The sequence below is a fragment of the Panulirus ornatus genome, chromosome 55 (genome assembly GCF_036320965.1).
Source record: "Panulirus ornatus isolate Po-2019 chromosome 55, ASM3632096v1, whole genome shotgun sequence".
NCBI lineage: Eukaryota > Metazoa > Arthropoda > Malacostraca > Decapoda > Palinuridae > Panulirus > Panulirus ornatus.
The window spans coordinates 37,116,868-37,188,956 of record NC_092278.1 but is presented as its reverse complement, the minus strand read 5'-3'; the positions used below and the strand labels follow the sequence as shown (position 1 = coordinate 37,188,956).

General features: G+C 40.2%; 4 protein-coding genes across 7 annotated transcripts in view; 3 read left to right on the top strand and 1 right to left on the bottom strand.

Moving 5' to 3' along the window:
- The window catches only part of pip (heparan sulfate 2-O-sulfotransferase pipe), a 29,371-nt gene extending 21,160 nt beyond the window's left edge, over window positions 1–8,211 (top strand). The window contains exons 4-9 of the mRNA XM_071693469.1: window positions 95–283; window positions 1,537–1,616; window positions 3,106–3,262; window positions 3,508–3,623; window positions 3,802–3,956; window positions 4,154–8,211. Of these exons, the coding sequence (XP_071549570.1) occupies window positions 95–283; window positions 1,537–1,616; window positions 3,106–3,262; window positions 3,508–3,623; window positions 3,802–3,956; window positions 4,154–4,326 (870 nt within the window). The 3' untranslated portion in view covers window positions 4,327–8,211. The remainder of the gene's footprint in view (window positions 1–94; window positions 284–1,536; window positions 1,617–3,105; window positions 3,263–3,507; window positions 3,624–3,801; window positions 3,957–4,153) is intronic.
- A 1,038-nt stretch (window positions 8,212–9,249) lies between these two features.
- Window positions 9,250–22,721, bottom strand: LOC139765697 (N-acetylglucosamine-6-phosphate deacetylase). Of its 3 annotated transcripts, none has more exons than XM_071693467.1 (9): window positions 22,526–22,721; window positions 16,031–16,418; window positions 14,634–14,773; window positions 14,186–14,320; window positions 12,136–12,265; window positions 11,850–11,938; window positions 10,529–10,667; window positions 9,855–10,031; window positions 9,250–9,616 (listed from the first exon to the last, which is right to left on the bottom strand). In XM_071693467.1, exons 2-9 carry the CDS (start codon window positions 16,266–16,268, stop codon window positions 9,384–9,386), a joined length of 1,281 nt encoding a protein of 426 aa, XP_071549568.1. In that variant the 5' UTR covers window positions 16,269–16,418; window positions 22,526–22,721; the 3' UTR covers window positions 9,250–9,383. The 3 variants fall into 3 exon arrangements, with proteins under 3 accessions (XP_071549568.1, XP_071549567.1, XP_071549569.1); XM_071693466.1 differs by having other exon boundaries at window positions 22,532–22,721; XM_071693468.1 differs by lacking the exon at window positions 22,526–22,721 and adding an exon at window positions 19,867–19,930.
- Window positions 22,722–25,814: 3,093 nt separating this feature from the next.
- On the top strand, window positions 25,815–40,056 carry LOC139765696 (galactosylceramide sulfotransferase-like). 2 transcript variants are annotated; one of them, XM_071693465.1, is made up of 7 exons: window positions 25,815–25,895; window positions 26,935–27,103; window positions 31,486–31,578; window positions 34,842–34,991; window positions 35,534–35,702; window positions 36,464–36,553; window positions 37,240–40,056. In XM_071693465.1, exons 2-7 carry the CDS (start codon window positions 27,084–27,086, stop codon window positions 37,963–37,965), a joined length of 1,248 nt encoding a protein of 415 aa, XP_071549566.1. In that variant the 5' UTR covers window positions 25,815–25,895; window positions 26,935–27,083; the 3' UTR covers window positions 37,966–40,056. The 2 variants fall into 2 exon arrangements, with proteins under 2 accessions (XP_071549566.1, XP_071549565.1); XM_071693464.1 differs by lacking the exon at window positions 26,935–27,103 and having other exon boundaries at window positions 25,826–25,895.
- Window positions 40,057–41,697: 1,641 nt separating this feature from the next.
- Window positions 41,698–70,063, top strand: LOC139765695 (protein OPI10 homolog). Its single transcript, XM_071693462.1, has 4 exons — window positions 41,698–41,951; window positions 47,243–47,372; window positions 60,288–60,472; window positions 69,257–70,063. The coding sequence occupies exons 1-4, from the start codon at window positions 41,913–41,915 to the stop codon at window positions 69,506–69,508; spliced, it is 606 nt and encodes a 201-aa protein (XP_071549563.1). The 5' UTR covers window positions 41,698–41,912; the 3' UTR covers window positions 69,509–70,063.
- Window positions 70,064–72,089: the final 2,026 nt, after the last annotated feature.

The window sequence follows — 72,089 nt, the reverse complement described above, 5'->3', positions numbered from 1 at the left end:
ACTAACCTGACTGACAAAGGACTTGCTTGTTAGAATTATTAAGTAATTTCTCGACATGCGTTCCTTAGTTTATTTATCAACTGCTCCTTCACAGATCGACCCTATGACTCTGAACAACAGTGTGAACCATCAAAAGATGACACTGGTGTTTAACCGTGTACCCAAGGTTGGCAGCCAGAGTACTATGGAGCTGCTCCGGGTTCTGAGCTACAAAAATGGCTTTACCTTTCATAAGGACCGCCCTCAGAAGGTTGAAAATATCAAGCTCACCGAGAGAGAGCAGGTACTTTACACACATCAGTTCATTAAGGATAGATTACTTTTTTGATTTGTGTATATTTTTCTCATAACAAAAGAATGAAATTAGTGGTGTATAGAGATGCTTTAAACACACTTATTTATCATGGAAAGGTTGATTTAGAAAATAGATTAGGAGTATTTTTCAAATCTTTGACATTGTAAGTTAAAGAAAATATAGGTCTTCCCATCTCCGGTTTTCTTTATCTATGGTCCCACTCAATGGACTTGGCCCTTTTTTTTTTTTTTTTAGCACTACAGAAGCCACATAGAAAGGGATTCTTGTTAAGGAAGGTAAAAGTTAAATGAAGATACTCAGGGCAATCACGATGCATAGCAACCCCACACAATCCCACCTGCATAGTGAAACTGAATTCTGTCCCTCTCTCTCTCTCAACCAAACCATATCACAGCTGTGTGCTAAACTCCACACAGAAATGAAAAGCTCACACACAACTCTCGCTTCAGCATACTCACAGACTCCAGGCAGACACCACATTGACAGAACCTGTTCACACTGTAATGAACTGACAAACGCTAAACAAACCACCTTCCTCAACCTAGTAGTGAACTTTGTTCTACCGGACATTCACCCATCTTGTCAATAGGATCTTTCAAACATTATATATTTCGTTTCAACATCTCCCAAATCCTCATACCCAAGATGCCACTCTTTACTGAACTGAACCCCTACTTTTTGCACTCATACATGAAATTTTCTGTGTACATTTTAGGAAATTGTCTTTCCAAGACTATCAGTCTCCCTTGCTGCTTCTTGCACCATAATGATTGTCCCTTTTTTTGTTTTCCTTGGAATTATTTTTTGGATTATTGCAATTTTTTAGAGGATTGTATATCATCACCACTACTAGTCTTTCTCATGATTGCTTTTCTTGTTAGCACAATTTGAATTGGGAAATTGTTGCTGTTTCCTTAAACAATGTTATCCCGTATTAAGAGGGCCAGTTCCTCTTCCTCTTTCTGTTCCCTGTTTTTCTTGCTATCATGTATCCCTTCAGACATAATATGTCATATTTTACTTTAATAATTTTCTTCTCTACTGCTCCAACAGCATCGTATTATTTTTCCTCGATGTGGTCCTTGAATTTTAGTTCTTTCCATTTAATAATCCTAGTGGCGTGTATGGTAGTTCTTGTAAAATACCTCTTAGTTCTAGCAAGGTGTGAGTGAGAGGGTCCTGGTGAGGCATTGTACTGATATGAATATTGGTATTACCAGAGGCGACTTGTGCAGCTAGTGGATGTGTTCCGGCCCCCATCTGTTTACGTCAAACATGTCTGCTACATAAACTTTACCACGTCAGTATCATGTTGTTCAGATGTATACTTTGTAAGTAGCTTCTTCCTCATAACACATGAGCATTTTCAATCTTTTATTCCAAGAATAAGTGTTGATTATTATTTTGCATGCATTAAGTTGCTTGTACTTTAACCCTTAATCACAGAACAGATTTCCGTACTCATATGTAAGTGATCATTCATCCATCACATTCATTACTTGAAAAATTAATGTCTTGCTTCACAGTCGTACAATGTCTTAGATTCTGAGAGGTTGAAGGTGTCACTTTCACATGAGATTTTGGTACATTCTTGATGTACTTCAGATTTTGCAATTTGGCTTTTTTTTTATTGTGTTCTGTAAAAATGCTGCTATAGTTCTTGATTCTTTATATAAGAGACAGGATAGATTTTTGCAATTTCATGACTATCCACTGATGATTTGATAACCTGACAATTGTTGACAGATATGCCTTATGTTGATTGAGTTTTATGTCAAGTCACTGTGTCATATACACAGTTTATTGTACAAGTCCATCTGGTAAAAACAAAACAAAGAAAGATTTTGGGTTTTAAATGTGCTATCAAAGAATACTTCATAATGGTTCCCCAGTTGTATATATCTTCCTAAATACTTACCTTAACAGTTGTGGATTCTGATAAGTGATTAGATGGAAGTTCACACAGTTTCAAAATGGTTTTCTGAATAATTTTTTGGCAAAATGGTAAGAGCAATAGATAGTAGTAGGTAGGAGCATTAGGTGAAAGTAATACATTGCAACACATTTGGTAAAAGTAGTTGGTAGAAAGATGAGATAAGAACATCTGAAAACACTGCACTAGAGTTGTCCTAAGCCAGTGGCCTGTTAAGGGTAAGGCACTAAAGGCTAAGAAGCGGCAGTTATGTAGGCTCCTTTGCTATGGCCACCCCCTTGAGGGAGTTCCCAAAGGGAAAAGGCATCAGAGATGTAGATAAATAGAAGAAAACAGTTGTCATTAGTCCTATTCTCTTTGTGAAATGTGACCATTTCTCAGTTATTGTTATTTACATCAAACCTTTTGAATCCATAAATCCATGAAGCTTGCATGTTGGAAACATTGGCATTCAGTTGACAAATTCCAACTTAATGCACGGAAAAAATAAACTTCACCTTTTTAAAAACTTTACTGTCATATTTCTCCCTGTTGAGATACAAATCATCAAAATGATGGTAAATATTGTCATATATTCTACCAGCTGTTATTGTACTAGACAGAATTTTTCATGTGTTGTATGCAGTAATAAGTATTGGTGTTACACCACAAAAATTACAGTATGCATAAAATCTATCTATATATTCATCTTTATCTTTGACGCCTGACGCCTGTTCCAACTGGAGCTCCCTCAAGATTTGATGAGTGACAACTAGTTTCATAAACATGTCATAGAATTGAACCAACCCAAGAACAGATTTATTGGAGATTAAATCCATTCTTTCTGAAAGATCACTATTTGAAGGTAATTTCCTAGATTCAACCGGACACAGCCATTGTATGTGAATATGGTACGCGACCCAGTGGAACGAGTTATATCCTGGTACTACTACGTGAGGGCACCTTGGTACTTTGTGGAACGCAAACAAGCATTCCCGGAACTGCCTCTTCCTTCTTCTGTATGGCTTCGAAAGGTAATAATTTTTTTTGGAAATACTATGTGTAAAGCAAAGAGATGATTTTCCAAAAGCTAATTGGGTGTCCCATCCAACTAGTATGAATATTTTCAGCCGTTGTAGATCATTTTAAAGTTCATTGTCTTTATGCAACTTAGAGATAAACTTCTCAGACACACACTCCTACCTGTTCATTCTTTTTCATCTTGCTTTCCTAAACTTAAAATAGATGCAGTGTCTTACATTGTTTTATTTGCCAACAGGATTATGAAACCTGCGTCATGAAAGGGGATCAAGAATGCCAGTATAAAGAAGGGCAGGAACGTCCAGATTTTGCCCAGCTTACTGAGTTCTTTTGTGGACAGGAAAAAAAATGCACGTATGTATTTTTCACTTTATTTGTACAAATTGGAATATTTGAAGGTCTATTTGAATAAATCATGTTTTTATGCTCTTTATTAAAATTTACCTCATTAATTTGGAAATGCATTGCTTTAGGAGGGGAAACTAGATGAACTTTGGATGTTAATTTAAAGTAATTTCTAATCTTTCATTAGTGGGTTCAACACAGAATATGCCTTACAAAAAGCAAAGGAGAATGTTGAGAAGAACTATGCAGTAGTGGGTGTGCTTGAGGAACTGAACATTACACTTACTGTCCTTGAAAATTATGTCCCGAAGTTCTTTAGAGGAGCCAGACATCTATATTGGAGTGAGTATCTGCCTTTAGATATGTATTCTAAAATTAAGTTCAAGTCCATGACTGAAGATGGCCTTTAATTAATGCAATAGATTTTTTTTTAGATAGGCAAATCCTCTTTTGCATGACTGATAGTTATAGTAACGAGAACATATTTCAGGTTAAAGTTTTGTCTTAGTTTAACTGGAGTTTTTTCTTCCTCTCAACAGATGAGGTGCAAAGGCTCTCCAAAATAAACCGGAATATTTACAAGCCTCCTGTTTCACAGAAGATCAAGGATATAGTGAGAAAGAATTTTACCAGAGAAATTGAGTTTTATGAATTTTGTAAAAGACGTCTCTATATGCAGTATGCTGCCCTCAAGCTTCCAGAAATGCCATAGAGAAGGTAAACATATTTTAGAGCTCTTTGGGTGTGCTTAGTGGTTAGTGTAAAGGGTTCTGCCGGTGTTAATCAAGGATCTTTTTTCTAAAAGCTCCTGCTCCATCAAGGATGTTTTATTTCCAATAACAGGGTAATAATGGACTCCTTTGGAGTTTAAAGTTCTTAGATTTTTTTTTATACATATTCGTCATTTCCCACATTATCGAGGTAGCATCAACATCAGAGGACTTAACCTTGGAGGGAAAATCCTCATTTGGGCCCCTGCTCTGTTCCTTCTTTTGGAAAAATAAAAACTGGAGGGGAGGATTTCTAGTCTGGGGTAAACCATGGAGAGGTCTGTGGGGCCTGGATGTGGATCGAGAGCTGTGGTTTTGGTGCATTACACATGGCAGCTAAAGATTGAGTGTAAACGAATGTGGCCTATGTTGTCTGAACACTTTTCTTTGCTCTACCTCGCTGGGGATGGGGTAGCGACGGAATGAATGAACGTGAGCAAGTATGAGTGTGTAAATGTGTATATATGTATGTGTGTGTGGGTATATATGTATGTATATACATATGGGCGTTTATGTATGTGTGTGTGTGTATGAGTAGATGAACCATTCTTTGTCCGTTTCATGGTGCTACCTTGCTGATGTGGGAGACAGCGACAAAGCATAATATATATACACTAAACCCGACTTCATCTGAGGTTACACTTTAAATGTAAAGTAACTTTTAGTGAGGCTGTCATCATCGGTTGATGAAAAGAGTACTTGTCACAGAACTTTTCCCTTTGAAGAAATCCATTGTGATTAGCGTAGCCTTAAAGTTGCAAGAGACCCTGGAAAAGGGGTTTTGGGGTTACACCAGGACCCTTTCAGAAAGGAGCCTTGGGGTAACACCAGGATCTTTTCAAAAATAGGGGTTCTGAGGTATTTCGATAAGATAATTAAATATATATATATAATACATGTGTGTGTGTAATTACTTGTTTGTATATTATGGGGAAAGGGTTTTACACCTCTGGGGAAGGCCTCATCTCTTGCATTTTCTCTGTCATCATGAAAACTTCATATATCTCTGTAAGCTGAGGGTATTCACCAACTCCTTACTTAGACCATGTGTATGTGTTTGAATGTGTTCATTTTCATATTACTTTATTTATTGCATAGTGATGCAGCAATAGCACCCCCATATGATATCCATATCATACACCTCTGTTACATATCACTTAAGTGGTAACTGTTCTTTATGTTTAAGAAGCAACTGAAGCCAAGTCAGTAATATCTGGCTTATTTTATACTGTATCTCTACTGGTTCACCTTATCCTTTGTTTGGTAGGATCCAGCTTTGTACATGTTAGTATCTGTGACTCCTTGTTGAAATTTAGTTGAATGCCTCATTTAACCAAACTTTGCCTGATATGCTATTCTGCAACAAATTCTGATAAGATATTCCTACCTCTGAAGTATGTATCACTGTTTGCAAAACCTATGAACATTTCAGGATGTATGTAATTTTACTATATTTCTTGAAATTTTGAATATGTCAACTTTTACTCAGAACTTTTTCAGTGATACTGTATATATTAATGCTTTTGATTTCAAAGATAGAGCTTGAAAATATGAACATGGAAACTAGATTCCTCTCAACAAGTAGTCACTGTAGTATACAGTATTCTCACGTTGCCTCAGTATACTTTACTTCACTTCTTTGAAAATCTGTTGCAAGTATTGCATGTGATATTATCTTTTAGATTAATATGTTAGGAAGTACTGTGTATTAATCATCTTTTTGATGCAAAAATATAGATATGTTGGGAGTATTACTGAAGATGGGATATGCGAATCTGGTGGAATATTTAAACATACATTGCAAAAAAATCTCCTTATATTTCCTTCTTCTCAGGTTTGAGCATTTAGAGGTTTTTGCACAAATTCTTTGTTCTGAATAACATTTTAATTTATTCTGTTGGTATTTAGTGTTGGGTCACCAGTGTAACATGGAAGACACTTTGGGATTGCTTTGTCTGTTATCATTCCTCTGTTTGTTATCATCATGCATCTGTCCATCTGTTGTACATCATTAGAAGTCACACTTAGACCTTTCAATATAACCTTCTCCATAACTTTTTTAGATTCTAAATCGGGTATTTACTTAACTTTAAACAGTTATATCCCAGCATCTACCGAAGTGAATGCAATAAAACGTAGAACATATACTTTTCCTCAAACATTGCAGGGAAAATTATATATCCATCTGTGAAATATAGTGTCAAGTAGGAATAGCAACAAATATTATGTACAGTGAAGCAGAAAATGAGAGGTTTCTGTGCAGAATGAATGTTGTTTCTGGACATTCCATATTAGCCATCTTCCTCATGGAGTATTCAACATGTGTTATATCCGTCAGTTTTCTTTAGTCCTACCATCTTGTTATCTTTCTCACCCTTTGTTTTGTAGCTTGTCACTTATGTAGGTACTTTGACATTCTTATTGATAGAGTCCTTTTCATATTTTCTTGCCTTTATACCTCAAAAGCTCTTCATCCTTCAATCATTACATATTTAACAAAGTTTTGCAAATGTTACAGTATCATGCAGTGGCAAAAAGGGAGGTTTCAAAGAGCCCTTGAGATAAATGAAAGATACAAAAAATAATACCAAAACAGGCAACTGAATTGTCATCTACCTAATACATTTACAATTTTTATTTGTAAAAGAATATTCCAATGAGAGATATTATATTCATCAGTTCATTATATCTGGCCTGTCGCAAACTTGCATTTACTTTTGTGAAGAGCTGAAGTACTCATTATATCCCTTAAAATTCACACACCTTACCCTATGTTGCTTTTTCTGCTGACTCGAGAAGTCTAGTTGTTCTGGTCATTGCATTAATTAAGTGATACCATTGAAGCTACTGATTTTTGTGAAATATTCATCAAACAAGAGTTAAGTTAACAATGTTAAGTGACTACTGAAATGAGGCATTCTTTGTGAGAGTCACATTAGTCAAAGATCTTCATATGATAAAAGTGATTAGCTCTTTATATCCAATAAGATAAAGTCCTGTTAATTTTGCCTGGCCCTTAGATTGAACCTAGTTTTTATGTTACCACAGCAAAATATTGCCAGTATTCAGTATAAGTAATTTTTTAAAATTTTCTGTGTATTATAGCTCTACATTTTCTTGAACATGATGCTGGCATTGTTTGTTCAAATGAATGTGTATACATCTATGCATTATATACTTATGGCAGTTCTGAAGAATCATTTTTATGTCCGTTAAGGATTAACCTTACATCTACTTGGAAATTTTTTTTGGAAGTCAGTAATGAGACATCTCCCAAAAGCTGCTTTCAACAGACAACTGTTTTACATTTCATTTCACTGCTGAAATAATTCAGTAATTTTATCATATTTGCACTCCAGGAAACAATAACATCTGCAAAAAAATAATTTCCCTCAGCAAATCAGGTAACCTCAACAAATACAGGGAAGAACCAGAAAAGTAAGTGATAAAAGGTACAAGAATGGGAAATATATATTATTTGTCTTGGATTATTGTGGAAAAGTACTTAGCAAAGTTGCTGTACAGTATTAATGCAGTAAGATGCAATCAGTTAATGTACAAGATATGATATGAAAGCAAACTTCTTAGGAGCCTTATGCTGCTCTTTATGGTGTTGTGTACAATAAGACCATTCAAGGTACAGTAACATAAATACTGAATAGGGATTCATGGGATTAATCATATCCAAATAGCCTCCTTCATATTTACATATTCTTGTACATAAAAACTGTGAGAAATGATTGTATTATGATGTTGATCTTTTATTGCTTTTTAATTACAAGAGGTGGCAGACATTGTTGAAAGTGTGGAATAGCCATTTTGCAGGTCATAACACCAGTATTATGTGGGACAGTTTCATTTGAATTAGGTCTTGCAGTGAACTATATATAAATATATATATTTTTTTTTCATATTATCTACTAAGAGTATTTAAGTTTAAAATATTTTGGCATAAAAATATTTGATAGTTATTTTTTTATTCTGACCTTCACTGCCTTTAGGAAAGCACTCCAAAACAAGATTGAGTTTATTATAAAAACTGTGTTAAAATCAGTGTTAGATAGCTCAACTTTTTTCATAAACATTTGAAGTTCAAATTATATAATTAAAAAAGTGCACTTGTTAATTCTACTGTACTTAAATGCAATAATGCTCCTCATTCATGACTGAAATAATGAAACAGAACTTAAGAATACAAATAAACCTTTTAACTATGCATTTCAACTAATATGTTATTGTACATTAATGAATCAGCATTAGCGTAGTAAAGTTACCTGTCCATCTATTATCATTGAAGCACTGTACTCCATTTTCTGTTAATTGGTGTGGTTGAAGTGCAGTACATGGAGCCAGTGCAATTCCCACACTTATTTCCATGGTTTTCATGTAACCACTTCATATCTAACTGCTTTTAGAAGTAGTGTAGCCTTGGGTCGCAGTTGCCTTTGGAAAGAAATCAGTGTGAAGTGTGACAAAAGGTGATAAGAAACTAACAGACCATACTACTATTTCCATCATTCTTTTGTGAGAAAAAATTGCACCAAACATGTTGGCTCTTCTCTCTTACTCCCATTTCAACATTCCAAGACAAAGGTATGTATACGATGTGTTTGTGTGTTTTTATGCTATTTTTGTGTATTTATCATTCTTTCATGCTCAAATCTATCATTTTATGATGAATACATTTTTTTTGTTTCTTGCACACATGAGAATGAAGATGAGAGGGAATACTGACTGCTGTTTAAGCATTAAGAGTAATCATAATGCACTTTTTATAAAAGGAATCCAATTATTTTTTGTGGATCAGACACTTATATGACGATAAGACTTTGGTTAACATGATGGTAAAAAACCAAACAACAAAAGTTTACACAGTATTGTTATTGGGTGTTGTTGTGGACAAAGGATTACTTAATATTTAGATAACACTTGCAGAATATGATATAACATTTTAACAAAATCCATCTACAGTACTTAGTCTACATTAACATACTAGTGGCTATTTCTCTGTAGAATATTTACGGTGATTGAAGGTAAGATGTGGGGCATCAGGAGCACTGTATACACATTCTCCAGCAATGAATGTGTTGAGAATTTTTATTGGTCCTTTATCTGACACAAAGAGAAAGTCAGCATCTGTATCAAAATCTAGAGAACCCTTGCAATGACTGATGCCCATAACCCTTGCTGGGTGAAGAGAGGCTGCTTCTATCCCTTCAACTAAGCTTACACCTGAAGTGGAAATTAATATAGTTAGTGAACACAGCTTGAGAATGATCTGTCCAACTTTAGCACTTAATATGTTTATGCATGTATTACATAAAACAGCCTCAGTCTAAATCACTGCAATATCACAATATAAAGAAAATCAAAAAAATTATGGACACAACAATAGAAAATAATAAACTCTAGCTTGCATCATAAAATGAATGTATCGAGATGTACGATAATTAAAAGAGAAATGAGTTACCTGCATCATGAATAAAATGTCTAACACAGTCATCCATAGTCACTATGGAGCCTGCAAGAGTATCAGTTCCTACTAGTTGTGCTCGTTTCCCCTCCACCTTTACTTTCATTTGTCCAATTTGATGCTCACCCTCACCCAAACCCATGGCTGCCATGGCATCTGTTACAAGCACTAGACCTGTTAATGCAAACAGTGAATCCAGTAAAATATAAACACAGGATCAGTGGACTCATTGATAAATGCATGAATTACAAAATAATGTAATAACACATGGATGACCTCCATATATTCACCTATTATTCATAATCTTCAAACAAGCTTAAAATCAGTTCTATACTGTGCTTCTATGAGTGAAGTGTAGTTAATGTATGGTTGAACTAAGGAAAGAGGGCATTACAACCCCGAGTTAGGTCATCTCAAAATGAAATTACCTCTGTGTATAATGATATTAAGTACTGGTATCTACATATTTTGTAAAAGAGGTAGCCCTTGGGATTGACAAAAGGGAAACATTTCCCTCTTTATCTCTAACATCATGAGCTTGCTTAACTTATTGTCAAGTCACATCACTAGTCCATCTCTCCAAATCTTCATACCTGTCCAAAAATGAGATTTAAAAACCTGAAAATATATGAGAATAAATTAGGATAACTCTACAAATACAAGATACATACCCTCTGGATGTGTGCGATGGGCAATCCTGAGTGCAGCTGGATGAGTGTGTATTCCATCAGCAATGATCCCATAGAAGACAGGATGAGAGATGAGGCGACTTGTTAGCAACCCAACCAACCCAGGATCTCGATGATGGAACTGTACAAGAAGAAGCATCCTTTGAAAGTTTCTGCTTATCTAGCTATAAACTGACAGTGATTACAGGATAAACAAAAAGTCTTGCAGAGGAACTGAGGTGCAGCCTTCTGGAGGTGTCCAGTTGCCAAAAAGAAAGTCTTGAGAAAATATGGTGTGAAGATACACAACTCCCATACTACACTGTAATAGATGCCCAAGAGTCTGTTTTCCTGTGGATATGAAAGATTTCTAGTTCTTTATGATTTTATGCAAGAAACCATCAAATTCAAGACACTTTTGGCTATAATTTTTGCTCAAACACACAAATCAGTTTTCATGGCGGTGAGATGTCTCTAGCAGTCAAGCCACCAATTTATCTAACTATGTATACACAATATTATGAAATGATACTCAACAACAGTTTTCTCATCCAAATCTGCACAAGCCTCTAACATATTGTGATTAAGCTCTGGAGAAACTGATTTTGTACTTAAAAGGTCTGAAACAAAAATATTTGCTGATTTTACGTGAAAACCACCCCAGAGTACCATGGTTAAGATACTTTCATAGCTTGAAAATAATGTTCCAAAAATTTCATTTGAGAGAATATAGATATAATATGAAAAAAAGATTCCCAGAAAGTACACATAAATGGTTATCGACATGTTAGTGTTCAAAATTATTCTACATTGCAGTGCAACATGACTAACATTTTTTTAAGCATGAAGATATGTTGAAATATGACTTACGGTTAAATGTCCCTTGTGTTTTCTTTACAATTACAGGCTGCATTTACTTATTCTTTTCTTTACTAAAGTCTTCTGCAATTAACTGTTACTTAAAGTCTGACTTTGACCACTGTCATATGGATCATGCCTTTCCCAGTGCTGTTCTCTCTCTCTTTACATCACCCATACTCCCAAAAAATATTCAGCAAGGACTTATCACTGTAAGAATATAAAGATGAACACATAAAAAGAATATCATGATAAAGTGAGGGAAAAGTGAGTGTTTTTGGAACATACTCATGTATGTGTGGTCATGACATGTTTTAGTTAGCATCATTTATCAAGTCTTTAGATTTGCAAAGCACAGTAGACATGTACATTAGATTTAGAGATGCAATGAATATGTCAAAGAACAGCATGATGAAGGTGCTACACATGAAGAATTATGTGTAATGAACAACATATTGTGACTCACCGGCAACATGGCATTGAACAAGTGGGTAATAAAGGATGCTCCACTGTTAACTGCCTCCTCCCCATCTTCTAGGTTGCCATTGGAGTGACCTAAAGGATGGAGTAAATGCATAAAATCTGTGTCTTGTATATAGAAAATTCTATCAGTAACTCTTACATAAAACTATTTATGGCCAGTGTAAAGGATGACATTTTTGCTTGTAAGTTAATCAGTAGATGTACAGTAATGATGAATATCAGCACTCAGCAAGAGATGGGGGGGAAAAAAATATAAGAAATCAACTTACCAACTGACACAACAACACCCTGACTAGCCAAGTAGGCTATTACATCTGCAACTCCAGCAAGCTCAGGTGCAATGGTTACCATCGCTACATTATCAAGTTGGCCATACACATCATTAACTTTACTAACACCCTGAAAGATACAGAGAATTACAAATGGTTTATATATATTTCATCTGTCAAAAGCTATTAAAAATTCAGTGTAAAAGTATAAGAATAACATTGACAATAAGCCTGTACAACAGAAGAGAAAGGATTTACATCAATACAATATATTGAAACTTTTAAAGTATGCATACACATCAGCAATATTTTGAAACTGCAAAATTTACCAAAAGTTTATTTGATAATGAGACTTGAGCATCACTGTTACATACCTAATTCCCTATACATCATTATTAAGAAGAGTAAGGTATGTGTGAGAAAAGGAAGATAGGAAGGTGAGTAGTTCCAGGAGAAAAGTAAGTCTGTGACAAGGATGTGTGATGTCACCACAACTGTGTAATCTGTTCATGAGTGGGATGGTGAGGGAGTTGAGTCCAAGATGCTTAAAGAGAGTTCTGTCGGGACTGGGGCTGCCAGGGAGGTGAATCAGTTGCTATTTGCTAATGGCTCTAGTGGCAAATTTGAGTAACTTTAGAAGCTGGTTTTTGAGTCTGAAAGAGTGTGTGAAAGGAGAAATTTGAAAGTACATGGAATAAAAGTAATGTCATTAAGTTTAATAGGGCAGTATGGTGTTGAATGGAAAGAACCTGGAGGAAGTGGAATGTTTTAGATACCTGGGAGTAGATTATGGTAACAGAGGCCACTGTCTGTGAGGGAAAGGATGGATATGATTGATGGTACAGTTGCCACTTTTATACTATACAGATGCCAAAGCATGGACTCTTGATCATAAAGTAAAGAGGAGGGTAGATATGTTGGAAGTAATATGTGGTGTGAGGAGGGTTGATGAAATAAGAAATGACTGTACAAGTAATGAGTGTGCTTTAATGGTTTGGACATTTGGAGAGGATGAGTGGGAAGAGGTCGATTAAGATGTTATGCATGCTAGAAGTGGAGGAAACAAGGATAAAAATGAGGAGGCGGATGGATAGAGTGAAAGATTCTTTTAAAGATCTGGGCTTTAACATATGGGAGGGTATGAGATGTGCATGGGATTATGAGATTTGCATGGGATAGAGCAAACTGGAGCAGTGTTATATTTGGGATGACTACAGTCAATGGGCTGAATGAAAGCATATGAAGCAGTCAGGGAGAACCATGGAAAAGTATGTGGGGCTTGGCCGTGGTTAGGTTGACTCTGCTTTAGGTGCATAATACAAGAGTGCTATGGAGTGGATGCGAGTAAATGAAGGTGTTCTTTGTTTGTTGCTGGTGTTTCCTTTCTACATGGGAAATGGCAAACAAGTATGGAAATAAAAAGGCAACAAAGAAATATCTCCAAAATCTGTGGTCACAACACATCTAATCTCATTACTCCATATCTGCTTTTCTCTTACAGTACTAACACACTCTCTAACTTTGTCATTCCACTTTATAATTAGTGCATATTTTCATAACATATTATTCCAGGACTGATGTATTAGGAAAGTCAACAGTGACAGGAGTATATTTGTGAGATATAGCAATGGGAAGAACTGACACCAAAGAACAGCAAGAAGAAAGAATGTAAAAAAGGCTGTCTTACACATGAGACTTGGTGTATGGAAACCAAATATATTTTGCAAAAACTTTTGGATGATATATGAGCTAAACAGCATCAATTACAGTAAAGAGGGCCACAAGATATGCTGTGAATGTTGAGTTGAAGGACAGCTTAAATCAGTCAAGGCAGTAAACAGGAAATAGGATACTGAATGTAAGCAGACTAACCAACATTCTCCATGTAAAAAATTAAAGATAAACATTATGAAACATTTGTGAGAGAAGTCAGCAATGCATGTGAGAACATCGTAAGTAAAAAGATACCTACTCATAAAGAAATCTAAATGATATTACATGTTTCAAGTCCCTATAAAAGAACTACAACTCATAGTAATGGAAGCATTACCTCTTCAACCCCTTGTATAAACTGTAAGGGATGAGCACCCTTCTTCTCTGGGCTGATGAAAGGACCCTCCAGATGAATGCCAAGCACACCTGCACCTTCACGTCCTCCTTCCTTCTTCTTTAGTTTTGGTATTAGCTAACAGAGCAAAGAAACACTGTACAGCAAAGTCTGATAAGGAATGGAATGATGTATTTGATACATATCATGATGGAGTGAAATATATATTTTTTGTTTTGTGAAAAGATTTTTCTTTACAGACACTTTTATCAAATTCCTGTGTGACAGCATTTGGAGTGGTCATGGCTACATTACTTCTGTTTAGCAATCTTGTTCATGAGAACTTTTACTAAACAGCTCACAAACATCACAGTTGATCTACTCTCTATGAGTCAATGTAGTTATTCTCTTATCCTTCATTTGTCAATATAATAGCACAAGGGCACATTACCTCACGGTAAACAGAGCTTGGGGACGTGACAATGGTGGGGCAAAAAGAAGTAACACCTGCTGACAGAATTCCCTTAGCAACTGATGAAACTGCTTCCTCTATATTATCCACATCTGATGAGAAGTCATATCCAAATCCTCCTGCAATAACATTATTCCCATGAAATTAGAAATTAAAGCACTTGTCTAGTACAACTCACTTGTAATGAGTGATACAAATAAAAATCATCAAAGCTTGTTTACTTAATAATGAATAAACAATAATAATAATAAACAGACCATCAGCCCTGTAAACTACATCACAGTAGTGTACTCCAATCCCAACTCAATAGAGTAAATCAGGAGCGTACAACCAGGGAACATCATTCAAAGATATCTTCAAACCCATGTCATGTGTCTTAATCAACATGTCTTACTACAGTACAGTATATACCAAAGAAAAAAAAATAAGTCACAGGGTAAGGCACATTATCCTACTGTCTCTCCCTCTTCTTCCCACTAACTCTCGTATCTCCCTGCAAAACCACTGAAGCAGTGAAAGTTGTAGTTTCTGATGTGTTGAAAACATTTTCATTTTGAGCTTTATTCCTACAGTATTAATAATTCATCTGACATCAAAATTATGTTTCAAAAAAGTGTCCTGCCTTTTTAAGACTGATTTTATGATATCCTGAAGTGAAATTCTTCTGCAGGGATTCATCTCCAATTAAATTGGGAGTCTGGGAAAACAGGTTTCACTGAACAGAATTTCCCTCCCTGGCTAACTTTTCATGAGTGTATCTATTCCAGTAACAGAGGTTACTTGTATCTTTGTGTAGCTGTACTGAAAAATTATGGATGAGTGGCACACACAGAATCTTTACTGACCATATCCACTGTTTTACGCATCTCATAACTGCAGTACTAAACTTCCCCAATATTGTACGTTAGTTTCATATTCACATATGGGAAGCTGTTTTACTTTTTACTTGATAAAGTATGTGACAATTATAAAAATATGGGCATCCTAAGATGTGAAATAACAACAGGTACTTCAGTTTGAGGTGAGCAAGAGTAAAAGAATAAAAAATATATGACTGGCATGTAAAAAATTATTGTTGCAATGCAGGAGTAAGATGGTACACATAAACAAGCCTTGTGCAATAATGTAGAATGAACAAAATGAAAGAGAAATATCAATAAAAGCAGGGCATAGAGAAGAAATTCTTCCTTTTAACAGTGTCATGCTTTCTCATACATGATTGCTTAAAATGGGAATTGTGTCAAATGGAATATTAATTACTCATGAATAACATGAAAGAAAAATATTATGGTATACAATCTAAAACAGATTTTAAATGCACACACTGGAAGAAAAATATTAATTTCAAAATACATAAATAGTATAAGAACTCTTACCATTTATTTGAATGTCAATAAAGCCTGGACATATGAGTGCATCATGACAGTCCACTGTTACATCTGCTAGAACTCGTTCCTCAAAGAAAACAGGTTCTGGATTGATAATCTTGCCATCTCTAAACCACAAGTCTTCCTTGATGATACATCCATCTCGCACTAAACGGCAGTTGATAAACTGATATATTTTGGAATGGACAGTAGGTTTTCTGCTGTAACTGGGAATTGCTGAGGGCATCTTGAATAATCCTCTAAAGCCTTCTGAAGCTTGTGTTCACCAGTCCAGTAAAATTACCCTAAAACTCCTTACTTCCAGTGGAATGTTTTGTTTCTCCAGTCAGTTATTGAAGAATTTGACCAGAGGGTTATTTATGCTTCAGTCATAATCCTGTAAGAAGAGAGTGTTCAGTTCTTTGTGATAATGTAAATATAGGTGCAAAAAGACAAGCAAAACTGATTGTGCCTTAGAAAGGGAATGCGATGTTTTTGATGACAGGTTGCCAGTAAAATTAAATCCAATGTCTTTAATAACATGATGTCTGAATTAGAAAAGATGGTAATTAGCTTTTACAAGGCATACAGTTCCTTTAGGTAGCCAGCTATTTGACTCAAAAGTCTTGTAAGGTGGATTGTACAGTATCTCTTTTTATAGCCATCAGAATATCACAAGTAAATTTTCACCATGTGAGTCACCCAATTTAGAAAGTTTCAATTTAAACCAGTGACATCTGGAAAGAGTTGATAGATGCAAAGCCAAATTCCCGTACTTGCCTCTGTGTACAAATAATCAGAACTGTGATGTAAATTACACTTAAATGTATTGTGATTTCAGAACATTATTAGCAAGATGCTAGTCACCATGCCAGAAGTCTTTGGAGTTAGGCATTCCTCCTCTAATTTTGTCTCCATGGTACCAGGTGCAATCACAATGAAAGAGATATGTTTAATAAAAATCTATTATTGACCTTAATGCTCCATTATTTCTTAGTTTCTTTTTTATAGGCAGAAGTATAATGTCATTCGTTTTAAAGATGCTTTGCTGTAATGCCGTCTTTCAATCATGGAACGGGAACTGACCCACTTTTAAGGCGCTAAAGTCGTGAGATTACAAAGTCGAATTTGAATTTGACGCCAAGAAAAGTACTTTGTGCCGTAGTGTAAATATAACCTAGAGTGCGCTCGAAGCGCGCCACCCTCAAGTTTCCTTGTACCAACAATGTCTACGCACATTTTAAGCTTGATTTTCATCGTGATTAACGTGTGCAACCCCTTATGTATCAGTCAGTAACACGTACGAAGTGATAAGAGTGAGTACTGTGAAGAAAATAGAGAGAAAAAGGTCATAAGTGAGGTGAAACTACAGGTGGTGAACCATCAGCATACTGGTCAACATGAAGTGCCGACATAGGGAAAGGACATAGTTTCTCTCCCACGACCATAAGGACAATGACCATACACAGAAGGGTAGAGGCAATAGGCAAAATGTCACAATATTCATCAAAAGCAGTAAGGGAAGGAATAAGAGACGACACCCAATTTCATCAGCAGACAATCCAACTCATTCATCCACCTTGAATGAACCACTTACATGTACTGGCTTCTATATCTGTGTGGTAAGTGTTCATTTTACTCAAACTGTACTCAACATTCAAGTAACATTTTCATTCTTGCCTGTATTATTATGTTATGTATATCAACTTTAGTCGTTTTTGTCAGAAAATTTTACATAGATCCCAAGGAATGTAATTAGCTTTTATTCATGGGTATGGGGAAAAAATAATAAAACATTTCAGTCTTGCGTCCATGGAATGTATCCCAATCGTTAACTGGGGCTTACTCATAAGCATTAAACACTTAGGCATAAGGTAAAACAATGGTGTGAGATATACCCATATCTACCGGGCCCTGCCTGACAGTACACTAGCAGCCACCTTTATTCGTTTTAATGTACAATCATTCGGTTATGGAATTTAGGTGGAATTGACTACTGCACCATCTTCGAAGATATTCTTAGAAACGACCATTGCCTCATTTAAATATATTGAAGCCGAAAACTGGTCCCATTTCTAAAAGTTAACCACCACATGTGCTACATGAAAGATAAACAGGATATTGGTTTCCATAACTCAGTCCCACAGCTTGTGCATTACAATATTCCCTCGTTTGTGATTTATGACGTATCCTAAGTTGTAACGTGGTGTTATATGAATAGTGTGGTCACAAGGAAGGCGCACATCAAATACAATTCGTGAAAAGTAGTCAGCAGGATATCACACATCAAATACAATTCGTGGCTGCTGTTACCAAGGGTAGAGCAAGTTTCTAATCTCACGTCTACATCTAGCTGCATCGTAATTTCAATTTCAACAGTAAGATGGTTCGAGATACAATCTTCGAATACGAACTACTCCCAGCACCAGTTTCATGACTGATGCTAGGAATTGCATTCTTGGAATGAGTGCTCTCGTGTAAAAAGTGTACTGACTAAATGATGAAGAGAAAGCTAGTCCTGTGAACCAGGAATAACAGGGCTCGCCACTTGAGTGTGTGTAACACTGGGCGGGCGCCACTTCACAAGCCCCACAGTACGTCCACCACACGTAGTCACGGCTAATTTGTAACGCTATTACGTTAATACGACAACCGATTTTGCTGTTAAAACAACTTTGAGACTAGAGCCCCATGCTAGAAAGTTGTTACCCACGATTTGGTACGACCTTGACAGGGCTCGGGCAAGTCACCTTTGGGTACGACTAGGACTAAGCTTAACAATGTGAATGATGTTTGCTCATGGATGTAAGCAGGTTTGCTCATGGATATTTAAAGTACAACAGAGGGAGGACAGATAGCTCCATGGCTCCCACCCTTCAGCGGCCCCTAAAATGAAAGTATTTTATCATTTAGCTGATTTTTTCTGCTAATGGATGTAAGCTGAATTACATTATCATGACTATGTAATACAAGGCATAGAAAGGATATTCTTCATGGCCCACACCCTTTAGCCTTTACAACTGTCGTGATATTCTCTTATCAGTACTTTTGCTTGTAGTAACGCGGTTGCAGTACATTTCCAACGTTACTTGAGCAGCGTAGGTAAACAGCACTCATAAGCTATAGTCTCGCTTCTCGGCTTCTTTTCATTGGGTAACAATGAACTGTTTAGGCTGCAGCTCACAAGGGTTCCCAACCAGAGGGCGCATGCGGCAGGCACCCGGACCGGTTTTGTGTGGCCTTCGAACCTCGGAAAAAATTGGGTTACCACTTGAAGGGCCCAAACTGCCCACTGCATGGGTCCTCACGGTCTCAGTTGCCTCTGGGCATCTGTGGGTGTAATTTCGGCTCTGCACATCACACTTCTCAGTGATAGCACTAACAAACCATTTCATTTACATATTACGTGAAAATTGCCTGTATTTTGAACATGTAAACGATATTCTGATCACCGCTGATCTCTTCGAAATTTACCGTTTTGGGACCTTAGCTTTAAACACCCTCTCTCCTTAAAGACAGCAGTTTCGTGACTCATTATATACAAGGATCCTCGCCTCAAAAAAGTAAAGATATATGTGTGGTTATACACACACCATCCCTTAATATAATTAAAAAGCATTTGTTGTCTCACTACGTGCAACACACAAGATACCAACACAGCCCTAAATCACCTGCTCCCACGTATCACTATTTCTCATACACATCTTCAGCATGCGTGATGACTTTAAGTCATGGTATGTTCGATTGCAGTAGTTTAATGGGTAACATAAATTGCTCTACTCGATTGGTAATGCAGATAGAGAATATGTGAACTCAAAAACCACGTTTTAAATATAGCCACGAACCATTTTATCCTCTGAATAAAGTGGTCCTTAACCACACTAGCGTATGATGGACACTCACAGCCGTTGAAGATATCAGACTCGCATACCCTATAGAATTCTTATCGCTCTGGCTGATCCAGAAGAAACAGTACAAGACAGTCGTGATAACTTATCTCGGTACTGCTCTTCAAGATAAGCCAACACACCCATTAATGGATTTGCGTATCTCGCAGAAAAACTTGGTACAAAGAAAACTTATGATAATAGGGCAATGGCACCACATCAGTCCAGCGCTGAAGCCTTCACAGTATACTTGTCTTAAATATTTTTTGTCCCGTTTTCACATCATACGATCTAACATCCATATGGTGTTCTCCACAATGATATTCGAAATAATGTACACTCATAATAAGAGAAAATATGTTTCAAGTCGTTTGCAATATATTATGATTGCCACACCGACAGATGGACACGGATTATCTTGTCTAAGCTCTATAGCTCAGCGTTATCAGATGCTGAGGGCGTTGGGGCTTTCCTATTCCTGATGTCAGGCGCCAGGTTAAGCACGAACATTATACTTATTTTCATGCAAAGGCATGTCTCTACTGCTGATGTTACACTTGACAAGTGCAGCATGTTCGATGATGAAACACGGGAAAATTACTTCAACATAGCTCTCACGCGCTTACATTAATGGAAAAAGAATAGCTATACATATATCAATTACTTTCGATATTTCAGTGTTCATTCTATCGACACTGTAACCATGCTTTCAGCTGACCCAATCCAGAGTCAAGTAACGGATACGTGGTGTCAGGGAAGGAAACTGAAGCAAAGAGAAAGGGTATGTAATCCCTCCCTTGATCGAATCTTTTTAAGATTCCGTGTGTGTTAAAAATCATATGAAGTCTAACGAACCCGGACATGCATGGCAAAGAAAACAGGAACGATCAGGACAGAAAACGAAACAAAAAAAAAAAAAACAGCTGGGTACTTTCAGTACAGAGAAATCGACCGGGTCTCACGCGGAAGTGACTATATATATATATATATATATATATATATATATATATATATATATATATATATATATATATATCGTTAATGATGAGACCTTGGTTTAGGGATTTCAGACGTATCGTCTTGGCTAATAAAGAAGAATGAAAAATAAACATTTTACCTTGAAAAATCGGTTGTTGAATAAAATACTGATTTTTCATGAATAGAATACTATCACCCGCTTTATCTGTAAACCGTAAAAAAAAATATATATATATGGCAAGCTGGTTTCAGCTTGCAGAAAGAGCAACTTAGGTTAAAATTAAAAAATCGTACGTGACGTCAACAGCATCGGCAGGAAGGAAAACCCTTACATGGTTACTCCTTCCGGTGCTCCGTTTACGTAAAGTGTACCAAGAACTTGCTCCATGGACCGGTTCGACGATGCTAGTGACTTGGAGAGAGTGCAGAGGTTATCATCATCTGCTGCGAGGAAACCAATCTATGGGGGGCCTCTGGGGTTAGTCTCGGTCAGGCAGCCGGCTCACAACCAACCCAGATGTTCGTCCTCCCCTGTAAGGCCGGCAGGGCCCCTGAGAGCGGACGCATACCCTGGCGAAGGGTTGGCATATTACGGACCCCCAAAGACTAGTCCTGTGGGGGGCACTTGTAAGGGACAGTCCGCAGCAAACAGTAATCGCTATGAAACCTGTTCACTAACATTTTCTGTTGCTTAGTCACTTTATTGATATTTCTTATTTTGATCTCCCTTTTTCGGGCCCTAATAAAGGGTTTTAGTTTTGACTTCCTCGCCTTTCCGATGAGGCTGTGGGTTGGTCGATATGCAGATACCTGGCGTAAGCAGATATTTTCTGCATGATGTTACGACATATACATACAAGGCTAACAGAAGGGGCCACATGAGTCAAGAAAAAACTTCCTTCCCATATTGCACAAACAACAAGTAATCACAAGTTTGATATGCTCAATATCATGCTGACCACCATTTTAATATACGCATTTTCGAGAATGTAAAGCCTGTTTACCAAGCTGTTGGGCTAGAAATCCACCGAAACCAACGTAAAGTATAAGTAAAGTATTCAGTAGAAAATGACAACCATGACCTGATAGAACAAGTTTTGCCCGACTAAGCTTTTAAGGTAAGACCTTCCATGAAGACGTAGTATAACTATATTTTTGAGAAGTGTCTAAACGAAGTTGCTAAGATAGGACATTCATAAGACACAGTGCATTTTCCAGGATTTACCTACGATCAAAAATATCATTTGTCAATGTCTAATTTATCATTTGTCAATATATTAGCTCATGCTTCTTGGCTTACTTTACATGAAGTCATCCACTTTAAAACACAGTTATATACGAGAACAGTTGAGAACTCATGTGTTCCGTGCAACACCTCGCCAGTTACTGATTGCCCATGGTTACAGAATAAGGTCAAGGTTTAACCTCTGGTTAAAAGGCAGCCCATACTAGCTGAGAACGTGTTGCCATGTCTTTTGTCAGCCAGTTAAATACCATTTAAAGTGTCCATGTAAAGATATATTACTTGTAAAGCTAAGGATCAATACAAGTCATGTTCTAACATAAAATAATGTTGTAGTCTAACATGAAAGAGAAATAACTTATACAATGGGGGGAAAAATGAGTACTGTTCATTTACCCGTACCGCCAAGAGTGTTATACCGACTTCTCTCTTCAGAAACTGTTAAACCGTAAGTAAACCTTCCAATGACGTTCACAGTTTCAGGTGGCGATGTGTTATAAACCTGTCAGTAAAAAAGGAGTTGGCACAAACACTTCCCTCCACCAGCTATTCACTTTCCACTGCAGTCTAACAGATTGGTGGACCAGGTTAGGCTCCTCGAGAGCGTTACAAATAGGGCTTAGCTATCTTGGGTAAGAGAAATTGGAGATTTACATTCGTAATATATACCACTCATTCTTATTTGAAGTAATTCTTGAGGATGTGAAATTTGTTAGTTTACCTAATTGATTGTAAATGCATCCAGTTTACGAGTAGTTATATCTAATGGGAAAATATCTTTAGTAGTCTCCTCCCACATTCAAAGATCTTGTTTACAACACTCAGCTGATTGAAAGATGACATAACACTCAAGAAGTTAACGGTAGATGTGAAAAAAAGAAATGCAAAAGAAACTCAGACCGTAATTAGCTGAAAGAAATATTCTGTTCCCCAATAGTAACTTTATACATATGTACCATGTTATAATATCAGGGAACACATTCATGGCGGTGGCTGTCATAGAAAATGCAGTAAAAAGTTAAAGGAGTCACTATTTAAGATATCAGGAGGAGGTTCATGTCCACCATACAGCTGCACAAAATACACATGTGATGAACGCTGGTGATTCTGTTAAGACTTCAGAATACTGAAAGAACAGAATTATGCTCACAGATCGGTAAAAAAAAATTATTTGATTGCGAGTTGTCTCCAAACAGGTATTTTAGTATTTTAGATTTTTGTGCGGCAGCACTAATTAAAAGATTGATTCCTCGCTCATAATAATAAGCTACAGTAACTGTGAGACATGAATGGTATCGTCAATTTCATCAGCTGATTTTATCTCTGACACAAAAGATATTGCTCTCTATCTCCCTGTGATGAACGTCAATGAATGGTATACGTGTATTTCGACGGTTATTTAAGTCTATCTTCCAGTTGCACAGTAGACTGAATATATCCATTGCGTCGCCTCTCCAGTAACTCCCTAATTTCATCAGATTTTATCATGGCGAGCGCTCCTCTTCCTGCCAGTATCGCAATACAACCAGAGGTGTTCATAGAACATGTAATGAGACACACACACACACACACACACACACACACACACACACATATATATATATATATATATATATATATATATATATATATATATATATATATATATATATATATATATACACACACACACACACACACACACACACACACCCCATGTTCATCCTTCCCGTACAACAATCACTGATCAGCCAATAGACCCATATGATTATGGGTCAATACATTTAACAAATGAATAATGCATTGCAGGCATTGCAGGACTCGGCCTGCCTGTGATTGCAGCGCGTATGAAAAACAGTTTTTACGAGGCTACTTCCCGTCTGGTGACGAAAGGGGATATATTCTCGACCAGGAATATTTCACTTCAGAGGGAGTCCATTATTTCACTGTCCGTTGACAAATATTAGAATTCCATTGTAGTATGATGCATGGATAAGGAAAGACTCGGCAGCTGTTAACATCATATATTAATAGCCAAAACTAGTGTACAAATGCTTCTCAGATTTTGTCACCGCATTTAAAAGCACGATCTAATAGAGAAGGTCCAGAGGAGGGCAACAAAGATGTTACTAGAATTAAGAGAAGTTGATTGCGGTGAGTCGGTATGGGACCTTTTTATTGTGTCCTGCATGGAAGAGATAAGAGTAAGGGATGACCTGATCCCAACCCTTCAGTTTTTAAATCAGCTGGATAACGTTGACTGTGACCAGTTTTCTGTGAGATATGAATGAAGACAGGACAGACAGAGGCTATGACATGAAATTCAGCAAGAGAATGGAAAAAAGAATTGAAAGAAGTAAATGTGTAATTTACGAGTCGTGGCTGAATAGCAGAGACTAAGTTACGAGATTGTTGATGTGGACAGCATACAGAAGCTTACAAAGTTATATGATAATAGAGGAAGTCCAAGAGATAAGGTCGACGAGTGTAGAAGTCGTCAGAATAAAAAAGATTGTTACCTTAAAAGAGTGACGGCACTGAGCTCCACTCACATTAAGCAGCTCATCGCTTAGCAACTTGGGAGTATGGCTGACAACAGGACCAGATGAAGGGAGAGATACTGTCACACTGCGTGTCCAGATCGTCAATCAGTTTTGGTCGCTATGAACGAAAACATTAGTCCTCCTGTCCAAAATGAAAGGCTTGAGAGTAATCAGGAATAGCTAGAGCACCCCATCCAAGGGCTTTGTTCGCTTGAAATCACAATGTCAACCAGAAAATACGACGAAAGGGAGGCATACCGCACTGCAAGCAGTTTGACTAGCTCTCAATCACCCAAGTTATTGCTCATAACTTCAACGATTCATGCACCGCATATATATATATATATATATATATATATATATATATATATATATATATATATATATATATATATATATATATATATCCCCGGGGATAGGGGAGAAAGAACACTTCTTACGTATTCCCTGCGTGTCGTAGAAGGCGATTAAAAGTGGAGGGAGCAGGTGGCTGGAAATCCTCCCCTCTCTTTTTTTTTTTCTAATTTTCCAAAAGAAGGAACAGAGAAGGGGGCCAGGTGGGGATATTCCCTCAAAGGCCCAGTCCTCTATTCTTAACGCTACCTCGCTAACGCGGGAAATTGCGAATAGTATGAAAAAATTCTCTCTCTCTCTCTCTTTATATATATATATATATATATATATATATATATATATATATATATATATATATATATATATATATATATGTTTATTATTTTATTTATTATACTTTGTCACTGTCTCCCGCGTCAGCGAGGTAGCGCAAGGAAACACAAAAGAATGGCCCAACCCACCCACATACACATGTATATAAATACACGTCCACACACGCACATATACATACCTATACATGTCAGCGTACACACACACACACACACACACACACACACACATATATATATATATATATATATATATATATATATATATATATATATATATATATATATATATAGGGCATGTCTCTTCCTGACTTCTTTGGACCGCATGGTTATTTGTGGTAGCCAAATCATACGTGCCGATGTTCCTACGAAATTGAGGCACGTAAACCTTGGAGGTGGCCATTCCTCTGTGGCCGTTACTTAGCGAGCGGCTGACAGACAGCCTTTCGTAATTACAGCCGAGGTTCAGTAGTGGTTCAGGCGTTGGGGAGTTGGGATGTGTGTGCGCGGCGTGTCCACGTTGTATCCAGTCGTGCAGTGCGCCCTTAACAGTCGCCCCAGGTAAACATTGTGTCCCCAAGGGGTAACCAAGGGGTTAGGGGGACAGTTTGATTTGAGCCCCTCATTCCTTCGTGGTATTCCCATCCACCATCTGATAGATAGATAGATACAGATTAGACTCTGTGATTGGATTAATTGCTGTGGATCACATTTACATTCACAGAATGGGAACGGTGACTATGATAGTCGTTTGAGTCATTTATACTATCAATTGTGTCCTTATGATTAGTATGATACAACCCCAGAGACCTTTTTATGGGTCTCCTGCGGCTTTGAGGTTGCACTCCATGCAGGAGCAGGAAAATGATGGCCTCTTAAAGAGAAAAGGTCCTCGGCAAGCGTTCCTTGTGGAAATTTCGGTGATTTGCCGCTCGTGTTGTGTACCTGCATTCAGGCGGTACTTATTAACACGTACCCATAGGTAACTGAATTACTTTAGCAACTCCAAATTATTGTTTTTTTACGCATCCCACTTTTGACTGACTCTCATTCCCCGGCATGTATTAGGAGGCATCAAACCCCGTATCAGTCATTCAGTGACAAGTCCGAAGCATGTAGGCATAACGTGGAGGGAATGGGTAGTAGTCACTTGTTTACCAAATGGTGTCCTAGCTACATCTTTTCCTTGTATATCAACTGACTTATATTTCTTGTATCTCCCCCTGATGATGTGATCACTACACGAAAGTGCACTTGGGAATTTATCGTTTTTCATTTCCCTGTGGATTACAAGGAATATATATATATATATATATATATATATATATATATATATATATATATATATATATATATATATATATATAATTTCTAAGCACACATTTCACTTGTCCTCCATTTTCCTGTACGCACTGCCTTAATTTTCATCTATGGAATGATGAAGATAAGGAATGATATAAAGTCCCTTCCAAAGTTCTATACCATTATCAAGCCCCTGCGTGATCATCCAAACATTTCCTCGTAATCACACTCTCCTTCCTCCAGATGACCACATAGGTACACCAAGTAAGGATTCCTTTACCTCTTCTCTTCCATTCAGGTCATTGATATCACCCTCAGCACGCGCCATCCATCCTCCCAGCACTGCAAGTCCTTCTTCGTCACCCAGGTCTTCCGCACTGGTGTGGGTAATGGTGGCAGTGTGAAAGCTTGCCAGCGACGAGCCTAGGAGAATATCGGTCCACTGCCATGACCTGTGATCTTATTGTGTACAGTTTGTAAAGCACTTTAAATTGTTGGTGTTTTAGATTATACAGTATATATATATATATATATATATATATATATATATATATATATATATATATATATATATATATATACTCATATGTATACATATTTATACACACAGACATATACATATGTATGTACATAGTCGTACTTGCTTGCCTTCATCCATTTTCGGCGCTACCTCGCCCCACAGGAAACAGCATCGCTAACCCCTGCTTCAGCGAGGTGGCGCCAGAAAAGCAGACAAAAAAGGCCACATTCGTTCACACTCAGTCTTTAGTCATGTGTAATGCACCGAAACCACAGCTCCCTATCCGTATCCAGGCCACACAGACCTTTCCATGGTTTACCCCAGACCTTTCACATGCCCTGGTTCAGTCCACTAACAGCATGTCGACCCCGGTATACCACATCGTTCCAGTTCACTCTATTTCTTGCGCGCCTCTCACCCTCCTGTATGTTCAGGCCTAGATCGCTCAAAATCTTTTTCACTCCATATTGTTGGATCACAACAATTAATGACTGGAACATTCAAGAGATTTCACTTCTATATTCAAGACCAGGATGTATATGATGCATTCAATTTCAGTAAAACTGACGAAAGTAAGACAAAATGTGTGCAAAGAACTAATACACTGCCCACCATCTACGCTCCTCCGTAGCCGGAAGACTTCCCCACACACGGTTATATAAACAAAATATTTAAGGATAAAACTAGATGTTTTTATGATGTGAAGTATTAGATTTAAGTCTCATAGTGAGAAAGGTGTTCCTGGTTTGCCAAGGGAGGAAGCGCACCAGCTTTGTCTTGGCAGACACAACAAGTCACAAGAGTCCAAAAACCTCCCCAAGCCTAACCCTTGGGGCTGGACGATGAGTGGGGTCACCTAGCTTAGGCTAGGGTGTGTATGAGTGCAAGATACGTAGGAGTAAACACATGGTACATATACACAAGGTTATCAGACGGGGCAACACGTGTGTAACACTCTCCGTTACACTTAAATGGGCCAAGCGCGCTCTCTTGACAACGGGAATAACGGTAATCTTCTAACAGACGTGCGTTGTCTGCCGTTCACCGCAAACACAGTTCGCTGGAGTTCACCGCAGATGCCTTGCGCGCACCTTTTATGAACAAAAGTAGTAGTTTGACTGGTGAATCACTTCCGAAAACATACGAAAACTTGCAGCTGGAAAGTGTTAGTTTAATGCTTGTGAATATACGGTCGAAACAATTCATGTCCGTCGTGATGCGCGACGGTGACTCCGAACCATAACAAAGTAGAGCGAATAACGGAACCTGAAGACTCCCAGACTCTCTCTCTCTCTCTCTCTCTCTCTCTCTCTCTCTCTCTCTCTCTCTCTCTCTCTCTCTCTCTCTCTCTCTCTCTCTCTCGTATACTATATAGTAAGTCACTGGAGAAAAAAAAGAATCCATTTACTATTCCCGTTCTGTACTGATGATATCAAAGCAAATCAGAAAATGCTAGCAGATCCTTGGAGTTTATCTCTATGGAGAGAGTTTATATAATAAACTCACACTGGGAATACACGGGTATATATTTATTACCTTATTTGCTAGGGCGGGGTCAACTGGGCTCCACATCTAGCCGTCTTGTGTGCGGGCTTTGATAAGCTTCACGAGCACTGCACACTTAAAAGAATTTTCCTGTTTTTATGAGAGCATTTGACAGCCCAACAACACTTTGTCATTTAAGTTTGCCCATGATGATGATGAGAACAGATTTGGCAGTATTTTCGAGGTATGTTTTTTTTTTTCACCCTAACCTGTAAGGCATGGGGGGGGGGGGGGGGTTAGTGCTGAATGCAGGGACCCTAATGTGGGACGAAAGCGGAATTTCGTTATATTGTGGTTAGCGCTGGTGACCTTGTATCACACGCACGGACGTACCTGGGAGGGTTCGAACCCTGGGTGACGCTTCCTTCCCTCGAGGCCGGTTGAGAAATGGAGACAGGCAGGAGTGTGTGTATGTATACACATAGGAGTATACACATGATACATGAATACAAGGTTAAGAGACGGGGTAGCACGAGTGTAAAACTCTACCCGTAACACATGATAATCACACACACACACACACACACACACACACACACACACACACACACACACTCCCCTCAGCAAAATCATTTTCAGTAATCACCAGATAATGTAAATGAGGGAAGGCACTGATATTACCAACTCGTTCATCGGTTACCGTGATAAATTTTGAAGAAAATCATTATTCTTCAGCGTAAATGCCAACTGCAAAGGCGCTATCTTTTAAATCGCCTCGTAAGACTGGATTTAAGACAACACGGTTCTTCCGGTGGAGATATATTGTGTGATTTTCTCATGTGGCTTATTCTAACTCCCTAATGCTTCCTAGACACTTTATGGAAAAGGTATGATGGACGAGGAAATGGCAAGTTCACACTAAATATGCTCCTGGCTCTCTGAAAATTACGTTAAAATCACTGTGGTTTGGGCGAGCGGTCGCTCACTCTGCCACGAACAAAGAAATGAACAAAAATATGAAAAATGGGTGAAGATAATGGTAGCGTTTGACTATAAATAACAATCTGCTGCCTGGAGCTTACAGAAATATTTATAAATAGAATTCGCGCAGAGAATGGTAGTCAGCCATCTGTTTGAGAGCTTTATGTAAACTTCGACTGGTAATTTCTTAAGGCGTTGCTAAAGCAAGCCATAATTTTTCTCGTCATAAGTGCACGAGGTCCGTCTGTGTCTGTGACACAGCACTTGAAGGCATGCATTGATTTTGGGGATGGGATTGTTGTGCTGGTAATTTATATTTTTTTCATTGCATTTGACACTGCCTTTGAATGTGTTTATTACTGCAATCTTCACCAAAACGCTTCTCTTTCTCCAATTTTTTCCATTCGAACTTACATCCCAACTAACTTGTCCCTCAACCCTGCTGAACCTAATATTACCTTGCTCTTATTCACATTTACTCTCAACTTTCTCCTTTCACACACGTTTCCAAACTGTCACCAACTTCTGCAGTTTCTCACTCGAATCAACCATCAGTGCTGCTGTATCATCGTCGAACAGCAGCTGACTCGCTTCCCGGGCCCTCTCATCCGCAACAGACTGCATACTCGCCTCTCTCTCCACAACTCCTGCATGTACCTCCCTAACCACCTCATCCATAAACAAATTAAACAATCAGGGGAACATCACACACTCCTGTCGCAGACCGACCTTCTATGGGAACCAATCACTTTCTTTCCACTCATACACATGTCTTACATCCTTGATAAAAACTCTGCTTCTAGCAGCTTATCTCCCATATGCCTTTTAGACCTTCCACAAAGCATCTCTATCAGCCCTATCATATACCTTCTCCAGATCCATGAATGCCACATACAAATCCATCTGTTTTTCTTGAAGTATTTCTCACACATTCTTCAAAGCAAACACCTGATCCACACATCCTCTACCACTTCTGGAACCACACTGCTTTTCTCTAAGCTGATGGTCTGTACATGCCTTCACCCTCTCAGTTAATACCTTCCCATACAATTTTCCAGGAAAACTCAACAGACTTATGCCTCTGTAGTTTTAACACTCACCTTTGTCCCCTTTGCCTTTGCAGGATGCATTCCGTCAATTCTCGGGCACTTCACCATGATCCATACATACATTAGATAGCTTTGCCCGCCACTCAACAACACACTATGTAGATATTACACTTGTACAACAGGTGTGGTCATACGCCACACATATGTGCTACATGCAAAGATTTTACGTGAATTCCGAACGATTCTTGTGGTTCGTGGTGTATACATTCTCAATACCAACAACGCCCAGGAAAACACAGTAATGATTCCTTCCAGAAACTTAAGTTGTCTTATTGGAACGTAAGGTCCTGAGTGCAGAACTGATTATCTTCCCTTCAAATTACTGTGTGTGTGTGTGTGTGTGTGTGTGTGGATATGAATATGTTCACGTATATTTTGAAGTTGCTTGTGTGTCTCTGGGTAGACATCATGTAATGGCTGTGTCTCTCAGACTTCAGACTAAAATGAGATAGAATATCGAGGGAAGACCCCCCCAGAAGATTCAGGTCAAAGGTTACGCCACGTATTTATGACACCTTAATGAATAGCCAGATGATGTGAAGGGATCGATTAACTCCAAGGGCGTGACTGGGGCGTATGTGACCATGTCTCTCTCTCTCTCTCTCTCTCTCTCTCTCTCTCTCTCTCTCTCTCTCTCTCTCTCTCTCTCTCTCTCTCTCTCTCTCTCTCTCTCTCTCTCTCTTCTATCATCACTCTCAAAAGCATGAGACGACCAGTGACACTTGTTGATTTCCACTTCCCCTTCTTTTCCCAGGAGGGCGTTGCAGAAGGCCAGGACGTGGGGCCTGGCGGCCGTGTTGGTGACGCTCATGTTCGTCACGTTGCCCAGCCGCTCCCCTTACCCCAGGTAACCACTCCGTCTTCCGCCCATATCATTCCTCCCCACAAGACCACAATTCTGGTAGCCACAAGGAAACCCTCCACCCCCCTTCTCTGTGGAGGAGTCCTGGCGTTACCCACGACCTTTTCTCTTCAAGGTTCCAGCGGACCAAAGCACCGGTGCTTCCAGTAGTAAGGATGGGGGAAGGAGTTCTTTGGAAGGTGAAGTTCCGTGGCGAGATTGTAATTCCCAGAGATACAGTAATTATAGCATCTTTCCACCCCCTCACCCCCCCAAGCTTGGAAGAAAATATCTTGCGCACATTTAGTAATGGGTTGGAAAAACAAGGTCTACTGTCGGAGTTAGGTATTCGATACATGCCTCAGGCATAAACTGAAGATTCCATTCTTTGGTGCATAGTTGTGAGACACATCCTTATCCAGCAAGCAAGCGAGTGCCCTGGTAAGTAGGACACCCCACAATACCAGCTACTACTCGTCCAGCAAGCAAGCGAGTGCCCTGGTAAGTAGGACACCCCACAATACCAGCCACTACTCGTCCAGCAAGCAAGCGAGTACCCTGGTAAGTAGGACACCCCACAATACCAGCTACTACTCGTCCAGCAAGCAAGCGAGTGCCCTGGTAAGTAGGACACCCCACAATACCAGCTACTACTCGTCCAGCAAGCAAGCGAGTGCCCTGGTAAGTAGGACACCCCACAATACCAGCCACTACTCGTCCAGCAAGCAAGCGAGTGCCCTGGTAAGTAGGACACCCCACAATACCAGCCACTACTCGTCTATTAAGCAGAGAGTGCCTTGGTAAGTAGGACACCCCACAATACCAGCTGAATTTAGTCAGTAGTAACCATCTTTTGTGGTCTGACCCCACGAGAGCCACCACGCAGGTACCTTTGCTCTACCCACCTACCACCAGCCACTTACCTCCACCCACTTACCATCAGCCACTTACCTCTACCCACCTACTGTCACCCGTGTACCACTTATCACCCATCTAGGCGCACGATGTTCATGTGTAAAGTTATATTTTCAGCAGGAAACAAATTGGAATCTAAAATCCCTCTTCGCATCACCATTAAAGAATTTCTCTTTCCACACCGTACAGGTAGGTAATTACAGACGGGTAATTATACTGATGGGACCCACCAGTCTAACGGGGCCCGGGGTCGAACTCGGGACAGGACAGCAGGTTCACAGCCAGCCCAGCTGTTTATCCTCCCCTATGGGTCTTGTCGATGAGCAGGCAGCTAACTAGATCAGCCAACGCCATTGGCCACCGCTGCTCTGGGCTAGGCTAAGCTTCGCCATCCTGTCCTTTCATAGCTTGTTTATCCACAGGGGATCAGAGAATTGCCTCGCATCACAGCGGCCACATTATTATACTGGCTATCGATGACGTGTGATAACTCTCTATTTGCGCTGCGTACAATTATCTTAAAATCGTAATTATCTCCGAAGTCTTTATTTTCGCTCCCTGCCAGGTTTAGCGTTCTCAACCCCATTTGAAATGGAGCTAAGGGCCCGTATTACAATGACTGCATGACGGATCCCATATATATATATAACTTGACATTCAGCAGTGATGGAGAGTAGCCATTTATTATAGCAAAATTGGCTGAGAACAAAGTTGATATGAGCACGTTCCATTTGCTGTGTCCACCCCGCACGCCAGTTGGACTTAATGTCAGTCGCAACGGGTAACGGGTCGTAGGAGAGACACATACACTGGCGCCCCACACTCGACACAAAGGATCGATCTTCCATCCTCCTCCCTCTTAACTCCATCTAGCATTGGGGGTGATCTAAAGCCACCAGTTTATATAGATCGATATGGAAAGTTGGGATATCATCAATGTGGGGTATTTCCTGGCCCCCAAAACAAGTGCATTCCTTGATACCTGCTGCGAATTACGGGCTGTACAGGGTGGTCCATCATGGCGGGAAACCAGCAGGAGGAGCAACGGAAGTTGTTTTGTTTTAGGTTCCTGTTAGCCTAACAGGAAGTTCTGTGGTTGGCTGTGTTCACGGATAAGCTTCCAGGGGGGCTGTGTGGTCGGTAACTAATGGCTGGGTTAAGGTACTAGGAAGGTGTGTATGGTCGATACTCAACGACTGGATTAAGCTACCAGGAAGGTGTGGTCGATAATTAATGACTGAATTAAGGTACCAGAAAGGGTATGTGGTCGATACTCAACGACTGGGTCGACTAAACAACCAGTAAGGTCAGTTTCTGCCTTACGCTGTATAAAAAGGGTTCTCTGGCATGCACAGAAGTTTATTTCCCCCCCCCCCCCCCGCGCAATGTTCACCACCATAATCTGTAAACTTCCCATGAAATTATGCGGTCGATATGGTTGAGTTGCCCTAGCTATATGTGGTCGATATGACACGGTTCGATTATTTGAAATGTCTGTGGTTATACTTCCCGTATGGTTAACATACTATGAGAATATGCTGTTATATGGTCTACATCAGGGCTTCGCTATTTTCTCTCATATATTTTTGGTATATGAAGCTCCTCCCATCCTGTATTGCCACTCTTGAAAAGCAGGAACAGGAAAAGACAAACGAACATCTCTTCCAAAAGTCTCAGGCCAGGAGCCTGAAGAGTGCGTGGTTGTACACAAGGATGAAGAGAAGGGAAAGATGTTCGCTAATGAGGCCACTGTTCATTTGTTTCCGACGCCTCCTTGCTAAGGTGGGAGAGGAAATGATGTAGAAAATGAACGTAATATATTGATGTAGATTACTGTATTATCATGACTTTTGCGACTAGTTATATATATATATATATATATATATATATATATATATATATATATATATATATATATATATATATATATATATATATATCAGTGTAATGCTGTGAACATAAACTTCGACAGAGCAAAACAATGGCCTCCCCGTACAGGATTCGAATCGATACAAATCTTGTGGTGTTTAGGCTATGGAACCTACAATACAGAGACAATCGTTCGCTTATGTATAATCGGATACGCTTGGGCGTAGATACCTGTGGGATGAGGTTTCACACTGGGAATTTCCCGTCAGCCTCACACACATCACTAGCTGCTTCTTGCAGAACACACAGACGATGAACGTGCATGGTAGCGAGAAATGGCTCTCTTTGTCTTGGCCTATTTGTTGATATACACGATCACTAGGCAAGGAGAACAGCACATGATTTGAAAAGCTGAAGGAGTTGGTAAAACAAGTCATCACTTCCTCTTGGATAAAAATGTCTTATTGTAACTTGTCTCCTGCCAGCATCCGAGTCTTCGATGGGGTCACTGAGGTTGCCACAGACCCCTCGTCAGTGTCGGGGATTCAGAGACGCCGCTGTTCTCCACACCACAACCTCATGTTCCTCAAGACGCACAAGGCTGCATCGTCTACCACACAGCGCATCTTCCTCAGGTAAGGACGGAATGCGTAAGGTAATGAGGGTCTGGCGAGAGAGGAGATATAACCTCGATGAATGTATATAGTTCAGCTGGCAGGCTGATAATGAATTCGTCTATAGATTGCTCCTAGTTATTCTGTTAAGCATGAGCACCTATAGGAAGGGACGGAAAGGGGTATTTGCCACCCACCCTCAAGTTAAAATGTGCATGTGGCATATTAATGAATGTAGTTACTCGAATGGAATGAAACTAGATAGTCTTTTGTCATTCTTAAAACTGTAACTATTTCCTTAAAAACAAAAGCATTCTAAGCTGCTACGGTCTCCATCAAACATTTACCTACCGTCGAGTGATGGTGTAGTGAGTATATCTATAGTTCCTTTAAGTTCTTAGTAAGATTTGGAGTAGATATTCGTAACCTGTGTTGTATGGTATGTCAGGGGAAATAACCCATGTATGAAGGAGAACATTATACGCTACTGCAGGTTTGAGTGGCAGGGATGTATTTGAGGTGACCCTTTCGTCATGATGAGCGGAGAATGTGGTTTTCCACAGGTACGCCAAGTCTCACGGCCTGACGCTGTTGCTGCCGGGCAAGGGGAACTACTTGGGATCGCCCTTGCCCTTCAGGGCGGCCATGGTCCCCACTTCCCTCCGTTATCCTGATGGGACCTACAACATGATGCTTGTCCACACCCGCCTCGGCGTCGACGACCTCACCAAGGTACCAGCATCAACACTTGTACATGAACGACACGGAATCTGGTTACTAAAAGCTGAAGGTGTTGTATAGATGCCGCAATTCCTTTTAACTTTTAAGCGCCTATTACATTGATCTCAAGGGGCCTCATTTGCTGTATGTATGGAGCGTTGTTCACTTGTTTCAGTTGCCTCAGTGCCCACCTCTGGTTTAGCAAGAACAGAATCAAAAGCCTTTGTCCTTATTATCTCTCTCGCTATGGCCTCTTTCTCTAACCATCCATTTCTCTTCCGCCTCGATAATGCTTTCTTGTCTCTGCTCTACGGTTGTTTCGGCCGCTGCTCACGTGAGCTGTGTTTGTGTGTCACAGCCTGGATTCCAAGGCATGCGTCTAGCTGTTGTTTCCCATGGCTTTGTGTGAAGATCAGCTACATGAGGATTGATCATTATTACACCTTTTCTCGTACAGTGAAACTGTGGGATTCTCTTCCTGCAACCTTTCCTCTGTTATGAGTCGGGTCTGTGAAAATCTTGGGGGCTCATATTAATCCCTCCATTTTTCCCTCTCATTATCCTACCTTTGATCTGAGATGGCCTTAGATGGGGCATGCTTTTACCCATTACTTACAGTGATTAGGTTAGGGCGTCTTTCTGTTAGTCGTGTCGCCGACAATTGCTCTCTTCCTTCATCTCAAACCTTTTGTATATGACATAATGACGTGATCTTCGGCCTCGTATCCCCCAGGATGGTAAATGCCTCTGGCATCCGTTGCTTACTGTTGCAGGTGATGAAGAAGGACGCCGTCTGGGTGACCATCGTGCGAGAGCCGCTCGCCCTCTGGCAGTCCCTCTGGTCATACTACAGAATGGAGAAGGTGATGTATACAGTTGAAGGATTTAGGGGGGCTTTGTTGCGCTGGGGAAGAACAAGGAGGAATTCCTGATAATGGTGACAGGTGGAGATACCATGATGTTTTAATACAGTGTCTCGTCATGGCATGGTGGTATATAATGAGGGATCACTGTCTGATGGAGTTCATAAGAAGCTTAGGATTGCCTTACGACCGAGTCGAAGAGGAATAGATCTTCAACCAGAAGGGACGATTGGCGACAGCTTAATTTGCTATGTTGTGTGAGATCTACAAGGCTGTCGCTAACATTAAGATGACGGTGGGTTGTCATGCTATGCTAGGGTAGTGTAGGAGGGTGTGGTTACAGTTGACGGAGGTGTCACGGTTATGTCAGGGTAGGGTGGTGTGCAGAAGGGCCACTGTGGGTGGTGGTTTCATGCATCATAACGTCATCACACAATTTAATGTTAACAGTAGGCATGAGGTTTCTAGACCTAGGCTGTAGCGGAGCAGCGTTGAGGTACAGCCACTACCAGAGATGCTAGATAGCTTTGCCATTACGAGAAATTCAGTTCCGTATGAGTGGAGGAAAAAAAGATTAAGATAGACAGCATTTTTCTTCGCTTTCAGTTTTTGTTTTGATTCATTAATCAGTAGTATTCTGCATTGCATTTTCCCTCCTGCATAATCACGGACCTTTCTACCGGTAGTTCTACAAGATGACTTTGGAGCAGTTTGCCGAAATGCCGTACACAGACGTGGTCAGGTGGCGCAGAGCGAAGCGGTTCGGGATTCATCAAATGTTCTTCGACATGGGTTATGGCAGCTTTGAGGACTCCCATCCCCGAGAGATAGCCCAGGCGTTAAAGAGGTTAGACAAGGTCTTCGATCTCGTCATGATTACCGAGAGATACGATGAATCTCTCGTTCTCCTGAAGGAGCTCATGTGCTGGACGACGGACGATGTTGCCTATCTCTCGATCAACCAGGGTAAGGAAGGTCTCAAAGAAAATATCTCTCGAGAGACGAGCGAGAAACTCCGCCAGCTAAGCCAACCCGATATCGAACTCTACAACTTCTTTTACAACATTTTCGACCGTAAGGTTTCGGAATTTGGAAGAGCGAAGATGGAACGTGAGGTGCAGGACCTGAGGGAGGCCAATGAAAGGCTGAGGAGAGTGTGTACGGTGGAGAAGACGAGTCCCAACAGAGCCCAAAAGAACATGAACTGGCTGCCGGTGGTGAGGCAAGTGGCGGTGAGGAAGGACGACCAGACTTGCGTCGACTTGGTGAGGACTGAGATGAGCTTCCTGGACGAATTGAGGGAGAGACAGAAAGCCTGGGTGAAAGGTAAATGGCAGCGGAACATATCCGATGTGATAGTGGCCAAGGATACACAGACAGACACATACAATAAAACAAAAGGAGTTCAGTAATGATTAAAAAAAGATACCAATTTAAAAAAGTTTAGAAATGATACCCTATTTTCTAAGCAAAATATGAAATACAGATCAAAATTGAGTAGTGAGATAGTAGTAAAATATATGAAGCGATTCCTTGTTCTTGTGTGTGTTTGGAACACTGCTAGACTGTTGTGCCTTTTCGCTTCAAAATAGTGTCTCGTTATTTTCCTAACCTCCCCCCCCCCCTTTTTTTTTGGCATTATTTTTGAAGCCTCGCTTCATTTGTCCTCTCCTGTGCCAGGTTGCTATCTGTTGTCTTCTTTTATATTTCACTCAAATCTACAACACTAAGCATCGAACTCTCTGATACTACGCTTCGAAGAGACCTGACTGGGTAATTTATAGATAAGAGAACTGTGGGTGGCTTCGGGATGATGACGCGAAAGTTAGGACTGACCAATCCTGAGACCTGTATGTCCCTCTGATATCGGTTTTAACCGCGAAAGTTGTACGAGGGAGGACTAGCGGAAACTGGCTGTCTAAGGTGTAAGTCACTTCACTGCTCTAACTTTCAGGTCAGTTTAAATCAGTCTTTTGCTCGGGAATCTGAAAATCAATCGTGACAAAAATATCTCCCGTTATAATCCCACCTCCATATGCCCGACACCTAGCTATTCCTACAACGGTATTAGAACCACACTACCACAGCTACCTCGTATCCAACCACTCAAAACAGAAATAAAGAAAATAACCTTGTATGTCAGCAAGGCCAGCACCCACAGTTCCCCTCCCCCTCAACAAACAATATAAACAAGATATATTCACACTGCAATGACTCAACAAGAACCAAACAGCCACTGACCTTAACTGAATTAAATTCTACTCCACTCGTCTGAAAGTATACTCTTAGGTAGGAATTATACTTTATGTCTACCTTTCTGGACACCCATTTGAAAGTATAATCTTAGGTAGGAATTATGTACCTTTGTGTCTGCCCTTCAGAACACCCATCGCTCCAAAAGCAAGACTCCCTCACGACCAAGATGCAACTTCCACACTGAATATCTGTCCGGTTGTCCTGCACGCGACCCACATAAGAGAAATACACAAAACATATACACTGAGTTGTGATCCTGCCCGGCGTATATGTACTCCCCCAACAGCCCCTTTTATCTTTATGAAGCTCCTGCAGCATTTAGGAAGCCGGCCACATCCACCAGTCGAGTCCACAGACTATAAGTGATTTGTGTACGTCTGAATACGGGGCACTGACTTAGTAAGTATATAAAAGCTGCTTCAAATCCCATCTTGACAACAGTCGTAGCCCACAAGGGAATCCTGTTTTGACGCTGGTGTTTGTAAGACGAGTTCACACCTCCATTGGCTCATGAGAAGCGCCTTGGTGCTTTTGTGTAGCCAAGAGTTGCTTCCACAGGCCTTCCCAGTGGGAGAGACAATTTGCATTCCAGATGGCTCGAATGAGCTTGATGTCTTGTGCTACCTTGGGTGTATCGCCAGAGGATACCAAGGTGCACTTTACCTGAAAAGATCGTCTGCAACCACGACCTAACCTTGTCTCTCCTGCCGCAGCAGAATATGACAACACCTTGCCCTTCCCACAAGCAGGGCTGTAGGGTCTTGAAAACGCCTCTTTTCTGCAGTTTAAAACCAGAGAACGCCTCCCATCACCCGTAGCACATCTCCGGATCTGGATGATTCCCTCTTCCTGCAGAAGCGCCAAGAGATCTCTGCAATGCCTCCTCTCTCCCGTGCCTGCGCCAACAGTAGGTGCTTTTTTAGTAGCTTTAGGCTCTTGTTCCTATTAACATCACGTTCACCTGTTTTTCTTTATACCTCAATTCTGAGATTACTAAAGCAATTACAGAACTACACCCTTGATAACCCTAAAAGCTATATATATATATATATATATATGTCAATCTGAGCCTTCGAGGAGGATGAGCTGCTTGACTCCTGTTTCCCATTTTAGAAACTTAAATAGGAGCGGGTTGTAACGGTAACAAGGCAAGAACCTCTTCGCTGATGTTGGGATCTGAAACTTTGTGATCTGTTTGCACGTAATGTGGTGGACCGTCTGCGCCAAGCATGTTGTGTATTGTAAAGCACTAATAAACAGTTATATGAAATTCTGAAGTGCGATTTCACCTTCACCTTCATATATATATATATATATATATATATATATATATATATATATATATATATATATGTTTCCTTGCGCTACCTCGCAAACGCGGGAGACAGCGACAAAGTATAATAATAAATATAATTTTTTTTTTTTTTTTTTTTTTTTTTTTTTTTTTTTTTATACTTTGTCGCTGTCTCCCGCGTTTGCGAGGTAGCGCAAGGAAACAGACGAAAGAAATGGCCCAACCCCCCCCCCCCCCATACACATGTACATACACACGTCCACACACGCAAATATACATACCTACACAGCTTTCCATGGTTTACCCCAGACGCTTCACATGCCTTGCTTCAATCCACTGACAGCACGTCAACCCCTGTATACCACATGACTCCAATTCACTCTATTTCTTGCCCTCCTTTCACCCTCCTGCATGTTCAGGCCCCGATCACACAAAATCTTTTTCACTCCATCTTTCCACCTCCAATTTGGTCTCCCTCTTCTCCTCGTTCCCTCCACCTCCGACACATATATCCTCTTGGTCAATCTCTCCTCACTCATTCTCTCCATGTGCCCAAACCATTTCAAAACACCCTCTTCTGCTCTCTCAACCACGCTCTTTTTATTTCCACACATCTCTCTTACCCTTACGTTACTTACTCGATCAAACCACCTCACACCACACATTGTCCTCAAACATCTCATTTCCAGCACATCCATCCTCCTGCGCACATCTCTATCCATAGCCCACGCCTCGCAACCATACAACATTGTTGGAACCACTATTCCCTCAAACATACCCATTTTTGCTTTCCGAGATAATGTTCTCGACTTCCACACATTTTTCAAGGCTCCCAAAATTTTCGCCCCCTCCCCCACCCTATGATCCACTTCCGCTTCCATGGTTCCATCCGCTGCCAGATCCACTCCCAGATATCTAAAACACTTCACTTCCTCCAGTTTTTCTCCATTCAAACTCACCTCCCAATTGACTTGACCCTCACCCCTACTGTACCTAATAACCTTGCTCTTATTCACATTTACTCTCAACTTTCTTCTTCCACACACTTTACCAAACTCAGTCACCAAAGATACAAAGATACCCAAAATTTTGAGGTGCGGAAAATTCGCGAGAGGAATAGCTGCATGGGAAATGTAGATACGTGGATTTTTTTTTCTAAGGTGAGGTTTAAATTTGTGGACAATTATGTATGAAAAACATGGATTACTTTAAAGCTGTGAAATGCGTGGTTGAAGTCCGTGCACGTATTTATCTTTTTTTTTTTTTTTACCATTTGCTGAAAATTCTTAGTGACACTTCATCTGATATGCATAGAATTGGATATATTTTGTTATAAGAAAAAAGTTATACATATCACAGCCCTCCAGTGTTGAGGTATTCCACTCCCGTGGATAAAAGTAGAAACATTTATTAGGAATGAACCCAATGTCAACATAGAACATTCGAGAGTACAGTAAACCGGGTATCTTCTAAATGCAAACTTTTACAAAAAATATACTGATAGATTTTCAATTTCTATCAATTATTGATTATTGTTTGCAAGAAATATTATGAGTTTTTGAAAACAAATTATTCCAAAATATCAACAAATCACATTCATTGATGCAGAAAGCTCTAGGCATCTCTGTCAAAACTTAAGTTGATTGGCTAAGTTAGTTTCGACTCTAGGAAAAAGTTGAAGTGTTGTCGTGTCTTGATGTGTCATCGACGTAAAATGAGACACTAGTTGTTCCTACAGGGAGTCTAATTCCATTATAGGACAGTGGCAAGATACAACGAAAGTAGTGGCGTAGTAGAGTGGTCGCCGTCATGGCCAACCTCTTTGGACTAATCGTCTCTGGGCGGCTGGTAATTACCCTTTCCAGTGGGACAGTTTATTACACTAGTGAGATATATGGAATGGTTGATACACATATTTAAGGGCATATCATGGAGAGATTCCAGAGTTTCCATTTTGAAACAAACTGGAGTACCATTGACTGTTGCCTGTGATAGTGGCGAATATAGTGAGACTCCCGAAGTGATTGTTTTTTCAACATTCTGCAGTAATGAATAAGGCGATAGTTAGTAGGGCCATGAAGATTAGGGGAAATGTGGGTTTTATGATAAAGTCGGTGAAAATTCTAGAAATCAACAGATACCTGCAAGAAATATCCTCACTTCAAGTAGGAGCCTAGGTCTATCCTAATTATAACTGGTTTGGTTGAAATGCATCAATAAAGTTGTTGTCAATTATGTCACAACGCATGTTGAAAACTGTGCCATGGGATGAATGTGTGAAACTGAATTCACACGGCAAACAAAGTAGATTTAGATATGAAACCATGTCCATTTTGTAGAATAATCATTAAGATAAGGAATCTATTAGTTGCCAGAAGAATTAACTGAGGTTCTATTAGGTTCTCTTGATTTCTAGACATGTTTCACATATCTTTCTGATAATTAATCTCAGGCTTTTGTTAAGGTAGGTGAAACATTTGTAGAAATCATCAAAACCTTTGAAATCTGACCTTTCCTGTAAGTATTGTTTAAGTTCTGGGAAACTGTTAGTGCATTCAATTTTTTTTCTCAAAGCAAAGATTTCTGTGCTTTTTTTTGCTTTTGCTTTTTAGATAGTAATGATTATTATTTTGAAAATGCTTGTTTTTTTATTTTATCCTTGGTAAAAGAAAATTGTAGTTTTCTTATTTTACCAAATGAAACTGACCTAACCTAACAAATATAACCTTGCTAGCCTTACCTAACCTAACCTAATCACCATAACCAACTCACTTTATGTGGCGTTAGGTTGAACATGCAATGACATTGATTGAACGAACATATCACCAATGTCACTGATAAACTCCCATATATGAATTGGTTAGAATTTGGAAAGTATACATTTTATCTAAAAAAAGTATGACCAGTCAGTTTAGCATGAAAAACTGCATTTGGGGAAGTAAGCATAATATTTCTGTTTATACGATAGCACTTGCTCCTCTGGCAGATTCCCTTAGCAGCCAGTATTTATCATAATTTTTATTACCGTGGAAATAGACATACCTCGACTTCACTGTCATGCCACCTGCACAAATTGTAAACAGATGACACTCCAAGCAACTGGTGAAAATTCCATTGAACCTTGTCAGAAATGGTCTTTCTTTACAATCCATACCATTTCAGCTCATCAACACTGTTATCATCTTACTATAAATACCAGCTGTTACGGAAAGCAAAGTTAAGATTTCATAGATTTCATTGAATTCTGCAAGTTTATTACTGGGTACTTTAATGCTAATTAACCCCAAATTTTCCCTGATCATATCTTTTCCCTCTGTCACCTATTTATTGTTATAAGATAGATATCAACAATTTTGTTGTATGAGATTGATTATCAGTAAAAAGGAATGGTGATTGGGAACACCTGGTTTAAAGAGGGACATACACAAGTATACATATGTGAGCAGGAGAAATGGTCAGGGGGAATTATTGTATTACACATTAGTTAATAGGCATGTAAAAGAGATACTTTTGCATGTAAATGTGCTGAGAGGGATGGATGGTGGGATATCTAATCACAAATTTGTTGAGGTGAGGTGAAGATTTTTAAAGGTTTTCGGAAAAGAGGAAACAATGTCGGTGAGAGGAGAGTGGTGAGAGTAAGTGAGCTTGGAAAAGAGACTGGTGTGAAGAAATGTTTGGAGAGATTTAGCTTAGAATGACAAATGGTAAGAGTAAATGAGGCAAGGGGAGTGAGTGAGGAATAGGTGGTATTTAGGGAAGCAGAGTTGGTATGTGTGAAAGTATAGTGTTTTGGAATGAAGTAAAGATGCTAGTGAAAGAGAAAAGAGAGGCTTTTGGGTAGTACCTGCAGGGAAGGAGTGCAGATGATTTGGGGATGTACAAAAGGAAGTGGCATGTCAAGAGGAAGGTGCAGGGGTTTAAAAAAAGGGCAAAGTGAGAGCTGGGGTGAGAGTATTGGTAAACTTTGGAGGAAATAAGGTGTTGTGGAAGGAGGTTAATAATGTACAAAAAACAAGAGAACAAATGGGAACATCGGCGAAGGGGATAAAAGGGTTACAGTTATTGATGAAGGGGGAAGGAGATAAGAGTAGTATTTTGAAGGACTGTCGAATGTGTTTGATGATAGAGTGGTGATGTAAGGTGTTTTGGTTGGGATGATATGCAAAGAGAGTCATTTAGTTAAGAGAGAAGAGGTAGTGAAAGCCATATGTATGACGAAATCTGGCAAGGTGGCTGGAGTGAATAGTATGCAGTTGAGTTTAATAAGGGGGTGACTGTGTTAAATGGTTGATAAAGATTTTCAGTTTATGTATAGATTGGCAGAATGCATGTATAGTGCCATTGTGTAAAGGCATGGGTGTTAAAGGTGAGTTTCAAACTACTGTGGTATATGGTTAATAAAGATTTTCAGTTTATGTATGGATTGGCAGAATGCATGTATAGTGCCATTATGTAAAGGCAAGGGTGGTAAAGGTGAGTTTCAAACTACTGTGGTATAAGTTTGCTGAGTATACCTGGTAAGTTGTATAGGGGGTTATTGATTGAGAGGGTAAAGGCATGTACAGAGCACTCAGATTGGGGATGAGCAGTGTGGTTTCAGAAGTGGTATAGGATTTGTGAATCGTGTCTCCTGTAAAGAATGCACTTGAGAAACATTTGTATTTGGATGTGGAGAAAGCTCATGATAGGGTTGGTAGAAATGTTTTGTGGAAGGTCTTAAGAATATATGATGTGGGAGGAAAGCTGCTAGAAGCATTGAGAACCTTTTATCAAGGGTGTAAGGCATGTGTACAAGTAGGAAGAGAGGAGTGTGAATGGTTCCAAGTGAAGGCTGATCTGTGTCAGGGGGTGAGATGTCACCATGGTTGTTCATTTTGAATATGGTTTAGGTGATGAGGGAGGTAAATGAGAGAGTCTTGAAGGGAGGGGCAAGTATGCAGTCTGTTGGGGAAGAGAGGGCTTGGAAAGTGACTCACTTCTTGTTTGCTGATGATAACAGCACTTAGTGTCAGATTCAAATGAGAAACTTCAGAAGTTGATGAAAGTTTGGTAGAGTGCATGAAAGGAGAAAGTTGAGAGTAAATGTGAGTAAAAGCAAGGTTAATGGGTTGAGGGACTAGTTACTTGGGGTGTGAGTTTGAGTGGAGGAAAATTAGAGGAAGTGAAGTGTTCTAGATACTTGAGAGTGTACATGGCAGCAAATGGGGCCATGGAAACGGAAGAGAGTTATAGATAGGATGGGTGAGGAGGTGAAGGTTTTAGAAACACTGAAGAATGTGTGGAAAGAGAGGACATTATCTGAGAGGGCAAATATGGGTTTATTTGAAGGTATAATAGTCCCTGCAATATTATATGAATGTGAGACTGTGTGCAGGAGGATGGATGTGTTGGAAATGAAATTTTTGCTGGTGTGGTGTGATGTGGTTTGATAAGGCAAGAGTTCTGGGGAGAACAGGGAGAATGGGGATAGCAAGTTGGAGATGGAAGGATGTAATGAAAAAGATTTTGAGCAGTCAGGGCCTGAACATACAGGAGGGTGAAAGATGTTCATGGGATAAAGTGAACTGGGACGATGTGGGATGCTGGGATCGAGTTGCTGTCGGTGGACCAAACTAGGCCGTTTAAGCTGCAGGGGAAAACCATGGAAATATCTGTGAGGCCTGATTGTGAATAGGGAGCTTTGGTTTTGGTACTTTACACATGACAGCTAGAAAATAGATATGTGCAGATGTGGGCTTTGTCTGTTGTAGGCACTACCTTGCAAATTAGGGAAACAGTAATCAAAAATAGAAAAAGAAAGAAGGAAAAATTATATGTATCTGTCTATATCTCTGACACCTGTTTCCTCTAGGAACTCACATCAAAGGAGTGGCCACAGGAAAAGAGTCTCCACTTATCTGTCCTTGCTTGCCACCCTCACAGACTCCATTCCATGCACTCTTCCACTATTTGTCTGCCTCAACTTCTTTTCCACTCTCTTTCCCCTTGTCACAGGTAGTCTTCCTCTCACACCGACCCCTTTAATCATACTATCATACACTTCCCATGGGAACTCCCCATCTTGCATTCTTTCCATTCATCCAAAACACCTGAAAGCATTATGTTTCGCCCATTCTGCCACTCCACAATTCATTCCCATCGCATTCCCTGCCATACCAAATCTCTCATACATCCTCTTGTTTCTTTCTTCATTCCAATTAGTCATACCACATGTTCTTCTCAAATAGCTCATTTCCACAGGCTGGATTCTTGACCTCTGTGACTCATTCCATGTCCATGTTTTGGCTGCAAAGGTCAGGGTCAGGAGGACTATGCTGTCCCTTAATCCTTTCTTCACTTCCACACTTACAATTCTAGCCTTTGTTATTTTGTTATGGAACCTAATGACTCTTCTACTCTGTACTGCTCTCTCCCTTATCTCTCCTTTCAGAACTTTTCCCCCCTCACACACCCTGTGACTCGCCTTCACTTCCATGGTTCCATTTGCTGTCATGACCACTCCCGGATATGTAAAACACTTTACTTTCTCCAATTTCTCTCCAATCAAACTCACATCCTAACTAACCATTTCCTCTATCTTGCTGAACCTAATAACCTTGCTTTTATTGATATTTACTCCCAACTTCTTCCTTTTACACACACATCCAAACTCAAGTCACTCTCTTCTGCTGTGTCTCACTCAAATCTGCTGCCAGTGCTGTGTCATCAGCTAACAACTGATTCACTTTGCATGCCTCCTTATCCTCCACAGCCTGTTTGCCCATCTTTTCAAGACTTGCTCTTCTCTCACCACTCCATCCATAAGCAAATTAAACACTATTCACTCTTGTCGCTTCTCACTCGTACACACGCTGTACACCCTTGATAAAAACTTACAGCTTCTAGGAGCTTTTATCTGTCACCTTTTTAGTCTCATTCATTCACTGACTGAGATGATTGTGCCTTGAGCCTGTTACTGTTAGGAATCAAGCATTAGTATTATCATGTGCTGAGTCTTCCAAATGGTGATTACTTTTGTGGCATGACATAATTGTTATTGTTTTATTATCTTATTATTACTCTTATTCTTTCTTTCTAAAAATCTTGCACTTTTTCTTATTTTCTTACTGTTTCACACTTTATTTGTTCTATTTCAGGTACAAACAAATTTTGAGCAAGTTGGAGAAACACAGTTCCTTACTGTCATATCTGAAGCAGACAACATCAACCATATTGTAGTCTTCTTAACAGGGACTCAGCCTTTCCCTGATGGTCTTGGAGGATCAGGTCTGTTGGCTTCATATCTTTATATGGCTGTCTGTTAATATATCTCTGTATCTTATAAGTCATCTCTTATTATGCAAGATTGCTTTGGTAGAAGCACACATCACAATCTCTGCAAGGTCCCAAAAATTCTATATTTGAGATTCCTTTCCATAATATGCATTATCTTTCTTTAGACTTTCCACCTTATCCCCATCTTCATGTAAAACTGTTCTTGCTCTCATGGCTACCCTCTGTTCATACCATCTCCCTACATATCTCTAACTTTGTTAAAAACTTAACTATATTATATTTTCTTGTTTTTTTCCTCATTCTTTACTTTTGCCCTTTTTCAAAACTCTTCACCCATTCATCAGAATATCCATCTTAAGTGTTTGCCCTTTACCAATTACTTTGTTTTTACCATTCCCTACTTTGGTAATATACATGAGTGTTTGGTTTTTCACACTTTTTGATATACTCGCCACACTTGCTGGAACTTCCACCAAACATGACAGTCTCTAAGGTCCTCAAAATTCCATCTTTGAGTCACGCTTCTTTTGCATATATTCCTTTACTTTAGACTTTCCACCTGACCCCTGGTCTTCATGTATATCTGTTCATGCTCTTTTGGCTGCACTCTGTATATGGCCTTACCATCTCAATACATATCTCTAACTTTGTTTAACACTTTGTTTTAGTTTCTACTATTTTTCTCATGCTTTATCTCTGTCTTCTTTCTAAACTCTTCACCCACTCATCAGAATATCCATTGTAGTGTTTGCCCTCTACTAGCTATTTTTTGTTACCAGTCCTTACTTTAGTAGTATACAAAAGTCTTTTGTTTATTACTATTTTTGATAAACTCACCACACCTACTGCCTCGTATGTTTTCTTTGCATAGGCATCATTTCTAATCCTAGAAAAGTTTAAAAAAGTGTATTTTACTTTACAGTTTCAAAAATATACATTTAAAGAACTTATGAGTGGCAGAAAGGGGTTTGCTGCCCAGTGACATAGGGTCCATCAAGGGGACTGGGCCTAAGCTCCTTTTTTCTTCAGATTCCTCTTAATCCTGTTATATTTATTTATTTATATATTTTGCTTTGTCGCTGTCTCCTGCGTTAGCGAGGTAGCGCAAGGAAACAGACTAAAGAATGGCCCAACCCACCCACATACACATGTATATACATACACTTCCACACATGTAAATATTCATACCTATACATCTCAACGCATACATATGTATACACACACACAGACATATACATATATACACATGTACATAATTCATACTGTCTGCCTTTATTCATTCGCATCGCCACCCTGCCACACATGAAATAACAACCCCCTCCCGCTGCATGTGCGGGAGGTAGTGCTAGGAAAAGACAACAAAGGCCACATTCGTTCACACTCAGTCTCTAGCTGTCATGTATAATGCACTGAAACCACAGATCCCTTTCCACATCCAGGCCCCACACAACTTTCCATGGTTTACCCCAGATGCTTCACACACCCTGGTTCAATCCATTGACAGCATGTCGACCCCGGTATACCTCATCGTTCCAATTCACTCTATTCCTTGCATGCTTTTCACTCTCCTGCATGTTCAGGCCCTGATCACTCAAAATCTTTTTCACTCCATCTTTCCACCTCCAATTTGGTCTCTCACTTCTCCTCGTTCCCTCCACTTCTGACAAATATATCCTCTTGGTTAATCTTTCCTCTCTTATTCTCTCCATGTGACCAAACCATTTCAAAACACCCTCTTCTGCTCTCTCAACCACACTCTTTTTATTACTACACATCTCTCTTACCCTTACATTACTTACTCGATCAAACCACCTCACACCACGTATTGTCCTCAGACATCTCATTTCCAGCACATCCACCCTCCTCCACACAACTCTATCTATGGCCCACACCTCGCAACCATATAACATTGTTAGAACCACTATTCCTTCAAACATACCTATTTTTGCTTTCCGAGATAAAGTTCTCGACTTCCACACATTCTTCAATGCTCCTAGAACTTTCGCCCCCTCCCCGACCCTATGATCCACTTCTGCTTCCATGGTTCCATCTGCTGCCAAATCCACTCCCAGATATCTAAAACACTTCACTTCCTCCAGTTTTTCTCCATTCAAACATACCTCCCAGTTGACTTGTCCCTCAACCCTACTGAACCTAATAACCTTGCTCTTATTCACATTTACTCTCAGCTTTCTTCTTTCACACACTTTACCAAACTCAGTCACCAGTTTCTGCAGTTTCTCACACCAATCAGCCACCAGCGCTGTATCATCAGCGAACAACAACTGACTCACTTCCCAAGCTCTCTCATCCACAACAGACTGCATACTTGCCCCTCTTTCCAAAACTCTTGCATTCACCTCCCTAACAACCCCATCATAAACAAATTAAACAACCATGGAGACATCACACACCCCTGCCGCAAACCAACATTTACTGAGAACCAGTCACTTTCCTCTCTTCCTACACGTACACCTGCCTTACATCCTCGATAAAAACTTTTCACTGCTTCTAACAACTTACCCCCACACCATATATTCTTAATACCTTCCACAGAGCATCTCTATCAACTCTATCATATGCCTTCTCCAGATCCATAAATGCTACATACAGATCCATTTGCTATTCTAAGTATTTCTCGCATACATTCTTCAAAGCAAATACCTGATCCACACATCCTCTACCACTTCTGAAACCACACTGCTCTTCCCCAATCTGATGCTCTGTACATGCCTTCACCCTATCAATCAATACCCTCCCATATAATTTCCCAGGAATACTCAACAAACTTATACCTCTGTAATTTGAGCACTCACTTTTATCCCATTTGTCTTTGTACAATGGCACTATGCAAGCATTCCTCCAATCCTCAGGCACATCACTATGAATCATACATACATTAAATAACCTTACCAACCAGTCAACAATACATTCACCCCCTTTTTTAATAAATTCCACTGCAACACCATCCAAACCCACTGCCTTGCCGTGTTTCATCTTCTGCAAAGCTTTTACTACCTCTTCTCTGTTTACCAAATCATTCTCCCTAACCCTCTCATTTTGCACACCACCTCGACCAAAACACCCTATATCTGCCACTCTATCATCAAACACATTCAACATACCTTCAAAATACTCACTCAAACTCCTTCTCTCATCACCACTACTTGTTATCACCTCCCCATTCTCCCCCTTCTGAAGTTCCCATTTGTTCCCTTGTCTTCTGCACTTTCTTTACCTCCTTCCAAAACATCTTTTTATTCTCCCTGAAATTTAATGATACCCTCTCACCCCACCTCTCATTTGCCCTCATTTTCACCTCTTGCACCTTTCTCTTGACCTCCTGCCTCTTTCTTTTATACCTCTCCACTCATTTGCATTATTTCCCTGCAAAAATCATCTAAATGCCTCTCTCTTCTCTTTCACCAATAATCTTACTTCTTCATCGCACCACTCACTACCCTTTCTAATCTTCCCACCTCCCACGCTTCTCATGCCACAAGCATCCTTTGCGCAAGCCATCACTGCTTCCCTAAATACATCCCATTCCTCCCTCACTCCCCTTATGTCCTTTGTTCTCACCTTTTTCCATTCTGCACTCAGTCTCTCCTGGTACTTCCTCACACATGTCTCTTTCCCAAGCTCACTTACTCTCACCACTCTCTTCACCACAACTTTCTCTCTTCTTTTCTGGAAACCTCTACAAATCTTTACCTTCGCCTCCACAAGATAATGAACAGACATCCCTACAGTTGCACCTCTCAGCTCATTAACATCCTAAAGTCTCTCTTTCGCACGCCTATCGATTAACACATAATCCAATAACGCTCTCTGGCCATCTCTCCTACTTACATACGTATACTTATGTATATATCTCTTTTTAAACCAGGTATTCCCAGTCACCAGTCCTTTTTCAATACATAAATCTATAAGCTCTTCACCATTTCCGTTTACAACACTGAACACCCCATGTACACCAGTTATTCCCTCAACTGCCACATTACTCACCTTTGCATTTAAATCACCCATCACTATAATCTGGTCTTGTGCATCAAAACTACTAACACACTCACTCAGCTGCTCCCAAAACACTTGCCTCTCATGATCTTTCTTCTCATGCCTAGGTGCATATGCACCAATAATCACCCATCTCTCTCCATCCACTTTCAGTTTTACCCATATCAATCTAGAGTTTATTTTCTTACACTCTATCACATACTCCCACCACTCCTGTTTCAGGAGTAGTGCTACTCCTTCCCTTACTCTTGTCCTCTCACTAACCCCTGACTTTACTCCCAAGACATTCCCAAACCACTCTTCCCCTTTACCCTTAAGCTTCGTTTCACTCAGAGCCAAAACATCCCGGTTCCTTTTCTCAGACATACTACCTATCTCTCCTTTTTTCTCATCTTTGTTACATCCACACACATTTAGACACCCGAATCTGAGCTTTCGAGGAGGTTGAGCACTCTCTGTGTGACTCCTTCTTCTGTTTCCCCTTTTAGAAAGTTAAAATACAAGGAGGGGAGGGTTTCCAGCTGTCCCCTTTAGTTGCCTTCTACGACACGTGAGGAATGTGTGGTAAGTATTCTTTCTCCCCTATCCCCAGGGATAAAATAAAAATCCTCATTCTTACTTCATCATCGTAGCATAATGCCCCACATGGATTTTGCTTTGTTTAAGAGCTTGTTGGTGTCCGAATTAAGTTGCCTTTTTTGTTGATTCTTAAAAAGCTTTAAAGGAAAGAGAAAGGGCCCATAAGGACATTGCTGGGCGGCCCCCATTTCGAGAGGGGATGGTGAGATTGTTCTCCCTGGGGCACTGCTGGCTTTTAACACTGGTTTCCTGTAATACAGGGTACTTGAAACATTGCCAAAAGAGTAAAAATCGTACATCACACATATCCATAGACTGAAGAAAAGAAATCATATATTTTGCATTGATGGAGTGTTGCATTATTTATACTTCACATCTTCATCTGATATCCTTGGGGATAGGGAAGAAAGAATACTTTCCACATATTCTCTGCGTGTCATAGAAGGCAACTGAAAGGGAGGGAGTGGGGGGCTGGAAATTCTCTCCTCCCATTTATAGTTTTCCAAAAGAAGGAACGGAGATGTGGGCCAGGTGAGGATATACCCTCTAAGGCTCACTCCTCTGTTCTTAACGCTACCTCGCTAATGCAGGATAAGGCGAATATGTAAAAAAAAGATCTTCATCTGATGTGTTTGTTTCTTCATCATCATATCGTTCCTTTAGTAGGGCCTTGATTTCTTCTGCTATAACTTCCCCTTTCATCTTTTCTTTCTTGATGTAGGTTAACTAGAAAGGAGGGAGAAATATTTAACATGAATTTAAGCAACTTAAAAAGATACTCGCCAACTTATGAAAAATAATGGAGTTCACCCATCTACTTGTTATTATTTCTTTGTATTATGCAGTTTGATATAGAATATACATATGCACAGGATACCATGATGTCATGGTATATATAACTAAGATGAATTTCTGTGAAAATATTTATATTTTTTTTATTATACTTTGTCGCCGTCTCCCGCGTCTGCGAGGTAGCGCAAGGAAACAGACGAAAGAAATGGCCCACCCCCCCCCCATACACATGTATATACATACGTCCACACACGCAAATATACATACCTACACAGCTTTCCATGGTTTACCCCAGACGCTTCACATGCCCTGCCTCAATCCACTGACAGCACGTCAACCCCGGCACACCACATCGCTCCAATTCACTCTATTCCTTGCCCTCCTTTCACCCTCCTGCATGCTCAGGCCCCGATCACACAAAATCTTTTTCACTCCATCTTTCCACCTCCAATTTGGTCTCCCTCTTCTCCTTGTTCCCTCCACCTCCGACACATATATCCTCTTGGTCAATCTTTCCTCACTCATCCTCTCCATGTGCCCAAACCATTTCAAAACACCCTCTTCTGCTCTCTCAACCACGCTCTTTTTATTTCCACACATCTCTCTTACCCTTACGTTACTCACTCGATCAAACCACCTCACACCACACATTGTCCTCAAACATCTCATTTCCAGCACATCCATCCTCCTGCGCACAACTCTATCCATAGCCCACGCCTCGCAACCATACAACATTGTTGGAACCACTATTCCTTCAAACATACCCATTTTTGCTTTCCAAGATAATGTTCTCGACTTCCACACATTCTTCAAGGCCCCCAGGATTTTCGCCCCCTCCCCCACCCTATGATCCATTTCCGCTTCCATGGTTCCATCTGTGAAAATATGATAAGATAAAGTGATGTACCAGGATTCATTTATCTGAGTATTGTTTACATTTGTGTTATTAGAATTGATTATAGATTGAGGCACACAGAAATGTGTGAGGAATATATGAAGGACCAGAGTAACCCTGTTATAGGTTATAGTGAAGAGGAAAAATCTTTTGGTAGCCATGAACTAGATTTGATTTTTTATTTATTTTGCCTTGTCGCTGTCTCCCGCGTTAGCGAGGTAGCGCAAGGAAACAGACGAAAGAATGGCCCAACCCGCCCACATACACATGTATATACATACATGTCCACACACGCAAATATACATACCTATACATCTCAATGTACACATATATATACACACACAGACATATACATATATACACATGAACATAATTCATACTGTCTGCCTTTATTTGTTCCCATCGCCACCTCGCCACACATGGAATAACAACCCCCTCCCCCCTCATGTGTGCGAGGTAGTGCTAGGAAAAGACACCAAAGGCCCCATTTGTTCACACTCAGTCTCTAGCTGTCATGTAATAATGCATCGAAACCACAGCTCCCTTTCCACATCCAGGCCCCACACAACTTTCCATGGTTTACCCCAGACACTTCACATGCCCTGGTTCAATCCATTGACAGCACATCGACCCCGATATACCACATCGTTCCAATTCACTCTATTCCTTGCACGCCTTTCACCCTCCTGCATGTTCAGGCCCCGATCACTCAAAATCTTTTTCACTCCATCTTTCCACCTCCAATTGGTCTCCCACTTCTCCTCGTTCCCTCCACCTCTGACACATATATCCTCTTGGTCAATCTTTCCTCACTCATTATTTCCATGTGACCAAACCATTTCAAAGCACCCTCTTCTGCTCTCTCAACCACATTCTTTTTATTTCCACACATCTCTCTTACCCTTACATTACTTACTCGATCAAACCACCTCACACCACATATTGTCCTCAAACATCTCATTTCCAGCACATCCACCCTCCTGCGCACAAGTCTATCCATAGCCCACGCCTTGCAACCATACAACATTGTTGGAACAACTATTCCTTCAAACATACCCATTTTTGCTTTTCGAAATAATGTTTTCGACTTCCAGACATTCTTCAAGGCTCCCAGAATTTTCGCCTCCTCCCCACCCTATGATTCACTTCTGCTTCCATGGTTCCATCCACTGCCAGATCCACTCCCAGATATCTACAACACTTTACTTCCTCCAGTTTTTCTCCATTCAAACTTACCTCCCAATTGACTTGACCCTCAACCCTACTGTACCTAATAACCTTGCTCTTATTCACATTTACTCTTAACTTTCTTCTTTCACACACTTTACCAAACTCAGTCACCAGCTTCTGCAGTTTCTTACATGAATCAGCCACCAGCGCTGTATCATCAGCGAACAACAATTGACTCACTTCCCAAGCTCTCTCATCCAGAACAGACTGCATACTTGCCCCTCTTTCCAAAACTCTTGCATTCACCTCCCTAACAACCCCATCCATAAACAAATTAAACAACCATGGAGACATCACACACCCCTGCCGCAAACCTACATTCACTGAGAACCAATCACTTTCCTCTCTTCCTAAACGTACACATGCCTTACATCCTCGATAAAAACTTTTCACTGCTTCTAACAACTTGCCTCCCACACCATATATTCTTAAAACCTTCCACAGTGCATCTCTATCAACTCTATCATATGCCTTCTCCAGATCCATAAATGCTACATACAAATCCATTTGTTTTTCTAAGTATTTCTCACATACATTCTTCAAAGCAAACACCTGATCCACACATCCTCTACCACTTCTGAAACCACACTGCTCTTCCCCAATCTGATGCTCTTTACATGCCTTCACCCTCTCAATCAATACCCTCCCATATAATTTACCAGGAATACTCAACAAACTTATACCTCTGTAATTTGAGCACTCACTCTTATCCCCTTTGCCTTTGTACAATGGCACTATGCAAGCATTCCACCAATCCTCAGGCACCTCACCATGAATCATACATACATTAAATAACCTTACCAACCAGTCAACAATACAGTCACCCCCTTTTTTAATAAATTCCACTGCAATACCATCCAAACCTGCTGCCTTGCCGGCTTTCATCTTTCGTAAAGCTTTTACTACCTCTTCTCTATTTACCAAATCATTTTCCCTAACCCTCTCACTTTGCACACCACCTCGACCAAAACACCCTATATCTGCCACTCTATCATCAAACACATTCAACAAACCTTCAAAATACTCACTCCATCTCCTTCTCACATCACCACTACTTGTTATCACCTCCCCATTAGCCCCCTTCACTGAAGTTCCCATTTGCTCCCTTGTCTTACGCACTTTATTTACCTCCTTTCAAAACATCTTTTTATTCTCCCTGAAATTCAGTGATACTCTCTCACCCCAACTCTCATTTGCCCTCTTTTTCACCTCTTGCACCTTTCTCTTGACCTCCTGCCTCTTTCTTTTATACCTCTCCCACTCATTTGCATTTTTTCCCTGCAAAAATTGTCCAAATGCCTCTCTCCTCTCTTTCACTAATAATCTTACTTCTTCATCCCACCACTCACTACCTTTTCTAATCAACCCACCTCCCACGCTTCTCATGCCACAAGCATCTTTTGCGCAAGCCATCACTGCTTCCCTAAATACATCCCATTCCTCCCCCACTCCCCTTACCTCCTTTGTTCTCACCTTTTTCCATTCTGTACTTAGTCTCTCCTGGTACTTCCTCACACAAGTCTCCTTCCCAAGCTCACTTACTGTCACCACTCTCTTCACCCCAACATTCTCTTCTTTTCTGAAAACCCCCACAAATCTTCACCTTCGCCTCCAAAAGATAATGATCGGACATCCCTCCAGTTGCACCTCTCAGCACATTAACATCCAAAAGTCTCTCTTTCGTGCGTCTATCAATTAACACGTAATCCAATAACGCTCTCTGGCCATCTCTCCTACTTACATACGTATACTTATGTATATCTCGCTTTTTAAACCAGGTATTCCCAATCACCAGACCTTTGTCAGCACATAAATCTACAAGCTCTTCACCATTTCCATTTACAACACTGAACACTCCATGTATACCAATTATTCCCTCAACTGCCACATTACTCACCTTTGCATTCAAATCACCCATCACTATAACCCGGTCTTGTGCATCAAATCCACTAACACACTCATTCAGCTGCTCCCAAAACACTTGCCTCTCATGATCTTTCTTCTCATGCCCAGGTGCATATGCACCAATAATCACCCATCTCTCTCCATCAACTTTCAGTTTTACCCATATCAATCTAGAATTTACTTTCTTATACTCTATCACATACTCCCACAACTCCTGATTCAGGAGTAGTGGTACTCCTTCCCTTACTCTTGTCCTCTCACTAACCCCTGACTTTACTCCCTAGACATTCCCAAACCACTCTTCCCCTTTACCCTTAAGCTTCGTTTCACTCAGAGCCAAAACATCCAGGTTCCTTTCCTCAAACATACTACCTATCTCTCCTTTTTTCACTTCTTGGTTACATCCACACACATTTAGACACCCCAATCTGAGCCTTCGAGGAGGATGAGCACTCCTCGCGTGACTCCTTCTTCTGTTTCCCCTTTTAGAAAGTTAAAATACAAGGAGGGGAGGGTTTCTGGCCCCCCACTCCCATCCCCTTTAGTCGCCTTCTACGACACGTGAGGAATGCGTGGGAAGTATTCTTTCTCCCCTATCCCCAGGGATTTAATATCAGCAGTAAATACTAATATAAGTTCATGTTAGTTCAGTGTTTTGTCAGAATGGAAGGGTTCATGGCCGTAATTTTTTGTACTCATATATTTATATAAAAAATAAAAAACAAAAATAAAAAGAGATTATAAATAAAAATGATAAAATAAATAAAGAGAATAAAAAGATGTTTTGGAAGAAGGTAAATAAAGTGCTTAAGACAAGGGAACAAATGGGAACTTCAGTGAAGCGGCTAATGGGGAGGTGATAACAAATAGTGGTGATGTGAGAAGGAGATGGAGCAAGTATTTTGAAGGTTTGTTGAATGTGTTTGATGATAGAGTGGCAGATATAGGGTGTTTTGGTCGAGGTGGTGTGCAAAGTGAGAGGGTTAGGGAAAATGATTTGGTAAACAGAGAAGAGGTAGTAAAAGCTTTGCAGAAGATGAAAGCTGGCAAGGCAGCGGGTTTGGATGGTATTACAGTGGAATTTATTGAAAAAGGAGATGACTGTATTGTTGACTGGATGGTAAGGTTATTTAATGTATGTATGACTCATGGTGAGGTGACTGAGAATTGGCGAAATGCTTGCATAGTGCCATTGTACAAAGGCAAAGCGGATAAAAGTGAGTGCTCAAATTACAGAGGTATAAGTTTGTTGAGTATTCCTAGGAAATTATATGGGAGGGTATTGATTGAGAGGGTGAAGGCATGTAAAGAGCATCAGATTGGGGAAGAGCAGTGTGGTTTCAGAAGTGGTAGAGGATGTGTGGATCAGGTATTTTGCTTTGAAGAATGTATGTGAGAAATACTTAGAAAAGCAAATGGATTTGTATGTAGCATTTATGGATCTGGAGAAGGCATATGATAGAGTTGATAGAGATGCTCTGTGGAAGGTATTAAGAATATATGGTGTGGGAGGCAAGTTGTTAGAAGCAGTGAAAAGTTTTTATCGAGGATGTAAGGCATGTGTACGTGTAGGAAGAGAGGAAAGTGACTGGTTCTCATTGAATGTTGGTTTGCGGCATGGGTGTGTGATGTCTCCATGGTTGTTTAATTTGTTTATGGATGGGGTTGTTAGGGAGGTGAATGCAAGAGTTTTGGAAAGAGGGGCAAGTATGCAGTCTGTTCTGGATGAGAGAGCTAGGGAAGTGAGTCAGTTGTTGTTCGCTGATGATACAGTGCTGATGGCTGATTTTGGTGCAGAAGCTGGTGAATGAGTTTGGTAAAGTGTATGAAAGAAGAAAGCTGAGAGTAAATGTGAATAAGAGCAAGGTTATTAGGTACAGTAGGGTTGAGGGACAAGTCAAGTGGGAGGTAAGTTTGAATGGAGAAAAACTGGAGGAAGTGAAGTGTTTTAGATATCTGGGAGTGGATTTAGCAGTGGATGGAACCATGGAAGCGGAAGTGAAACCTAGGGTGGGGGAGGGGGCGAAAGTTCTGGGAGTGTTGAAGAATGTGTGGAAGTCAAGAACATTATCTCGGAAAGCAAAAATGGGTATGTTTGAAGGAATAGTTGTTCCAACAATGTTATATGGTTGCGAGGCGTGGGCTATGGATAGAGTTGTGTGGAGGAGGGTGGATGTGCTGGAAATGAGATGTTTGAGGACAATATGTGGTGTGAGGTGGTTTGACTGAGTAAGTAATAATAGGGTAAGAGAGCTGTGTGGTAATAAAAAGAGTGTGGTTGAGAGAGCAGAAGAGGGTGTTTTGAAATGGTTTGGTCACATGGAGGGAATGAGTGAGGAAAGATTGACCAAGAGGATATATGTGTCGGAAGTGGAGGGAACGAGGAGAAGTGGGAGACCAAATTGGAGGTGGAAAGATGGAGTGAAAAAGATTTTGAGTGACTGGGGCCTGAACATGCAGGAGGGTGAAAGGCGTGCAAGGAATAGAGTGAATTGGAACGATGTGGTATACCGGTGTCGATGTACTGTCAATGGATTGAACCAGGGTGTGTGAAGCATCTGGGGTAAACCATGGAAAGTTGTGTGGGGCCTGGATGTGGAAAGGGATCTGTGGTTTCGTTGCATTATTACATGACAGCTAGAGACTGAGTGTGAACAAATGTGGCCTTTGTTGTCTTTTCCTAGCACTACCTCACGCACATGAGGGGGGGAGGGGGCTGTTGTTTCATGTGTGGTGGGGTGGCGATGGGAATGAATAAAGGCAGACAGTATGAACTATGTACATGTGTAAATATGTATATGTCTGGGTGTGTATATGTATACGTTGAGATGTATAGTTATGTATATTTGCGTGTGTGGACGTGTATGTACATATGTATGTATGTGGGTGGGTTGGGCCATTCTTTCGTCTGTTTCCTTGTGCTACCTCGCTAACGCGAGAGACAGCGACAAAGCAAAATAAATGAATAAATCATATATTTATTACCTGCTGTTCTCCCTGGTTTGTCTCTGCTCCTTGTAAAGACTCCTTCCACACTGTCCATCTTTCAGCACCATAAATTTTACTTTTGTATATATCAGTATTAGCCTCATTGTATATATTCTTTAGACACTTTGATTAGCTTAGTGTCATTTTTGCCCTTTTATTATCTTGATTTTCAGTGTCTTAATGAGCTTCTTTTGGAAATGCATATGTATACTTTCACCCTTCAGCATCTCAATTTATATCTCCCTGCTTTCCTGTTCTCTTACCTGATCCCTAACCATCCAAAGTATGATGCTAGTTTACAGAAATTTAGTACTTTGCAGTTTTGATAATTTGTTCCTGTGTATGCTTTATTTGTACTTCACAAATATGTCATGCTCTTATATTTAAACAGTATCTATGATTCAACTTAAGGTGTTAAGTTTCCTTCATCATTCATGTAGTCATGCCGTTTAGGTAAAAGTTTCAGAATAATGTAACTAATAACTTTTGGCACTCCACAGTGTACTTCAGTTGGCCTGAGCCTACCAAGCCACCAACATGGCACCTCTTAGGCAACATTACAAATGGAAAACCCTCTGCAATTTTCAAAATATCTGGGCTGAAGCAGTCAGGTGATACAGCACTACAAACAGGATTCACATTTGGTGAACAAAAGATGTCTCACAATGCACAAATTGGAATATCTGTAAGTTAATATCTAATTTTAAAGAACCTTGTTTTCTGTGTTGGAAAATAATCAGCAGAGATAAGTGTTTCAGGCTTTTTAGGTGAAATGCATTGTAGACCCCACGAGGAAGGAAATCAAATGAACAGCAGGTGATTTCTCCTTAACCATTAGTCACAAAGGACCTGGTATTACTCGTCGAGTTCAGTTAAAATGGCAGTCCTGGTATATGTCATGTGAGCAAATATCCAATCCCCCCCCTGTCTCACACACTCTCTCTCTCTCTCTCTCTCTCTCTCTCTCTCTCTCTCTCTCTCTCTCTCTCTCTCTCTCTCTCTCTCTCAGTGGTAGTATACCCATTAACTCCAATGTCTTTATGATTTAGCCTATATCTCAAGACATGATTGGTGCTGATAATGGAGAAGCCATTTTACTGTCAAGATTAAGTGAAGTGTAAGGTGTCGTTAACATTGGCCCATGTAGTAGAAATGTGTGTGGCTTTCTTATTATTTAGAAGAAAGTTTGTAACCCTGCCCTTTATGTGTAAGGAGTGTACTGGGATAAGAGCATATTTATAGATAGAAGGGACACCCTTTGTATAGTAAAGATTTGCACTGATAGTTTTATCTTTTTATCTCTAAATAGATGTGAATGATATACCATTTGTTGTTGTGGAAAACTCACGATTTGGAGCATTGAGCATATATGACAGCCAAAGAATGGTTGTGAGTGAATCAGACCATTTCTTCGTATATTCCTGGCATCATCTTGTTAATGTTGGAAATGGTAAACATGTATAGAAAATATGTATATATAACTATTTCAGGGGTTGGTGAGAGGACAAGAGCAAAGGAAGGAGTAGCACCACTCCTGAAACAGGAGTTGTAGGAGTATGTGATAAAGTGTAAGAAAGTAAACTCTAGATTGATATGGGTAAAACTGAAAGTGGATGGAGAGAGATGGGTGATTATTTGTGCCTATGTACCTGGTCATGAGAAGAAAGATCATGAGAGGCAAGTGTTTTGGGAGCAGCTGAGTGAGTGTGTTAGCGGTTTTGATGCATGAGACCGGGTTATAGTGATGGGTGATTTGAATGCAAAGGTGAGTAATGTGGCAGTTGAGGGAATAATTGGTGTACATGGGGTGTTCAGTGTTGTAAATGGAAATGGTGAAGAGCTTGTAGATTTGTGTGCTGAAAAAGGACTGGTGATTGGGAATACCTGGTTTAAAAAGAGATATACATAAGTTATAAGTTTCTCGTAGAAAGCGACTAGAGGGGACGGGAGCGGGGGGCCAGAAATCCTCCCCTCCTTGTATTTTTTTTAACTTTCTAAAATGGGAAACAGAAGAAGGAGTCACGCGGGGAGTGCTCATCCTCCTCGAAGGCTTAGATTGGGGTGCCTAAATGTGTGTGGATGTAACCAAGATGTGAAAAAAGGAGAGATAGGTAGTATGTTTGAAGAAAGGAATCTGGATGTTTTGGCTCTGAGTGAAACGAAGCTCAAGGGTAAAGGAGAAGAGTGGTTTGGGAATGTCTTGGGAGTAAAGTCAGGGGTTAGTGAGAGGACAAGAGCAAGGGAAGGAGTAGCAGTACTCCTGAAACAGGAGTGGTGGGAGTATGTGATAGAATGTAAGAAAGTAAATTCTCGATTAATATGGGTAAAACTGAAAGTTGATGGAGAGAGATGGGTGATTATTGGTGCATATGCACCTGGGCATGAGAAGAAAGATCATGAGAGGCAAGTGTTTTGGGAGCAGCTGAATGAGTGTGTTAGTGGTTTTGATGCACGAGACCGGGTTATAGTGATGAGTGATTTGAATGCAAAGGTGAGTAATGTGGCAGTTGAGGGAATAATTGGTATACATGGGGTGTTCAGTGTTGTAAATGGAAATGGTGAAGAGCTTGTAGATTTATGTGCTGAAAAAGGACTGATGATTGGGAATACCTGGTTTAAAAAGCGAGATATACATAGGTATACTTATGTAAGTAGGAGAGATGGCCAGAGAGCGTTATTGGATTACGTGTTAATTGACAGGCGTGCGAAAGAGAGACTTTTGGATGTTAATGTGCTGAGAGGTGCAACTGGAGGGATGTCTGATCATTATCTTGTGGAGACTAAGGTGAAGATTTGTATGGGTTTTCAGAAAAGAAGAGTGAATGTTGGGGTGAAGAGGGTGGTGAGAGTAAGTGAGCTTGGGAAGGAGACTTGTGTGAGGAAGTACCAGGAGAGACTGAGTACAGAATGGAAAAAGGTGAGAACAATGGAAGTAAGGGGAGTGGGGGAGGAATGGGATGTATTTAGGGAATCAGTGATGGATTGCGCAAAAGATGCTTGTGGCATGAGAAGAGTGGGAGGTGGGTTGATTAGAAAGGGTAGTGAGTGGTGGGATGAAGAAGTAAGATTGTTAGTGAAAGAGAAGAGAGAGGCATTTGGACGATTTTTGCAGGGAAAAAATGCAATTGAGTGGGAGATGTATAAAAGAAAGAGGCAGGAGGTCAAGAGAAAGGTGCAAGAGGTGAAAAAAAGGGCAAATGAGAGTTGGGGTGAGAGAGTATCATTAAATTTTAGGGAGAATAAAAAGATGTTCTGGAAGGAGGTAAATAAAGTGCGTAAGACAAGGGAGCAAATGGGAACTTCAGTGAAGGGCGCAAATGGGGAGGTGATAACAAGTAGTGGTGATGTGAGAAGGAGATGGAGTGAGTATTTTGAAGGTTTGTTGAATGTGTTTGATGATAGAGTGGCAGATATAGGGTGTTTTGGTCGAGGTGGTGTGCAAAGTGAGAGGGTTAGGGAAAATGATTTGGTAAACAGAGAAGAGGTAGTAAAAGCTTTGGGGTAGATGAAAGCCGGCAAGGCAACAGGTTTGGATGGTATTGCAGTGGAATTTATTAAAAAAGGGGGTGACTGTATTGTTGACTGGTTGGTAAGGTTATTTAATGTATGTATGACTCATGGTGAGGTGCCTGAGGATTGGCGGAATGCGTGCATAGTGCCATTGTACAAAGGCAAAGGGGATAAGAGTGAGTGCTCAAATTACAGAGGTATAAGTTTGTTGAGTATTCCTGGTAAATTATATGGGAGGGTATTGATTGAGAGGGTGAAGGCATGTACAGAGCATCAGATTGGGGAAGAGCAGTGTGGTTTCAGAAGTGGTAGAGGATGTGTGGATCAGGTGTTTGCTTTGAAGAATGTATGTGAGAAATACTTAGAAAAGCAAATGGATTTGTATGTAGCATTTATGGATCTGGAGAAGGCATATGATAGGGTTGATAGAGATGCTCTGTGGAAGGTATTAAGAATATATGGTGTGGGAGGCAAGTTGTTAGAAGCAGTGAAAAGTTTTTATCGAGGATGTAAGGCATGTGTACGTTTAGGAAGAGAGGAAAGTGATTGGTTCTCAGTGAATGTAGGTTTGTGGCAGGGGTATGTGACGTCTCCATGGTTGTTTAATTTGTTTATGGATGGGGTTGTTAGGGAGGTGAATGCAAGAGTTTTGGAAAGAGGGGCAAGTATGAAGTCTGTTGGGGATGAGAGAGCTTGGGAAGTGAGTCAGTTGTTGTTCGCTGATGATACAGCGCTGGTGGCTGATTCATGTGAGAAACTGCAGAAGCTGGTGACTGAGTTTGGTAAAGTGTGTGAAAGAAGAAAGTTAAGAGTAAATGTGAATAAGAGCAAGGTCTAATATATTAGGTACAGTAGGGTTGAGGGTCAAGTCAGTTGGGAGGTGAGTTTGAATGGAGAAAAACTGAAGGAAGTGAAGTGTTTTAGATATCTGGGAGTGGATCTGGCAGCGGATGGAACCATGGAAGCGGAAGTGGATCATAGGGTGGGGGAGGGGGCGAAAATTCTGGGAGCCTTGAAGAATGTGTGGAAGTCGAGAACATTATCTCGGAAAGCAAAAATGGGTATGTTTGAAGGAATAGTGGTTCCAACAATGTTGTATGGTTGCGAGGCGTGGGCTATGGATAGAGTTGTGCGCAGGAGGATGGATGTGCTGGAAGTGAGATGTTTGAGGACAATGTGTGGTGTGAGGTGGTTTGATCAAGTAAGTAACGTAAGGGTAAGAGAGATGTATGGAAATAAAAAGAGCGTGGTTGAGAGAGCAGAAGAGGATGTTTTGAAATGGTTTGGGCACATGGAGAGAATGAGTGAGGAAAGATTGTCCAAGAGGATATATGTGTCGGAGGTGGAGGGAACGAGGAGAAGAGGGAGACCAAATTGGAGGTGGAAAGATGGAGTGAAAAAGATTTTGTGTGATTGGGGCCTGAACGTGCAGGAGGGTGAAAGGAGGGCAAGGAATAGAGTGAATTGGATCTATGTGGTATACCGGGGTTTGACTTGCTGTCAGTGGATTGAATCAAGGCATGTGAAGCGTCTGGGGTAAACCATGGAAAGCTGTGTAGGTATGTATATTTGCGTGTGTGGACGTATGTATATACATGTGTATGGGGGTGGGTTGGGCCATTTCTTTCGTCTGTTTCCTTGCGCTACCTCGCAAACGCGGGAGACAGCGACAAAGCAAAAAAAGAAAACAAAAAAAAAAACATAAGTTATGTTAAGTAGGAGAGATGGCCAGAGAGCGTTATTGGATTATGTGTTAATTGATAGGCACGTGAAAGAGAGACTTTTGGATGTTAATGTGCTGAGAGGTGCGACTGGAGGGATGTCTGATCATTATCTTGTGGAGGCGAAGGTGAAGATTTGTGGAGGTTTCAGAAAAGATGAGAAAGTGTTAGGGTGAAGAGAGTGGTGAGAGTAAGTGAGCTTGGGAAGGAGACTTGTGTGAGGAAGTACCAGGAGAGACTGAGTGCAGAATGGAAAAAGGTGAGAGCAAAGGACATAAGGGGAGTGGATTAGGAATAGCATGTATTTAGGGAAACAGTGATTGCTTGCACAAAAGATGTTTGATGTTTGTGGCATGAGAAGGGTGGGAGATGGGCAGATTAGAAAGGGTATTGAGTGATGGGATGAAGAAGTAAGATTATTAGTGAAAGAGAAGAGAGGCATTTGGATGATTTTTGCAGGGAAGTAGTGCAAATGACTGGGAGAGGTATAAAAGAAAGAGGCAGGAGGTCAAGAGAAAGGTGCAAGAGGTGAAAAAGAGGGCAAATGAAATTTGGGGTTAGAGAGTATCATTAAATTTTTGGGAGAATAAAAAGATGTTTTGGAAGGAGGTAAGTAAAGTGCGTAAGACAAGAGAAAAAAATGGGAACAGCGGTGAAAGGGGCTGATGGGGAGGTAATAACAAGTAGTTGTGATGTGAGAAGATTGAGTGAGTATTACAAAGGTTTGTTGAATGTGTTAGATGATAGAGTGGCAGATATAGGGTGTTTTGGTCGAGGTGGTGTGTGAATTGAGAGGGTTAGGGAGAATGGTTTGGTAAACAGAGAAGAGGTAGTGAAAGCTTTGTGAAAGATGAAAGCAGGAAAGGTGGCGGGTTTGGATGGTATTGCAGTGGAATTTATTTAAAAAGGGGGTGACTGTGTTGTTGACTGGTTGGTGAGGATATTCATTGTATGTATGGTGGATGATGAAGTGCCTGAGGATTGGTGGAATGCATGCATAGTGCCATTGTACGAAGGCAAAGGGGATAAAGGTGAGTGTTCAAATTACAGAGGTATAAGTTTGTTGAGTATTCCTGGTAAATTATATGGGAGGTTATTGATTGAGAGGGTGAAGGCATGTCCAGAGCATCAGATTGGGGAAGAGCAGTGTGGTTTCAGAAGTGGTAGAGGATGTGTGGATCAAGTGTTTGGTTTGAAGAATGTCTATGAGAAATACTTAGAAAAACAAATGGATTTGTATGTAGCATTTATGTATTTGTGGAAGGTATTAAGAGTATATGGTGTGGGAGGCAAGTTGCTAGAAGCAGTGAATAGTTTTTATCAAGGATGTAAGGCATGTGTACGAGTAGGAAGAGAGGAAAGTGATCGGTTCTTGGTGAGTGTTGGTTTGCGGCAGGGGTGCGTGATGTCTCCATGGTTGTTTAATTTGTTTATGGATGGGGTTGTTAGGGAGGTGAATGGAAGAGTTTTGGAGAGAGGGGCAAGTATGCAGTCTGTTGTGGATGAGAGGGTTTGGGAAGTGAGTCAGTTGTTGTTTGCTGATGATACATTGCTGGTAGCTGATTCGGGTGAGAAACTGCAGAGGCTGGTGACTGAGTTTGGTAAAGTGTGTGAAAGAAGAAAGCTGAGAGTAAATGTGAATAAGAGCAAGGTTATTAGGTACAGTAGGGTTGAGGGACAAGTCAGTTGGGAGGTAAGTATGAATGGAGAAAGACTGGAGGAAGTGAAGTGTTTTAGATACCTGGGAGTGGATTTGGCAGCGGATGGAACCATGGAAGCAGAAGTGAGACACAGGGTAGGGGAGGGGGCGAAGATTCTGGGAGCATTGAAGAATGTGTGAAAGTTGAGAACATTATCTCGGAAAGCAAAAATGGGTATGTTTGAAGGAATGGTGGTTCCGACAATGTTATATGGATGCGAGGCGTAGGCTATAGGTAGGGTTGTGCGGAGGAAGGTGGGTGTGTTGGAATGAGATGTTTGAGGAGAATATGTGGTGTGAGGTGGTTTAATTGAGTAAGTAATGAAAGGGTAAGAGAGATGTGTGGTAATAAGAAGAGTGTTGTTGAGAGAGCAGGAGAGGGTGTATTGAAATGGTATGGTCACATGGAGAGAATGAATGAGGAAAGATTGACAAAGAGGATATATGTGTCAGAGGTGAAGGGAACAAGAAGTGTGAGATCAAATTGGAGGTGGAAGGATGGGGTGAAAAAGATTTTGAGTGATCGAGGCCTGAACATGCAGGAGGGTGAAAGGCATGCAAGGAATAGAGTGAACTGGAACGATGTGGTATACCGGGGTGGACATGCTGTCAATGGATTGAACTAGGGCATGTGAAGCACCTGGGGTAAATGATGGAAAGTTGTGTTGGGCCTGGATGTGGAAAGGGATCTGTTTTTTTGGTGCATTACACATGACAGCTAGAGACTGAGTGTAAATGAATGTGGCTTTTGTTGTCTTTTCGTAGTGCTACTTCTCGTGCATGCGGGGGAAGGGGGGTGTTATTTCATGTCTGGCGGGGTGGTGACTAATGAATAATGTATGAATTATGTACATGTGTATATTTGTATATGTCTGTGTATGTATATATATATGTATACGTTGAAATGAATAGATATGTGTACGTTGAAATGTATAGATATGTATATGTGCATGTGTGGATGTGTGTGTAAATATGTGTGTATGTGGGTGGATTGGGCCATTCTTTCACCTGTTTCCTTGCGCTGCCTCGCAAATGCGGGAGACAACGACAAAGTATGGTAAATATAAATGAAATAAGTAAGAATATCTTCTTTCATAATTGATTGTTGTTTCCTGCATTAGCGATGTAGTGCCAGGAACAGATGAAGAAAGGCCTCATCCAACCACATCCATTCTCTAGCTCTCATGTGTAATGCACCAAAATCACAGCTCCTAATCCGTTGTTTACCCTGGATGCTTCACACACCCTGGTTCAGTCCATTCACAGCACATTGACCTCAGTATACCACATCATTCCAATTCACTCTGTTCCGTGCATGCATCTCATCTGTCTTTGATAACAGTGGTACAGCAGATTGTTCATTGATTTTGTTTGGGTAAATATACTTTTATACTGTTTATCTCATGCCACTGAAAAAGAATGTCACATAGGCATGAGGAGGGAGCTTAACAGTGCAGTAAAGGGTCAATCAGAACCCAATATTTCGTGCATGACTAACACATAAAGACATAATTTTGTTTCCACCCATCCTGTTGTGTTGTGAAATGTTTAGCTGAAGAGCCAGCAGGTATTCAATTGCAGGTAACTGAGCGACCATTTTAGGCGGATGGGGTTAATTTATGATCATCTAAACTAGTGTGATTATATATTTAGGCATAGAGGTAAGATATTTTACACTTGTCAGACCTTAGCTCTTAACCAGTCTTTTCTTCTATGCTATTTTTACCTTTCCTGTATGAATTAGAGAAAGAACCACTGCTTTCTGCTACCCTTGGTATCCACTTGTGTGTTTCTGTATGAATGTGTATACATTACATGATAATTTTACATCTAAGTTCAGTTCTCAGTCTCCATTTGATGTATGGTCTTGTCACTCTATATGGAAATGTATAGCGATGAGCTTTTCATCATCCTACCAAAAATTGGTTATCCTGACGTACATTTCATGCCACAGAGGTGTACTTTATATCTGATGTTTACCTGTGTTTAACTTTGGACCTATTTCATAAGTTAGATTGTTTATAATTCAGAAATGTAAAGAAATGGTGATAATTCTTTTGATATGAGTGTAATGATATATTAAAATAGGTAAATAATTGGTAGATAATGTAGGTAGTAGTTGATTAGATATTTGCCAAGAGTTTTTATTGCAGGTTTAGTGTTGTTGGCATTCATAGAGAGCGGGTTCTTTATAGTTACACAGTCATCATTCCTTATGGAAACATCTTTTATTTGCTGAGAGTTTTTGGAGGAATATCTATGGGAATTTGGTATTTTTCTCACATGAAATCAGTGGATCAGAAACTTAACAAATTGTCATTGTTTGACATTGCGATATCATTGGCAATGCAGACAGCATGTGTACCAATTTTCCACTGATTTATCCCCAAAAATATGATTAGAGCAAGTGTTACCCAGCATATGAATATACTTGCATTATATGCTACCTCGCAAACGCGGGAGAAAAAAAAAAAAAATTAGTAAATATATTTCCACTCTTAATTCTCTGCAGTCAGTTTTGATGTATGTTATCTTGCAGGTGGAACCTTTGACGCAAATTCAAGGGCAGGTTGCAAACCCATCAGCAGAAGCATCAGTCCTTCACTCATATATGGAATTCAGCCAAGCCATGTGTGAGAACCTGTACAATTATGCTTCCAGCTTTGCTCAGAGTCCATCACAAATTACTCCTAACCCATCTGAACAATACTTACCTCTCTCTACCCTTTCCAAGTGGTATGAAAATTTCAGTCGTAGATTACAGCAAAACCCAAATTTCTGGAAAAAGTAAAGTGTAAGAGCTTTTCCTACTTGTATTTAAGCTGTTAACTTTGATAGTATTGAAAAAGTTAAATGTGAAAAGACTTTCAGTTTAGGTTGATTTCTGATGAGGGGTAACATGATAGGACATCCTATGATAGATTCAAACATATTAATAGTAGAAAATTCTGTTGAGATGCCAATTGTACACACATTTTTATTTAATATTTTACCTTGCATTTTTTGTATTTTTTTAAGTGTTTATTAATTTTGTTTTATGGTTACAAAAGTACCAGTACTGTGCAATTTGCATTATGAATTATAATGTATAGCTTTTCTATAAGAATTGATATGAAAATAGTGTAAGAAGAATACATGTTTCATGAAGACTGTAGCTGAACCTGAGGTTTTTGAAGAATTTATATATTTCAACTTGTGGCATGAGAAGAGTGGGAGGTGGGTTGATTAGAAAGGGTAGTGAGTGGTGGGATGAAGAAGTAAGAGTATTAGTGAAAGAGAAGAGAGAGGCATTTGGACGATTTTTGCAGGGAAAAAATGAAATTGAGTGGGAGATGTATAAAAGAAAGAGACAGGAGGTCAAGAGAAAGGTGCAAGAGGTGAAAAAAGGGCAAATGAGAGTTGGGGTGAGAGAGTATCAGTGGATTGAATCAAGGCATGTGAAGCGTCTGGGGTAAACCATGGAAAGCTGTGTAGGTATGTATATTTGCGTGTGTGGACGTATGTATATACATGTGTTTGGGAGGGGTTGGGCCATTTCTTTCGTCTGTTTCCTTGCGCTACCTCGCAAACGCGGGAGACAGCGACAAAGTATTAAAAAAAAAAAAAAAAAATGTTCTGGAAGGAGGTAAATAAAGTGCGTAAGACAAGGGAGCAAATGGGAACTTCAGTGAAGGGCGCAAATGGGGAGGTGATAACAAGTAGTGGTGATGTGAGAAGGAGATGGAGTGAGTATTTTGAAGGTTTGTTGAATGTGTTTGATGATAGAGTGGCAGATATAGGGTGTTTTGGTCGAGGTGGTGTGCAAAGTGAGAGGGTTAGGGAAAATTATTTGGTAAACAGAGAAGAGGTAGTGAAAGCTTTGCGGAAGATGAAAGCCGGCAAGGCAGCAGGTTTGGATGGTATTGCAGTGGAATTTATTAAAAAAGGGGGTGACTGTATTATTGACTGGTTGGTAAGGTTATTTAATGTATGTATGACTCATGGTGAGGTGCCTGAGGATTGGCGGAATGCGTGCATAGTGCCATTGTACAAAGGCAAAGGGGATAAGAGTGAGTGCTCAAATTACAGAGGTATAAGTTTGTTGAGTATTCCTGGTAAATTATATGGGAGGGTATTGATTGAGAGGGTGAAGGCATGTACAGAGCATCAGATTGGGGAAGAGCAGTGTGGTTTCAGAAGTGGTAGAGGATGTGTGGATCAGGTGTTTGCTTTGAAGAATGTATGTGAGAAATACTTAGAAAAGCAAATGGATTTGTATGTAGCATTTATGGATCTGGAGAAGGCATATGATAGAGTTGATAGAGATGCTCTGTGGAAGGTATTAAGAATATATGGTGTGGGAGGAAAGTTGTTAGAAGCAGTGAAAAGTTTTTATCGAGGATGTAAGGCATGTGTACGTGTAGGAAGAGAGGAAAGTGATTGGTTCTCAGTGAATGTAGGTTTGCGGCAGGGGTGTGTGATGTCTCCATGGTTGTTTAATTTGTTTATGGATGGGGTTGTTAGGGAGGTAAATGCAAGAGTTTTGGAAAGAGGGGCAAGTATGAAGTCTGTTGGGGATGAGAGAGCTTGGGAAGTGAGTCAGTTGTTGTTCGCTGATGATACAGCGCTGGTGGCTGATTCATGTGAGAAACTGCAGAAGCTGGTGACTGAGTTTGGTAAAGTTTGTGGAAGAAGAAAGTTAAGAGTAAATGTGAATAAGAGCAAGGTTATTAGGTACAGTAGGGTTGAGGGTCAAGTCAATTGGGAGGTGAGTTTGAATGGAGAAAAACTGGAGGAAGTGAAGTGTTTTAGATATCTGGGAGTGGATCTGGCAGCGGATGGAACCATGGAAGCGGAAGTGGATCATAGGGTGGGGGAGGGGGCGAAAATTCTGGGGGCCTTGAAGAATGTGTGGAAGTCGAGAACATTATCTCGGAAAGCAAAAATGGGTATGTTTGAAGGAATAGTGGTCCCAACAATGTTGTATGGTTGCGAGGCGTGGGCTATGGATAGAGTTGTGTGCAGGAGGATGGATGTGCTGGAAATGAGATGTTTGAGGACAATGTGTGGTGTGAGGTGGTTTGATCGAGTGAGTAACGTAAGGGTAAGAGAGATGTGTGGAAATAAAAAGAGCGTGGTTGAGAGAGCAGAAGAGGGTGTTTTGAAGTGGTTTGGGCACATGGAGAGAATGAGTGAGGAAAGATTGACCAAGAGGATATATGTGTCGGAGGTGGAGGGAACGAGGAGAAGAGGGAGACCAAATTGGAGGTGGAAAGATGGAGTGAAAAAGATTTTGTGTGATCGGGGCCTGAACATGCAGGAGGGTGAAAGGAGGGCAAGGAATAGAGTGAATTGGAGCGATGTGGTATACCGGGGTTGACGTGCTGTCAGTG

Excerpts from the sequence above, each read along its gene's own strand:
- LOC139765697 (XM_071693467.1), bottom strand. The coding sequence starts at position 16,268 with ATGCCCTCAGCAATTCCCAGTTACAGCAGAAAACCTACTGTCCATTCC. Across the intron at positions 11,939-12,135 it reads GGGTGTTGTTGTGTCAGTTG|GTCACTCCAATGGCAACCTA; the intron begins GTAAGTTGATTT and ends TCCATCCTTTAG. Across the intron at positions 10,668-11,849 it reads TGTTCAATGCCATGTTGCCG|TTCCATCATCGAGATCCTGG; the intron begins GTGAGTCACAAT and ends CTTCTTGTACAG.
- LOC139765696 (XM_071693464.1), top strand. The coding sequence starts at position 25,831 with ATGTGTGTGCGCGGCGTGTCCACGTTGTATCCAGTCGTGCAGTGCGCC. Across the intron at positions 31,579-34,841 it reads AGCCGCTCCCCTTACCCCAG|CATCCGAGTCTTCGATGGGG; the intron begins GTAACCACTCCG and ends GTCTCCTGCCAG. Across the intron at positions 35,703-36,463 it reads GCGTCGACGACCTCACCAAG|GTGATGAAGAAGGACGCCGT; the intron begins GTACCAGCATCA and ends TTACTGTTGCAG.
- LOC139765695 (XM_071693462.1), top strand. The coding sequence starts at position 41,913 with ATGGCCAACCTCTTTGGACTAATCGTCTCTGGGCGGCTG. Across the intron at positions 47,373-60,287 it reads TGATGGTCTTGGAGGATCAG|TGTACTTCAGTTGGCCTGAG; the intron begins GTCTGTTGGCTT and ends GGCACTCCACAG. Across the intron at positions 60,473-69,256 it reads ATGCACAAATTGGAATATCT|GTGGAACCTTTGACGCAAAT; the intron begins GTAAGTTAATAT and ends GTTATCTTGCAG.